This window comes from Protopterus annectens, chromosome 1.part0 (assembly GCF_019279795.1).
Source record: "Protopterus annectens isolate FY-2018-M chromosome 1.part0, PAN1.0, whole genome shotgun sequence".
NCBI lineage: Eukaryota > Metazoa > Chordata > Ceratodontiformes > Protopteridae > Protopterus > Protopterus annectens.
In genome coordinates this window covers 1,922,350,539-1,922,422,627 of record NC_056725.1, presented here as the reverse complement: position 1 = coordinate 1,922,422,627, position 72,089 = coordinate 1,922,350,539, and positions in this window count along the sequence as shown.

Below are 72,089 nucleotides of genomic sequence, written 5' to 3'. Positions count from 1 at the left end.
CATAGGCTCTGCGGTTCGCAGAACGGACACCTGCAGCTGTAATATAAATGAAGTAATATTGGAATACACATCTCCATAATATCAGCTAGTTTAATTTCTTACATACATAATTAAATGTAACTCACTCAGTAGTGGGGCGTTGGGCATTTGCCAGGCCTCCTGGATCCAAAGGTTCAGTTGGTCCTGCTTGCGTCTCTTCAGGTCCGCATGGTGGTGACGGACCTGCTCACCAGTCCTTGGAATCCCTGTGGCACTGGTGAGATCATGAGCCAACCGGTCACACGCCTCAGCTCTGTATGCTCCCCAGAGGACCTGGCCCTGCATGAGTTGAGCCTCATGATTGTGGACTAGGAGCCAGACCATGTACCTGGACTCCTCAATGCCCCACCTCTGTGCTTGAAAGCAACTACCCTCTCCTACTCCTGTCATTCTGCCTGCAGTTCAGTTCTACAATTGTTTATGCTGTGTATTCCCGCCTATGGGGCTTATATAGTCCATTTTTTCCGCACATATCTGTGATTGGCCATTTTGGAATTGTATCAACTTCAGTAAACCTGCATTGTCATGCTCCAGTTTGTATTCATTCCTATATATTAGCTATTATTGCATGTATAGGTACTGCTGTCATGGCTTAGTGGTTTGGTACCTTGACTATGGTGTATAGTATCCTGGGTTCGAACTTGGCCACTACTTTTTATTTTTCATGACTGTCTAGACATGCTGAGGGGTGTGTCTGTGTAAAGGCAGTTTTGATACGGCTTGCTCAACGTTGCCCATCAGTTAGCTTGTTTGCGCGGTGCGCAGCTCCGCTCAAACGGGGTACGCTGGTTTAAGCCTCATTTGGCTATCGGCATGCATATTACGCTCAGCTCAGCTAGGGGCACTTAGATTCAGCGTGTTAAACCACTGCTCAGCTACGGGCACTCATTTTGCACCAGTTAAACCACTGCTCACGTACGGGCAGATGCACTCACCCTGTTAAACTGTAGCTCAGCTATGGGCACATCTGGCATTTTTTATTCTTTTGTTACCTCACATTTCTTCAATATAAATGGGCTATTTCATTACATTTTACATAAAATGTGATTTTATGTGTACATATTTGTCAGGGACTTGTTTCGTGCTTATTTTGCTAAAAATAAAAAATTGGTGTTGTGTGGGTTCGAGCCATGAATGCCTGCTCTTCAGCCAACATCTCTACCACTACACTATTGCTTCTTGGTTTACTTTGCATATTTAGTTTTTATATGCTTTCCCACTGACTGCTAACTGTAGCTGCGCTACGGGCACGCCCGCGCAAACGAGCGCACTCACGGTTAAACATTTTTACAATTTAAAAAATATATAACATGTTTATTTATATATTTTCTGTTCATAGTCTGTGGGGGCATGTGTTGTGTTGTGTTTATTCACATTTCCGTGGACTCTGTCGTGGGTGTTTACTTTGGGCACTTTTACTCTTCTGGGGGCGTGTCCGCTTACAGGGCTCGGCCTACGGACACACCCCCTACTGTCTTACATGGACCGTGTTAGCCTTAGGTGTGATTCAGCATGCTCTCATGGATATGCAAAGCATGCTGACATCACTCCGTTTAACTGCAGCCTCCGTGTAAGAGTTATAACTCTTACACGGAGGCTTCGTGAATCCTGCCCATAGTCTGTATTGCATCTAAGGGGTAGTTCTAGTCACTTAAATGTGATCATTGCACTGTTTTGTACTTACCTGATCTGACCTATTATTCAAAACTGCACTGCATAATGTAGCTTTCAAACAAGCCACTGGTAACAACTTGTAATGTTGGGAAAAACTTTGAATATTGTAATTACTTTCTGATAAATACTGATTACTTACAAGTAACCTCTGTTTGGTCTGTATACCACTGTCTGATCCAGTCCTATTTGAAAGTCTATGTTTTTGAGAGGCAGAAATGGGGAGGTAAAATCAGCTTAGAAAAAAACAATACTAACATTAAATATCAACAGACAGCAAACTCTATCATACAATGAGTCGATACGAAAAGAGTTACTTTCAGTGTAAATCTGCTATGATTCCAAAAGACTTGCTCTCAGTGTAAGTGACTAACTTTAGTGTAAGGCCTATTTATAAATAGCAAAAATCCAAGTCCAAATGCAGGGCTGCTTTCAGTTGAGATAGGAACTCACTCTATACATAAAATAATCACAGTCCAAACACAAGCGTGATATTCCAATGGCAATAAAATGAAAGTAAAATGTTCCAACAAGTCAGTTCATAAAACAAACATAAAATTTATTTAAACGAGTAAGCGCTTTCGCCAAAGGCTTCTTCAGACTCTTAAAACAAGGACAAACACCATGAACAACCTTTTTAAAAACAACCAATACTCATCATTGGTTAAGTCACATCACATGTTCTATTCATTTAAAGGTACAAGGGCTGGTGTAATATTTACCATGCCAGTGAATCTATTGCACTTATAAAATCATAAAATATGCATCAAGATTTATAATTCAATACATTTCAAGGATATACATGGTATACAACAAAACCATATATGAAAGTATATTGTACTGAAATGTAGACAATGTTTCAATACGATCATGCATGAGTTTAAACTCAGCGCTTTCAAAGCATGTTCGTTTCATTGGGGTTGAAGAACAACGAATATGCAGTTATCACACTAGCTCAACTGTTAACAAATAACTGCCTTGAGTGAAATTTCAATGCCATTAGAACATGCTCGTTTCATCCGGATTAAAACAACGTTAATGCAAAAATCGTGCTCTCTCAACACTTTACATATAAACTAGTTCAATAGTTAGAAATCTGCCTTAGATGAAGTTTCAATGTCCTTAGAACATGTTCGTTACATCAGACTTAAAAACAACATAAATACAAAGATCGCACTTTTTCAATACTTTACGACAACCTGAGTGTCGATTCTTTCACATATAAAATGTTCATAGCTTTTCAACTGCTTACATTAGAACATGCTCGTTTCATCAAGATTAAAAACAACGTTAATGCAAAGTTCGTGCTTTCTCAACACTTTACATATAAACTAGCTCAATAGTTAGCAGATATCTGCCTTAGATGAAGTTTCCATGTTCTTAGAACATATGCTACATCAGACTTAAAAATAACATAAATACAAAGATCGCACTTTTCAACACTTTACGTACAACCTGGGTGTCGATTCTTTCACATATAAAAGTTCATAGCTATTCAACTACTTACATTTAAAAGTCAAACTCATTGTGTACAATCAGCTTACTGCGTGTGTTAACCTAACTGTATGTAAGATGCAGAATGCGGTAAGACGCTACTATGCGCATACGTATTTGTTGATTCGTAAGGAATCATATAAACATTCAGTGGTTAATTCGCCGTAAACTTACGGCATTGGAATTGTTAGATCTGTAGGAAACAGTTGTTGTAATAAAAGGTACCTACTAGAAGGTAAATTACTGAATTTCATAGACATGTAAATACAAGTAAATATCAAGATAGATAAAACTGAAACGTAAAATTCAAAAGCAATAATAAATGAAGTTATAATTAAGTATAGACATTAGGACTGCAGCGCAAAAAGTCTTAAGGTCTAAAACCTTAATGGAAGCAGTACTTTAATACAATCACAGTAAACCAAATTTCACTGTAATATATTAAGCTTTATGGACTAAGCAGCATCTACAACCAAAGTGTGTACATTTAAAATTATTATTATTAAACAGTCTAGGGTTCTATTTGTCATTTTTAAAGAATTAAAAATTTAAAAAATATATGTATAAATATATATATATATAGCCCATACACAGTCTGTTGTAAAATCAAGTAGCATATTGTGAAATTAGTTTACGTATTATTACCATAATATTTAAGTAATATTTCTCAATAACTTAACACCCAAGTAATAAAAAAGGTTCCATAAGTGTACTTAAGAGAAATATATCACAAAGATACCTAGAGTACTGAAACATCTTAATATGTAACTATACTCTTAGTCAAGGAATAATGAAATATAGTGTTTGCTGTATAGATGTGTTACCAATATCTAAGTAAAATATAGGCTTGCTAGTATGAATTACAGGTCTGGTATATTCACTAGTGATTTCTCAAACCTATTAAAAGCCACATATAGTCAGTGGGGACTCACATCATCTCCGTAACCTCCTACTTTTTAAAATGGCTTTAAATGTACTTTGTCATTTAGGCCAGGTGGTCTATCAGATCTCATCCTAATAATCCATCTTGTTTCTTGTTCTAATGTTCTGTTTATTAAATCACCACCCCTGAAGCCTTCAAATACACACTGAATAACACAAAATTTAAAGTTATGAGTGATGCCTGCCAATTTTTTGTGTCTGGCTAAGGCATTAGTTTCAGTACCCACTCTGATGTGGTATATGTGTTCCCTAATCCTTTCTTTAAGTGACCTGTTAGTTTTCCCTATATAGTAACTATTACATGCTGAACAAGTTGCTATATATATCACATTCTTGCTCTCACAATTTGTATTAGTTTTAAAATTATAAACGTCCTGTGGTAGGGTGTTCAAAAGTAGTTTCTTTGTTAATATATATACATTGATTGCAATGACCGCAAGGTACGGTGTTCCTATCATCTATTGCCCTACCTTTTGATCGATATTTGGGTCTACATAGAATGCTTTTCAAGTTAGGAAGATTTTTATAAGCTATACTTGGTGCCGGGCCTACTATCTCACTAACTTCCTTGTCTGATTTCAGAATTCCCCAGTGTTTGTTCATAGAACTTTTCAACTGTAGATCCAACTTACTAAAAGTGAGATTGGCTCTCACATCAGTTACCGTGGATCTCACAGTACTTGTCGATGCTTCTTGTGCCATAAAATAAGGTTTCAGAACTTGGTCTTAGACTATCCACTAAATTGATAGTATCTGATATTTCTTTTCTTTATATCCTCTCTCTAAAATCTCTCCTTCATATCATTGATACCTGTAGAGTAGTTCTCTTGCTGTGAATTTAATCTGGATACTCTCATGAATTGTCCTTTAAGGACATTTTTGAAAACATATCCAGGATGCATGCTCTGTCTATGTAATATATTATTCCTTTGGCATTCTTTCCTATAAATCGTTGTGTTGATCAAACCATTACTCATCCTAAATACTTCTACATCCAAATACGGTAGACTACTAACTGAAAAGTTCATTGTGAACTTTAGAAAGTCCATGGTATTGTTCAAATATGAAACAAAATTTAATAGGGAGGACTCATCTCCCATCCATATAAAAAAGAGATCGTCCACAAAACGACAATACATTGCAACGTATTCCTTGTAAGACGGGTTCTTAAAAAGGTAAATGTCTTCCCATCTCGCCATAACCAAGTTGGCGTAGCTATTGGCACAGGATGTGCCCATAGCTACGCCATCCTTTGTAAATATATGACTTCTTGAAATGCAAAGATATTGTTAGTCAGAATAGTCTCAAGTAGTAAAGCTGTTAGGTCAACTTTTTTAACCGAAAAATCTGAATGTTCTTTCAAGTATTCAGTAATTAATCTTATACCAATATCATTGGGGATTACAGTAAATAAGCTAACTACATCAAGTGTCACAAAAAAATAATGCTGCTGTTCGCTCAAAGAGTGAGTTTGGGAGTACAAATCCAAGAGAAATTGTTTACTATCTTTCAGAATTTTCTTATTTTCACTGACCAGTGGTCTTAGTACACTTTCTAAATAAATGGAAAGAGGCTCAGTTAACCACCCCTGACCTGCAACAATAGGCCTGAATGGTGGATCTTTGCTGTTCTTATGGACTTTAGGAAGTCCTTGTATGATCGGAATGGTGGGATTTCTCACCTTTAGGTATTCATAAAGTTCTTGTGTTATATCCTGTGACATCACTAAATCATCTAGAGTATTATAAACACTAAAGACCATCTCATTCAAATTGTCTTTAGTTAATTTAGTATATGTGTTTCTGTCTTCAAGCATCTGAAACATCTTGTCAGTGTAGTACGTGTAATCCATGATGACTATAGGGCCACCTTTATCTGCTGGCCTTATTACAATAGAGTTATCATTTCTTAAAGAATGTACAGCTTGCCTTTGTTTATAATTCAAATTACGTCCATGTTTCGATATTAATTTCTCCTGGTAAGTTCTATATACATCTTCTTCTAATACATTCCCAAACACTTCTATAGTTGGATGTAGTTGAGGGACAAAAGTACTGTTTGGACGGTGTCTATTCATTTCCATGCTGTTATCAAATTGACCAAAATCTAGTCTAAGTTGTAATTTGCGAATATACATTTTTGTTTCTATAATGGTATCTACTAAGTCACACCTTTTGTGGGAATAAAACCCAAACCTTTACTCAGAACCTGCTCTTCATATTCATTTAACACTCTTCCAGATAAATTCATAATTAACGATTTTGCCTCCCCCACATTTTCTTTATTGTGGGGCCTGTTATTTCCTGGTCGTCTATTGAACCTTTCCTTTTCTGTCTCCCCCTGCTTGTCGACCTCCTTTTGTCCAAAAAATGATTTTGTGCTATTGGGAGGGGGGCAGGAAGTCTGCTTGAGTTTAAAATCATACTTTTGGATTTTGGTCTGACCACGGCTGCACCTGATCTCTGTACATCGGTTATGCAGCCTGTTAGACTCTCCCCTAGATCAATGTGTGTCTCTGTACCATTACTTTGTGTCCGAGAGGGACTGTTTGTCTCTGTATCTAGAGTATTAGGTTCTGTAGGCTGCTGATCAGGCCCTAGGCTCTTATCTAAGTTTAGTGTACAGGAACTATCACTCTGTCTGTTTTCTGGAATCAGATTATTTGATGGTCTGCTCTCTGTAGTGTTATTATATAAATATCTGTCAGAATTATTTATGGGTGTTGTTGATGCAACACTCCCATAGCTTTTTCCAGTTATGCCTAAAGATTTCTGGGGCATTTTTGAATCATTGTTAGAGTATAAATTTGAAGGTGTTTCCCTAGGCCAGGTGAAAACATTGTTATTTTTAAAATCACGTAAATCCCTAACAATTTTCGTTTTCTTCTGGTCTAACATCCGTTTTTCTAAATACAGTACATCCTCTATGACTTTCCTTAATTTATCCATGCATGTTACATTATCAACATACTTACATTCAAAATCTTTAAATAAATTGTTAACAGTCATTCTATGTCTCTCTTCTTCAGGCAGGTGAAAATCAATTAAGAGCTTCATATAACTGAAGCTTAACTCTAAATTCAACTGTTGCCAACGGTATAGAAGGTCTGGCAATGAGGTACCAGATGTGGGCATCTTTAATATTCGTAGCCCACGAGGTATAATACGCTTATTTAAACAAACTTCAAAATAATGTCTCTGAACCTGTAATTTAATTAGTTTAGTAAAGACAGTCTCCAGCTCATGTAGGTCTTTGGAGATATCCAAGTTACTCACATCAAAGTGGTTGTCAGTCTTTCCATCTACAACTGGATTGAAGTCCATTAGTAAATTTGTATTTCCAGAAACACATGTCTTAAATCTGTCCAGGACACTTGAAGTATGTTCTAAAACGCGTGGTACATAAGGCAGTTCAATATTTACATTACTTTCATTCGCCATCCTCACCTCCTGCAGCGCTGACAAACCAAATAACAATAGCAAAAATCCAAGTCCAAATGCAGGGCTGCTTTCAGTTGAGATAGGAACTCACTCTATACATAAAATAATCACAGTCCAAACACAAGCGTGATATTCCAATGGCAATAAAATGAAAGTAAAATGTTCCAACAAGTCAGTTCATAAAACAAACATAAAATTTATTTAAACGAGTAAGCGCTTTCGCCAAAGGCTTCTTCAGACTCTTAAAACAAGGACAAACACCATGAACAACCTTTTTAAAAACAACCAATACTCATCATTGGTTAAGTCACATCACATGTTCTATTCATTTAAAGGTACAAGGGCTGGTGTAATATTTACCATGCCAGTGAATCTATTGCACTTATAAAATCATAAAATATGCATCAAGATTTATAATTCAATACATTTCAAGGATATACATGGTATACAACAAAACCATATATGAAAGTATATTGTACTGAAATGTAGACAATGTTTCAATACGATCATGCATGAGTTTAAACTCAGCGCTTTCAAAGCATGTTCGTTTCATTGGGGTTGAAGAACAACGAATATGCAGTTATCACACTAGCTCAACTGTTAACAAATAACTGCCTTGAGTGAAATTTCAATGCCATTAGAACATGCTCGTTTCATCCGGATTAAAACAACGTTAATGCAAAATCGTGCTCTCTCAACACTTTACATATAAACTAGTTCAATAGTTAGAAATCTGCCTTAGATGAAGTTTCAATGTCCTTAGAACATGTTCGTTACATCAGACTTAAAAACAACATAAATACAAAGATCGCACTTTTTCAATACTTTACGTATAACCTGAGTGTCGATTCTTTCACATATAAAATGTTCATAGCTTTTCAACTGCTTACATTAGAACATGCTCGTTTCATCAAGATTAAAAACAACGTTAATGCAAAGTTCGTGCTTTCTCAACACTTTACATATAAACTAGCTCAATAGTTAGCAGATATCTGCCTTAGATGAAGTTTCCATGTTCTTAGAACATGTACGTTACATCAGACTTAAAAATAACATAAATACAAAGATCGCACTTTTTCAACACTTTACGTACAACCTGGGTGTCGATTCTTTCACATATAAAAAGTTCATAGCTATTCAACTACTTACATTTAAAAGTCAAACTCATTGTGTACAATCAGCTTACTGCGTGTGTTAACCTAACTGTATGTAAGATGCAGAATGCGGTAAGACGCTACTATGCGTGCATACGTATTTGTTGATTCGTAAGGAATCATATAAACATTCAGTGGTTAATTCGCCGTAAACTTACGGCATTGGAATTGTTAGATCTGTAGGAAACAGTTGTTGTAATAAAAGGTACCTACTAGAAGGTAAATTACTGAATTTCATAGACATGTAAATACAAGTAAATATCAAGATAGATAAAACTGAAACGTAAAATTCAAAAAGCAATAATAAATGAAGTTATAATTAAGTATAGACATTAGGACTGCAGCGCAAAAAGTCTTAAGGTCTAAAACCTTAATGGAAGCAGTACTTTAATACAATCACAGTAAACCAAATTTCACTGTAATATATTGCGCTTTATGGACTAAGCAGCATCTACAACCAAAGTGTGTACATTTAAAATTATTATTATTAAACAGTCTAGGGTTCTATTTGTCATTTTTAAAGAATTAAAAATTTAAAAAATATATGTATAAATATATATAAATATAAGTATAAATATATATATATATAGATAGATGGTCTTTAGTGTTTATAATACTCTAGATGATTTAGTGATGTCACAGGATATAACACAAGAACTTTATGAATACCTAAAGGTGAGAAATCCCACCATTCCGATCATACAAGGACTTCCTAAAGTCCATAAGAACAGCAAAGATCCACCATTCAGGCCTATTGTTGCAGGTCAGGGGTGGTTAACTGAGCCTCTTTCCATTTATTTAGAAAGTGTACTAAGACCACTGGTCAGTGAAAATAAGAAAATTCTGAAAGATAGTAAACAATTTCTCTTGGATTTGTACTCCCAAACTCACTCTTTGAGCGAACAGCAGCATTATTTTTGTGACACTTGATGTAGTTAGCTTATTTACTGTAATCCCCAATGATATTGGTATAAGATTAATTACTGAATACTTGAAAGAACATTCAGATTTTTCGGTTAAAAAAGTTGACCTAACAGCTTTACTACTTGAGACTATTCTGACTAACAATATCTTTGCATTTCAAGAAGTCATATATTTACAAAGGATGGCGTAGCTATGGGCACATCCTGTGCCAATAGCTACGCCAACTTGGTTATGGCGAGATGGGAAGACATTTACCTTTTAAGAACCCGTCTTACAAGGAATACGTTGCAATGTATTGTCGCTTTGTGGACGATCTCTTTTTTATATGGATGGGAGATGAGTCCTCCCTATTAAATTTTGTTTCATATTTGAACAATACCATGGACTTTCTAAAGTTCACAATGAACTTTTCAGTTAGTAGTCTACCGTATTTGGATGTAGAAGTATTTAGGATGAGTAATGGTTTGATCAACACAACGATTTATAGGAAAGAATGCCAAAGGAATAATATATTACATAGACAGAGCATGCATCCTGGATATGTTTTCAAAAATGTCCTTAAAGGACAATTCATGAGAGTATCCAGATTAAATTCACAGCAAGAGAACTACTCTACAGGTATCAATGATATGAAGGAGAGATTTTTAGAGAGAGGATATAAAGAGAAAGAAATATCAGATACTATCAATTTAGTGGATAGTCTAAGACCAAGTTCTGAAACCTTATTTTATGGCACAAGAAGCATCGACAAGTACTGTGAGATCCACGGTAACTGATGTGAGAGCCAATCTCACTTTTAGTAAGTTGGATCTACAGTTGAAAAGTTCTATGAACAAACACTGGGGAATTCTGAAATCAGACAAGGAAGTTAGTGAGATAGTAGGCCCGGCACCAAGTATAGCTTATAAAAATCTTCCTAACTTGAAAAGCATTCTATGTAGACCCAAATATCGATCAAAAGGTAGGGCAATAGATGATAGGAACACCGTACCTTGCGGTCATTGCAATCAATGTATATATATTAACAAAGAAACTACTTTTGAACACCCTACCACAGGACGTATTTATAATTTTAAAACTAATACAAATTGTGAGAGCAAGAATGTGATATATATAGCAACTTGTTCAGCATGTAATAGTTACTATATAGGGAAAACTAACAGGTCACTTAAAGAAAGGATTAGGGAACACATATACCACATCAGAGTGGGTACTGAAACTAATGCCTTAGCCAGACACAAAAAATTGGCAGGCATCACTCATAACTTTAAATTTTGTGTTATTCAGTGTGTATTTGAAGGCTTCAGGGGTGGTGATTTAATAAACAGAACATTAGAACAAGAAACAAGATGGATTATTAGGATGAGATCTGATAGACCACCTGGCCTAAATGACAAAGTACATTTAAAGCCATTTTTAAAAAGTAGGAGGTTACGGAGATGATGTGAGTCCCCACTGACTATATGTGGCTTTTAATAGGTTTGAGAAATCACTAGTGAATATACCAGACCTGTAATTCATACTAGCAAGCCTATATTTTACTTAGATATTGGTAACACATCTATACAGCAAACACTATATTTCATTATTCCTTGACTAAGAGTATAGTTACATATTAAGATGTTTCAGTACTCTAGGTATCTTTGTGATATATTTCTCTTAAGTACACTTATGGAACCTTTTTTATTACTTGGGTGTTAAGTTATTGAGAAATATTACTTAAATATTATGGTAATAATCGTAAACTAATTTCACAATATGCTACTTGATTTTACAACAGACTGTGTATGGGCTATATATATATATATTTATACATATATTTTTTAAATTTTTAATTCTTTAAAAATGACAAATAGAACCCTAGACTGTTTAATAATAATAATTTTAAATGTACACACTTTGGTTGTAGATGCTGCTTAGTCCATAAAGCAATATATTACAGTGAAATTTGGTTTACTGTGATTGTATTAAAGTACTGCTTCCATTAAGGTTTTAGACCTTAAGACTTTTTGCGCTGCAGTCCTAATGTCTATACTTAATTATAACTTCATTTATTATTGCTTTTTGAATTTTACGTTTCAGTTTTATCTATCTTGATATTTACTTGTATTTACATGTCTATGAAATTCAGTAATTTACCTTCTAGTAGGTACCTTTTTATTACAACAACTGTTTCCTACAGATCTAACAATTCCAATGCCGTAAGTTTACGGCGAATTAACCACTGAATGTTTATATGATTCCTTACGAATCAACAAATACGTATGCACGCATAGTAGCGTCTTACCGCATTCTGCATCTTACATACAGTTAGGTTAACACACGCAGTAAGCTGATTGTACACAATGAGTTTGACTTTTAAATGTAAGTAGTTGAATAGCTATGAACTTTTTATATGTGAAAGAATCGACACCCAGGTTGTACGTAAAGTGTTGAAAAAGTGCGATCTTTGTATTTATGTTATTTTTAAGTCTGATGTAACGTACATGTTCTAAGAACATGGAAACTTCATCTAAGGCAGATATCTGCTAACTATTGAGCTAGTTTATATGTAAAGTGTTGAGAAAGCACGAACTTTGCATTAACGTTGTTTTTAATCTTGATGAAACGAGCATGTTCTAATGTAAGCAGTTGAAAAGCTATGAACATTTTATATGTGAAAGAATCGACACTCAGGTTGTAATGAAAGTATTGAAAAAGTGCGATCTTTGTATTTATGTTGTTTTAAGTCTGATGTAACGAACATGTTCTAAGGACATTGAAACTTCATCTAAGGCAGATTTCTAACTATTGAACTAGTTTATATGTAAAGTGTTGAGAGAGCACGATTTTTGCATTAACGTTGTTTTTAATCCGGATGAAACGAGCATGTTCTAATGGCATTGAAATTTCACTCAAGGCAGTTATTTGTTAACAGTTGAGCTAGTGTGATAACTGCATATTCGTTGTTCTTCAACCCCAATGAAACGAACATGCTTTGAAAGCTGAGTTTAAACTCATGCATGATCGTATTGAAACATTGTCTACATTTCAGTACAATATACTTTCATATATGGTTTTGTTGTATACCATGTATATCCTTGAAATGTATTGAATTATAAATCTTGATGCATATTTTATGATTTTATAAGTGCAATAGATTCACTGGCATGGTAAATATTACACCAGCCCTTGTACCTTTAAATGAATAGAACATGTGATGTGACTTAACCAATGATGAGTATTGGTTGTTTTTAAAAAGGTTGTTCATGGTGTTTGTCCTTGTTTTAAGAGTCTGAAGAAGCCTTTGGCGAAAGCGCTTACTCGTTTAAATAAATTTTATGTTTGTTTTATGAACTGACTTGTTGGAACATTTTACTTTCATTTTATTGCCATTGGAATATCACGCTTGTGTTTGGACTGTGACTATTTATAAATAGGCTTACACCAGGGGTCAAAGTCTGCTCTCAACTGTCACTTACCTTGAGAGCAAGTCTTTTGTAATCAGGTCCATAATATTTTTCTTTACAAAATGTAAACTGTTTCATTCATTTATTTGACATGGTAAGATCATTATGGGACTGATTTCAAAAGACTTGGTCTCAGTGTACACGACCATTTACAAAGAGAGGGGGTCTTTTGGAATCTGGCTCACTGTTTTCTTAGAAAATGACATAAGCTTCCCCTTTCAACTAGAAGTAAGTCATCAGTCATGAAAGCAATAATGCCTTACAGGGTGTGTGTTCTTGTGGAAATAACACATGCTGAGGGGTGTTCTGAGGCCCGATGCCATAGACAGATGGCATTTCAACTCCCGGAAGGGCATTATTTCCTCAATAACAAACTCCCTGGAGGGCATTATTGTTCTTAGAGTATGGACTATCTGTTAAATTATTATATTTTTGATGCAAAACTGTTCACCCCACTAATGTTTCAAACTTGATGCATATATGTAATTCATGGAGGAAATATTTTGCATCCAAAATATAAGTTATGTAAGTATTTAATGTCTACACATACATACACACATACACACACATGCACATGTACTCACACATGCAGATGCATACACACACCCACATCCACACACACACACACACTCACTCACAAACATGTATACTCACATACACGCACACGCACACACACACACACACACACACACACACACACACACACACACACACACATGCACAAACACATTTAAAAACATAGACATGCGCGCACACACACACACACACACACACACACACACACACACACACACACACACACACATGTACAAACACATTTAAAAACATAGACAGAGCCTCAGACACATACACAGAAATATACATACATTCAGAAACCTAGACAGACTCACATTCACACACACACACACACACACACACACACACACACACACACACACACACACACACTCACAAACATGCATACACACACACACACACACACACACACACACACACACACACACACACACACACACACACACACACACACACACACACACACACACGCACAAACACATTTAAAAACATAGACAGATCCTCAGACACATACACAGAAACATACATACATTCAGAAACCTAGGCAGACACACTCACACTCACACTCACACACACACTCATACGCGTGCACACACACACACACACACACACACACACACACACACACACACACACACACACACACACACACACACACAGACACACACACACACACGCACACACACACACAATCCCAGCTGTCATTCACAAATGTTGCCTGGTTGGCAAATGAATAAAAAAAAAGAATGTCTGCAAGTTACACATCTCCCCTTTCCCTTACTGTCCCTGATTTGCTGCCCGGTGCTACTCCATCCATTGAATTGTTTAGTAAATTAATGCGGATTAAAGTTAGCCAATAATGCCAAAGATTAAGAGTTTCATAATTTTTAGTTTTGAAGTGATTTGTGATACCTGTTGCAGTCAACACTGTCTTTGTCTCATGTATGAAAGCACACATTCATATGAACACGCATGCAAAAACTCATACACCCACATACACATACTTATATTTTCTATTTTATTTTTTTTATCTTTTTAATTTTATGATTGCTAAACAAGAAAGAGCTGTTTAGCAAGCTTAAGAATAGTGGCCTTTTTATCTTTTTTAACTGTTCAGACTTCACAGCAGCTTAATATGTTGCCATGAAGTGGCAATGTTGTTTTTCAGAGGGCATTACCTGTACATCAACAGCGTGCCAGAAAATATTTGTTCTGCAATTATCACTACCTTCTATAGGTCTTTAATAGTAACTGCTGTTCTTCAGTAATAATCTTGTGTGCTGTCTCTCTCATTTTATATATATATATATATATATATATATATATATATATAAATATTACCATTCATCTAAATCACATTAGTTAACCACCTCATTACATTGCTGCAAAAAACACTGACTAAAACTATCACAAATGCAAACCATACAGTCTGTATTTCAGATCAATATACACAAAACATTAAACAGGAAAACATTAGCCTCCCAAACACACCCACCATAGAATCTACAAAACAAACAAAAAAAGACATTCCTACAATAACATTTTAGGTGGGGAGCTTTGCCCTCCATCCCCTAAGATGGAGGCTCTGCCTTCATGCTTCTTAACTTATATCTATGGGGAGTATTCATAGTCTGGGCTTTGCATTTTCATAGTTTTGATCTGCAAAGAGCAGTGCTATGAGATTATGCAAATCCAGACTTTCAGGATGACTACAGAAATGCAGAAGACTTTTTGTGAACATGCCATCCTATCGGAAATGCATAACATGATTAATGCATTAGCGATAGGGTGACATATACTATGCTGCTAAGCGGCTTTACATGTATGCGCATGAGATGGTTCATAGACATTAATCTATAATGAGCCCATTTGCATACAAAGTGTGCAAATATCCCTGAAGTTATGCCAGAGAGCAGCATTTGTCAGTCAGAATACAGGGATGTGAGGGGGAACTGAGTTTGTGCATCTGCATACCTAGGCATTTTTACTGAAGGAGTCGCTTGGGTAAATGTTTCATTTTGATGCATGTGCATACCTAACATTTGGATGAATGTTTCATTTTAGTGCTTGTGCATATCTGGACATGTTACTAAAGGGATCGCTTGTGAAAATGTTGCATTTTACTGCTTGTAATACTAGGGCATGCTATTGAAGGGGTCACTTGGATGAATGTTTCATTTTGGTGCTTGTCCACAAAAGTCATGTTAACTGAAGGGGTTGCTTGGATGAATGTTTCTTTTTGTTACTTGTGTATACTAGGGCATGTTACTGAAGGGCTTGAGTGAATGTTGCATTTTAGTGCTTGTGCATACTAGGAAATGTTACTAAGGGGGTTGCTAGTGAGATAATTCATTTGTTTGTCAGGGAAATACTTGTGCATACATTGTCAGTCTTCTGAAATGATCAGTGGGCAAAATCATTTATTGTGTAATTTTAGTGCTTGTGCATGCTTAATACAAACTAACGAAGGGATTGCTGGGGGAAATAATTCATGTGTGTGTCAGGGAAGTACTTGTACCTACTTGTACAAGCAAGTTCGCAGATTGCAAAGCCAATATCTAAAATGAAGCACCACATTTAACAGCATATGTGCAAACTGCATGCATGTTGGTCTATAAATTGCAAAACCACCTCATTAGCATGCTATGCTTTACAACAGTTCTCATTTGCATCTCATTTTTTAGGCCTTGTGCAAGAGCATAAATGGCCTCAATGAATCGTACCTTTGCTATAATCATTCTTAAGCATCAGGAATACCCCTATTGCATTTGTTCAAGAGAGTATGAATACTGTCCTATGTATCTAGCTCTCTCTCTCTCTCTCTCTCTCTCTCTATATATATATATATATATATATATATATATATATATGTATCAAGATATCTATATATTTCTATATATGTTTATATACATATATATATATATATATATATATATATATATATATATATATATATATATACACACACACACACACACACACACACACACACACGACCTCCACTGCCACATAACTGCAACCAACATGAATCGCTTACAGTTATGCTACTGTTGACAACATTTAAATCGTGAACTGATGAATTTAATTCAAGTACATACCGCATACTCTGTATCTTTAACACTGTCAATTCTATATGGTGCAAATGTCTTTAGTTTGCTTCCATACCCACATATTTTATGCATGCCCTATTATCTAATTCATACAGTGCAGAATACAGCAGGTGTCTTATAAACTGAAGGATCTTGTGTCAGTTGTTTTATCATTTACACATTCACATCTGCACCTTCTGTGGTTGTACTGCATTTTTGTACTATTTTTCTGTGTACTTTTATGATGCATTACTGGCAGCACCCATTCAAACTAACATTTGCAGGGGTCTTTGCAACATAAGATAGCACACAGGATTAAGGCTATGAGCTGTTAGCATTTGCCTGCTGTGTAATACTGAGCACATCACTTAACCAAATACTGCTTTGGGGCATCTGAGAATTTGAGCTAGGCATCTTATTGGTCTACTGGACTGCAAGCCTAGTGACTGTCTACGAGGCTATATGCTGAGTGTTTCTTATTCTGTCTTGTGGTCTGAGGCCTTGCTTATCCATATATTTGCGAATTATATTACCTGTGACACTAACAACTAAGCACGGTGATATGCTGAATTTCACCAGGTACTCTGAGTCCCACCACACATATTAAAAGAGATGTTATTAAAGGTGTTAACACTATCATTAAAAGTAAATTATTTATTTATGTAATAATTGACAAAAGTTTTTTTAATTTTGTCAAAAAGTTTATTAATGCTTACTATGATAATTTTGTTTTTGTTTGCAATTTTACCATTATAATGTCATATTAATTTTTTCTTCATGTATTTTGTTCTGCATACACTATGGGCCAGATTCACGAAGGCTTGCATGGAGTCTAAGAGTAGTGTAAGACTCCATGCAGCCTTTGCGATCCAGGAACAGCCCAAAGTCCGTGTAAGAGACAAGCTAAAACGTCTCTTACACGGAGTGGGTGTGGATAAGCTAATCACCTCACTTGCAGCCGAATAGCATGCAAATGAGGATTATTAGCGATCCAGGAAGCCCAGAACAGCCCGTGTAAGAGCTGTTTTAGCTGCAGAAATGTACTCAGTTGATAACTGAGTACGTTTCTGCAAAAACCGCAATGGAGCCATGTCAGCTCCAAATAAAGGGTGCATATGTGTCAGGCAGCATGCCAACGGCCAAATATGTGGCCATTGGCAAGGTAACCTGATGCAAAAATATTAAAAATAAACGGGCTGCGCTGTATAAAATGTGGGTTTTATGCAATACATGGAATTTCAATGCAGGGACCAGCAGACCAAAAACAACATGGCCACCGTGTAGTGGTTGCTAAGGGGGGAAGCTGAGTCTAAGAGATGTAACTAAGCATTAGTAGGCAATCTGATGCAAATGAGTGTTAGGATACTGAATTCCACTGTCACATAGCAAATGAGCACATTCTGAGTAGTGTAAGAGTTACAGAAGGGGGAGGAACAGAGTAGGAGATAGGTGACATCACAGGGGGGAATGGTAGAAAGAAATGCAGTTCATTGGAGGTCAGAGTTACATGACAGATGTCAGACAGATATCATGGAAAGAGGTGTGCCACTAGATAAGCATGAGAAAGTCAAGAAATGGAAGGTGTACACTGTTGCCTACACCAAAGTTTCTTGCTGGGCGTGCATGCGCACGTGTGCACACCATGAAGCATGAGTAAGACAGTGTGCGCACGTGTAAGGCAGACTGAGCATGTGGGAGCGTGTTGGTAGCTGTTTAACACTGTTTGCGTGGGTGTGCACTCGTGTAGGGCAGACTTAGCATGTAGAAGCCTGTTGGCAGACCTGTAACACTGTTTGAGCTGGTGTGCGCACGTTTTAATCCGAATAAGATGATTCTGAGCCGTGTAAGCATGTGTGCGCACGTGTAAGCCACTGCGAGCGTGTTTCTGCTGGTATACACGCTGCTCCCCCCTGAGGAAACAGAAAGGAAAAAGGAAGCAACATAATTAGTTGGACGCTACCAGGGAATACTGCTAGAGCTAGCAGGTGAAAACAATTAGAAGCAGGCAATTACACAGGCAGAATAGTAGCTCAGCCCAACACTTAAAAATCTGCAAACAGCAGTGCAAGATGTTTCTCTCAAGAGACACTGCAAGACAGGAGTAAGCTATTAGAAGTGAAAACTGAAAAAGCTGAACTCAGAGCAGAAATGTTAGGGGCTGCCATAGCTGTCATAATGAGACATAGGCGACTTGCTGAGGGTGGTGACAATGCAGATGGTGCCAGACAACCCACAGTGAGGAGACGGAGAAGAATGTACAGGCCCAGGGTCACCTACCACGGGTTACATGAGCTGGAGATAGTAGAGTGCTATATAGTGGACAGAGACCTCCTGCAGCAAATAGTGGAGCTGTGCAGGCCACGCCTCACACACAGAACCAACAGAGGGGAACCCATCCCAGTGGAAACCAAGGTATGTGTTGGCCTAGAATACTAGCAACAGGTACCTTCCAGAGACCAACTGGTGATATGATGGGGATATCACAGGCATCAGCATCCAGGGTATTGCACCAGTTCCTGGATGCCATGTCAGCACATGTCGGTGATCATGTATATTTCCCCAATGCCCGTGAGGTATTGGCCAGCAATATGCGTCTCTTCCAGCAAATAGCGGAATACCCTGAGGTAGTGGGTGCAATAGACTGCACGCACATACGCATCAAAGCACCAGCCGGTGAGTGGGGTAGGGCATACATTAACCGCAAGGGCTTCACCTCCATCAACTGCCAGGTCGTGTGTGATGCCCAGGGCATAATAATGAATGTGTGTGCTGGCTGCCCTGGGAGCTACCATGATTCTCACATCTGGCATTTGACACAGCTGTACCAGACATTTGCCAATGGGGACATCCCGCACAGACACCTAGTGGGGGATGCAGGTTATGCACTGGAGCCGTGGCTGATGACACCCATCAGAAACGCACACACACCTGAACAGGAACACCATAATGAGGCACACGCACAAACACGTAATCTAATAGAGCGTGTGTTTGGGCTGCTCAAGTCATGGTTCCGGTGTCTGGCCACATCTGGTGGAGCCTTGCAGTACACACCAACTACATGTACCCAGATTGTCATGGTATGTGCTATGCTACATAATATGATCTTGCGAAAACAGCTGCAGCAGGACCAGCATAGGGCCGGGCCAAACAGCCCCCCACCATTGCCAAGGCCATTACAGGCAGAGCGTGACTCGGAGGAGAAACAACCTGAGCCTGCCCCAGTAGGCAGAAGGAGGCATGCCCAGTATGCTCTGGCCTTGGCATAGAGGCAACGCATAGCACATACACTGGCTCAGTAGGAACCCTGGGAATGATACCCCTCTCTGACTCACTCATATAATAACAGGGATGCCTAAAATGACATGACCTGCTCACAAACATGTACAGGGAGTGTAATATGTGCATCCGACAGAGGCAGCCCTGCAGCACCACCTGAGGCATGAATGCCATGTGTTAAGTAATGTAACACCATGTACTATATGCACACCTGAGGACCCTGACTAACATCCTACCCTCACCAAGCATCATGCCACAATATGACAATGAGATGATCAAGTGCAATAATTGACTGAAGTATCGCAGTTAGTCAAAGGGGATCCAATGTGTGCCAGCCTGGGATGACATGCTGAGCATGACATGATGCTCCACCTGCTAGGACTGGCATGCACCTATCAGTGCAGGCCGTATGGATACTGGCAAAGGCTGTTGTTACCCACAGTGTGCCCTGAATAGGTAAGGCTCAAAACACAAACCTACCTCCATAGGTATCAGAAGGGATAAGAATAAGATAAGGGATAAGTCAAAACAGCAAGATGCATGCAGTCTAAACTCACCCAGTATGGAGAATGTTGATATCTGTGCTGTAACAGAAAACTGAGTCAAGGCTCACAACAGCACCCTAACACTACCAGGTTACACCTCATACTGTGCTGTACAGCCTCAAAACATGGAACAAGCTACAAAAGGAGGGTGACTAGCAATAATTGTCAAGGATAACCACACCCCCATGTTGGTACCACAACAAGAAGCAGCATGGACTAGCCATGGTCAAGTAACAGTGGCTAAAACTGCCCCCCCCAGTTTATAGCCTGCTACAGACTACTGTCCCAACACCAGGAACTGCAACTGGCCTATGCTGGAATACATGAATATATCAAGTCCTCCAAACCACATGATATTGGGTGACTGAAAATACCCAGACATAGACTGGGAAGCTCCAACACTGTAGGACAAAAGTTCATAGAATCCATAAACCAAAATGCCCAGGAACAACGTACCACTCCCACAAGAGGGGTAAGCATACTGGATGTGATAATCAGCAACATGGGTACTGGATGGCAAGACGAGAAGTGTATTGCTCACTGGTAAAACCAGACCATAGAGTAATCACACTGGATATACAAATCCTGATCACAGTCCCTGGCCAGAAAACCACAGTGGAAAACATGTGTAAAGCAATATTTACACTCCTCCAAACTGATGTGGAATCCATTAAAAGTCCTGTGCAGGTGCAAAATATGGGCCAAACCTCAGAACCTGTAATACAGCCATTCCATGAACACTGCCAGGAATGCTTGGATTATGCAATCCTAAATTAAAACAAGACACAATGCCATACACGCAGGCATCTGGCATGGTGGACACCAGCCATAACCAAACCATGCAAGAGAATGAGGAAGCTACTACATGACAGAGCAAACATAAACAATGAAGTAATCACTGATCAGTAGTATGGCAATAAAATATGTCCACACATACAATCCACTAAGGCCAGCCACAACAAGTTGAATCTGTGAATCTTGAGGCAATGTTACACCTGCCCCAAGTACACAGACAACCCCAACTCCCCAAGAAATACAAATATATGTGAGAGATGCAACCATCTATCCAAACTGGAGGCTGAGCTCCCTCAACTCAGTACTCCCAAAACTAGTCAGGAGGAGAAGGTAACCACACACACACCACAAACACAGTCCCACATAGACCTATCACAACTGCAAACCAAAGACATAAACACAGAAAAACATTCCCGGAGGCACAAATTACAAACATAGCACACCAACAGAGGCCTCTAAAGCAGACATCCAATCAAACAACTTCCAAACATAGCACATGCAACACATAGTACACAAAGCTGGTGTGCCAAACAGTCACAGGCCAGAAGGAGAAACAACATGCGTGATACAGTTGTAATAGGTGACTCCATAGCGAGACACACTGCTGTCCCGCACACCAGACTGAACAAGGGAAAGGGTACAGTAGGCTGCCTGTAGGCTGCCACAATATGCCACATAACACAAGTATGCAGGTCACCCCAAAGCAAGTAGAAATATGATGCAGTCATAGTCCATGCTGGTGTGAATGACCTGAGATGTACCTCCCTAGACTGCATGAAAAGAGACATAGATGAGTTCTCTGATTATGTAGTCCAGGCTGGTATGACACTCACCGTTTGCAGCATCCTACCCTTACCAAGAATAATGCCACAGTACAAACACGGAATGATCAGTCATAGCAAGTGGCACACTTACTGGTGTCATTCCAAGGGGATCCAATGTCTGTCTGCTTGGGATGTCATGCTTGACAAACCACACAGCTGTTCCTGTTGTGTTGTGTTCACACTCTGTTAAAACACATTTTCTAATGCCCTATGGGCATTAGAAAATGTGTTTTAAGAATGTGTTTTAACAGCGTGTGAACACTTTTAATTACTATTTAAGTGTGATGGTAAACTTTATTGAGCTGCTATTGGTTGCTGTGGGGGTGTGTTTTTCAGCTTTTTGCTATTTAAACATGTGATTTTTCAAGATGAAGTATAACTCTGATGATGCCCTTATTGCAAGGGTGAAAGCGCTAAGTTGTGAATTCTTGTTGTCTGTTTTTCCAATAAAGACGCTGGTTTATGAAGATTCCTGTTTGGTAGTTGTTCAAGACTGTTGTGCTTCAGTTGCTGGATACAAACCAGATATAACTGGCATCCCACAAGGCTTGGTCCTGGGATCTCCCTCGTCTGGTATATATGTCCCATAGGTACAGGCCAACATGGATGGACTGTGTCTGAACATGTTTGCAGAGGACTACAAACTGCTCACCATATATGATCCACCAGCTGACACAAGCATCCCACAAAAGGGCCAGATAGAAACAGACAACTGGTGCCATAGCCATGTCAGCAAGCTAATTGCAGAAAAGTGTATAGTCAACCCCCATGGATATACAGTAAGTGCCCACAATTACCACATAGGTGTTAACCCATTACGTACTTAACATGTAATGAGAGACCTGGGGACACAAGGTGATAGATATCCTGCATTGGACAAATATGTGCTGTAGTGTTTACAGAAACATACCATATACCCACCTAATCATGAAGGTTGTCAGATCTAGATAAGGGGAGGTCATTGTGGTTCTGCAGTCATCCTTCATCAGCGTTACAATTGACTACAATAGCCCCTGTGGGATGTACCTCAGCAGACACCTCCATCAACCATAAAGTCCCCAACAGTACCTCACCAGGAGTATCAAAGAGCTTGCACAGATGCCATGTGTTGCCTGTGTTGCTGGTATCAATAAACATGCTGCACCTTGTACAATCTGAATGGCAGTGAGCTATGCACATGAGAGACCTGAACCCCAGCACTGACTTACATAGGACAAGCTGTACTTCATGATCCATAACACAGAAGCCACCCCCACCCATGAGTAAAGTCCCAGTACAGGCAACCCATAGAGTCACTTATCGATTTTCCTCAATAGGAATCTTGATGAGTGGATGGGAGATGGTAGCTTTATCCTGGGTATCACTGTCATGTCACAGGTAGACAGAGGCACAGTATACTAACCATGACATATGTCATGGCAAACTCCACTTACAATGTGTGTCGAAGGACAAACACACTCTCCGACTAGCATTAGAAATGGACTAGGGCACATCGCTAGTGTTTGCAAATGTACACCTATGTTGTGGAATACACTACCAATGTTGGACAAGCCTGGTTTAAGTAGTTCATATCTGAACATAATGCAACATGGTCAGATGTACACAACTGGCCCCTAACCAAGCTGTTGTGCTCACTATGGAAATGTAAAGCAGTGATAGCACTAAAGCCCAGGATACTGTCCACCACAGTCAAAGTACTGAACCAGTACACTATACAGTACTACAGTGTTAGGTCAGTGTGAAAGGATGTTGACAACTGTATGCAAAGTATCCCATGCAAACCCTGCATGCACAGTATAATCCTGTTGTGTTCACACACAAAGCAGTTGTACAGTAACTACACAACATGACACATAACACACAACCAAAAACGGGAGATATTTGTTGAAGTTCACACTCATCCACAAATGTGGTGGGCTGCAGATTTCAACATATGGAATGCTCACACTGGGCATGCTCACACACTTTGATAAATGAGACATATGTCAGACAACATGCCATGGGAAGGCTGAACTGGGCATGCTCACACACTTAGGCCAAATCTCAGTTTAGCAGTTGGCCACACATATCTGGTATTTTTACATGTTATTCCAGGAACCAACCACATTACAGCAGTCTGCCCAGTGCACACAGTTAAATGACTACAGAGACATACGTGATATAGTGGATCCCTCCCATATGCAAACATCTTCCACAGATACACAAGTTGTTCATACAAACAGGGTATGCTATGGCAATAAAGACGTGCAAACAGTCTATCAGCAACAAATAATGTGCATTTGACAATTAAACATATGGGTGTAGAGGTTAACACTAGGCTGTTTGCCCTAGGGAATGACAGCTTAGCCAGAGTGTGCTTGGTGTCTGCCTCCCCACAGGATGCACATTCCCCTTTCTAAACTCCGATGATGTCAGCACCCTATAAGTACAGCAGGAGCAAAGAAACCTTTCAGTAATGCAATTAGTGCACTCCGCTAATGCGTCCGTCTCAAGTGTCATAGCATAGTTAGATAGAGGTTTGAATCCTGCAAATGCTCAGTGTGTGTGAGTGGGGTTGGTGCGTGTGCAAGTATGTGGGAGAGAAATCCCCCCTTTTGGCAACTGGGAAAACACACTACAGGATGCACATTCCCCTTTCTAAACACTGATGATGTTAGAACTCTATAAGTATAGCAGGAAAAGGGAAACCTCCCAGTAATGTGAATAGCGCGCTCAGCTAATGCGTCCATCTCAAATGTCATACCATTGTTAGGTAGGGGTTTGAATCCTGCAAGTGTGTGTGTTTGGCTGCGGGGGGTTATTGTGTGTTAGGGAAATGTCCCTTTTGGCAACTAGGAGAACAGACGACAGGATGCACATTCCCCTTTCTAAACACTGATGATGTCAGCACTCTATAAGTATAGCAGGAGAAGGAAAACTTCCCAGTAATGCAAATAGCGTGCTCCGCTAATGCGTCCATCTCAAATGTCATAACATAGTTAGGTAGGGGTTTGAATCTGGCAAGTGTGTGTGTTTAGCTGAGGGAGGTTAGTGTGTGTGAGGGGAATGTCCCTTTTGGCAACTAGGAGAACAGACTACAGGATGCACATTCCCCTTTCTAAACACTGATGATGTCAGCACCCTATAAGTATAGCAAGAGAAGGAAAACCTCCCACTAATGTGAATAGCGCGCTTTGCTAATGCATCTGTCTTGAGTGGCATAACATAGTCAGATGGGGGTTTGAATCCTGCAAGTGTGTGTTTTTGGCTGAGGGGGGTTAGTGTGTGTGAAGGAAATGTCCCTTTTGGCAACTAGAACAGACTACAGGATGCACATTCCCCTTTCTAAACACTGATCATGTCAGCACCCTATAAGTACAGCAGGAGAAGGCTTGTGGCATGGACAATGACTAAGTCATATGTGTCCATGCCTCTGACCGACCTGTATGCTTGTGTTATGTGGTGGACCATAGTGCCCCACAGGCATATCACTCTGACCTTCACCTTGTCCAGCCTGGTGAGCATGACCATACTGTACTGGACAATAAATGTAGCTAACATAACTGTGGCAGGTGTGTTGTCTAGCCATACAGGCTGTGACTGGCACACAGGATTTGTGTGCTATGTGTTATGTGTGATGTGTTCAGGCATAACGTATGCCTGTGTGCCAGCTGCAGAGGTGTGTGCCGCTCAGGCAGGATGCTATTCTAAGGCTCCACGAATGGCCCAGTGTGTTCACATGCTTGTATTGCTGTCAGTGTAGGTCTACATCAGACTGGTATTGTAGTCACTGTAGTATTGCATGCCACCTGACAGGTTATGCCAGTACTGGGTTCAGAGTGCTTAGTCCCCAGTTTGGCTATGTGGTTCCATCTCATACATGTGTTGTACGTCCATGTGTAGGGGAGAGGGTTGACTGTGTACATGTGGCAGCTGTGACATTTCCACATGACCCACATATTCCACAACTGTAGCATAGAGGTGACTGACAACTGACCTTTGAACATGCTTCCATAGTATTGTGATTGCCATGGTGATTAACAGCACATAGGGCTAATGGGGAACAAGGTACATAGGTTCATAGGTTCATAGCGTCATACTAGGCAATCTGCCCTAGGGCATTTAAGAACCTAGCCAGAATGTGTTTGGCTGTCGCCATCCAATGTAAATATATCTTACCATGCCCTTTTCCGAGGTTAGTATACTGTGCCTCTGTCTAACAGTGACACAGAAGTGATACCCGGGGTAAACCTACAATGTCCCATGCACTCATCAAGATTCCTCTTGAAGAGAGTCAATGAGGGACTCTTCCTAACCTGGACTGGGATTTTATTCCAGAGTGAAGTGAGCCTCTGGGTTATGAATCTGTCCCTCCAGCATGTCCTATTTATTTCAGTGCTGAGGCTCAGGTCTCTCAAGCGTGTATCCCGATGGGATTTGGATATTCTCAGGTGCAGCATGCCCATTAATTCCAGGTTCGACATGGTGTTATACATTAGGCACAGATCGCCTCTGAACAGGTGGTATGCAACTGAGTAGAGCTGTTTGTTTTTAACCGGTCAGCATATGGCATCTGTTTCAGCCCTTTGATCCTCTTGGTGAGGTACTTTTGGGGTCTTTCCAGTTGCTGCAGGTGTCTGGTAAGGTACATCCCAACAGGGGGATTGTACTCAATTATGGGCCTGATGAGGGATGAGTAAAGAGGCACGATGTCCTCCCCTGATGTAGATGTGAATCCCTTCATGATGGGGTGGGCTACATACAATGTCTTACTAACCACTTTGGTCACGTGGTTGTCAAATGAGAGATTGCTATCAACTTGGGTCCCCAGGTCCCTAATTAATTCTTCTGTACATAATGGAGTACCACCTATGTGGTAATTTGTGGGCACTTTGTTTGTGCCAAAGGGGATGACTATACACACTTTTGCATTCAGCTGGAGGCCATGGCTCTGGCACAAATTGTCTGTTTCTATGATGCCCCTTTGGAAGATGCTTGTGTCGGCTGGAGAGTCGATTATGGTGGCCAGTTTGCAGTCATCTGCATATTTGGTCAGCCACAGTCCTTCTGTGTTGGCCTGTACCTCCGATAAATATATACCAAACAAGGGAGGTCCCAGGACTGAGCCTTGTGGTACACAACTCGTAACTGGTTTGGAGTCTGGCATGGCTCCAGCAATTCTAACCATGTGGGTTCTGTCCTTCAGCCAGTGTGCAATCCATCTAGTGACATAGGGGCTTATATTTAAGCTGGTGAGCTTCTCTAGAATGCTCGAGTGGGGTATTGTTTTGAAGGCTTTTGCGAGGTCCAGGTAGGCTGTGTGAACCACCTTCCCCTCGTCAATGGCCTTGGTGACTGTTTCAAAGAAATCAACCAGGTTTGAGAGGCAGGATCTGCCCTTAACAAAGCCAAACTGGGTATGAACCAGTGTCAGTAGGTCAGCAATATCTATATCTATGTGGTCCATGGTGATCCTTTCCATAGCTCTGCAGACCAAGCTAGTTTGGCTTATGGGGTGAGAGTGTCCAGGATCCATTGAGGCACCACCTTTCTGTAGAGGGACCACTGTTGCTGTACGGCACACTTTGGACACATATCCTGTAGTAAGTCTGGGATTGAACAGTAGGTTTATGTTTGGTAGTAGCACGTCTTGGTGGTCATGTAGGACACAGCCTGGGACACTGTCTCGTCCCATTGATGCAGTGTGTATTGCTTTGGAGAGGGCGGCTCTTACCTGAGCATCTGAGATGTCAGGGGGGCAGCACTCTGCTGGGATACATATTTGCCCTTTCAGTGTGGAGGGGGGTGAGAAGTTTGCACTGAACCTGTCAGCTAGAATGTTGGCAATGTCTGTGGGCTTGGTGTTTCTATTGACATTTTGGACTACCTCTGAGCATATCTGGGAATTACCACCCAGGTTCCTAACATAACTAAAGAAAGCATTGTGATTATCCTTAGTGTCCTGTGCAATCTCTGTCGAAGCTGGCCTTAGACAATCTTATGAGTGCCTGTAGTTATTTGCTAATACTGATCAGTGATGCCTTCCCTATTTGTGAATTTGCTGTATCATTTGGTAGCTTCCTCCTTCTATTGTGTAGTTTGTTTATGGCTGGGGTCCACCAGGCAGGACGTCTGCCTTTGGAGCATTGGGTCTTGGTTTTATTTGGGATCACATGATCCACGCATTCCTGAAGGCGTCCATAGAATGCGTTTATAGAGGAATCTGCGGTCTGGTCTGTAGTTTCCACAGGCCCGGGGGCTTTGAAGGATTCCACCTCAGTTTTGAGGAGTGTGAATTTGCTTTAGAGAAGTTGTTTACTGTGGTGTTCTGGGCAGGGGGTGGGGTCGGGATGTGAATATCCAGTGAGATTAGTTTATGGTCCGATCTTACCAGTGAGGGATACACTTCTGGTCTGGAGCATAGAGTCCCCATGCTGGTGATGATCAGGTCCAGTATGTTTCCTCTTCTTGTGGGAGTGGTAACAAGTTGTTCCATAGCATTTGAGCTCATATATTCTAGGAATCTTTGGCCTAGGGTGTTGGAGCTAGAGTCATGCTCCCAGTCCATGTTTGGGTAGTTGACGTCGCCCAATATAATGGTGTTTGGAGAGACCTTCATATTTCCACTGTTCACAGGACGGCTGAGTGCAGTTCTTGGGTTTGGGAGGGTGGCCTGTAGCAGGCTATAACCTGGAAGGCAGTTTGACCCATTGTTAGTTGCACATGGATAGTCTCTGATGCTTGGTGCTTTGCCACCAACCTGGAGGTGTGGATATCTTTGATGAATATCAATACTCCCCCTCCATTTGTGGTTTGTTCCAAGTTTTGGGGCTGAAAAGCATGGTATGAGGTTAAACCTGGTAGTGCTGGTGTGCTCTCAGTAGTCCTGAACCAGGCATCTGTTACTGCACAGATATCGATGTTCTCCATGCCAAGGAGAGTTTTGGGTGCATGCATCTTGAGGTTTAGACTTCTGGCATTGGGTATCATTACTCTTAGTTTCTTATCCCTTGTGATACCTATGAAGGTGGGTTTGTCATTTGAGCCTTGCCTAACAAAGGCACTATGGGGGTAGCAAGAGCCTTTGCCAATATCTGAAAGCCCAGGGGTGACAGGTGCAGGCCATCCCTAGCGAAGCAGGTGGTTCAACAGAAGATGAATATGTGAAGGTGTAGTGCCTGTGATTAGTTAGCAGTAGCATATATGACTGCTCACGTGGACACATGCCAGGTAAGTCATATGCACTGTGTCACAGGCAATGTACATGTGAACAGGACGAACAGTGACATTCTGTCAAGTGAGACATGGACATACATATAGTAAGCTATGCAGATGGCACTAGGAGTCCACAGAAGCTCTATAACTATGCATTGCAGGTGTGATCAGTATTACAGGGTAATTGCAAGCAAACATGTATGCAAACAAAGCTACAGTAAACAGGGCTGCATGTAGTCCATTGTACAGCAAACAAGCTGTACCACTTCCAGTAGGTAACACTGCAAATATGCAGGCACTATGCACATGTACATGGAAATACACGGGTCAGATGGCTAGGGTCCAGTCTCAGTGCACACAAGTGTACAGACCATGTACTGTCAGGATGTACAATAACTGGATGGAAACCCATGTGCTCATACCTGCAGTAATACACATGTCAAATAACAGACACTGAGCCTTCACTCAGTGGTTCCATACTTAGTAGGATGTATGCTACCTGGCCTGCCACCACAGTACCCCTGACATATATGGGGACTCTCCCTCCTGTGACAGTTAGTTGTGTGTGTTGGGGCTGTCTAGCATGGTATGAGATGTGAGCTTGCAGTGCTAGGGTGTTCCTGTGTGTCCTGTACCAGTCGTTGAGTACTGCACACATATCAACATCCTCAAACATCCGCATTGCAGAGTCCAGTGTGGGCAACATGCCACTTGCAGTTTACATGTCCATCATTGCGTATTACTACATTCATTACCTTATCCCATGTGCTACCTATGTATGTAGCCTTCTGTTGACATCATTACCACCAGTATGCCAACATGTGAAGATGATACACTGTGGTACTTACCATGGGTGTAGACAACAGTACATGACAATCACACCCTTACTGCATCAGGCATGCTGTGATATACCCACAATTAATTCAGCACACAGTACTGTTAACAACATGATACTATTACTACACATCTAGGTGGTCACCCTGTGCATCAGCAACATGTTAACCTGTACCTGCACAGTTGTTACAGGTTGCAGGAGGTGGCACAGTTTCATCATATGCACACGGTGTGAACTTGGTATGCCTGAGTCAGCCACTAATACCACTGACTGACATGTATGTGTATGTGTGTTGGTGAGGGACAGCAGTAGAAGGTGGGGCAATGTTGATGCAGTGTGTGCGTGTATGCGGTAGCCCTAGGTGTTGTCAATTCGCATGTGTGTATGGATGCACACAGTTCCACCTCATGGCTGCCATATACTGGTGTTTGTGGACAGCCACAGACTGTACTTGCCAGGTCATACAGATCAGTGTCTCTGGCCACGGACACGGTACCTGTGCCTTGCAGGGGTGCTACGGACCATATCCAGTACCAACCCAGACTGGGTACTGTCATCAGAAGCAGGTGTTCATTGACTGGACACAGATCCCTGTCGGGCCTGGCTAGAGCCACGTGCACATGGTCTCCTGGGGCGGTCTGATGACAGCACAGACCCAGCATTGCTGGGGATGCTGCTGGCACTACTGGGGCGGCTGTGGCCCTGTTGTCATCCGTGACGACTGCCAGCTGCTGCTGTTGCTGGCATACGGCCACATGGACGCCTCAACTGCCCACCATCGCCCTGGCTCATGGACATGTACTTGTGGAACCAGTCTAATATGTCCCCACAACGTCTGTCTATGACATCAGTGAAATCACGGATGGCAGCCGCATTGTCACGCATACTGTCAGTCATGGCTGTGTGACATGCTGTCAGCTCCCTCAGACCCTGTCTGGTGTACCGTTCCATACGTGACTGTGCCTGCATGACAGCCCGAAACATAGCTGAGGTTGTAAGACCTCTGTGGGCATGTCTGACAGGGGCAGTACGCCCACGGATGCTCCCACGAGAACCCCTGGACATCTGTCTGTGTGGTACCATCTCTGGGCCATGCCCATGGCTGCTGTGTGGGGAGGCATGTGCCACAGATACCACATTACCCTGGTCAATGCCCACTGTATGCTGTCCATCACCTAGGGACATTGGTGACAAAGGGTGTATTGGCAGGATAACTGTGCGCATTGATGGGGTCGACAGCTGTGTACTGTCAATCGGCTGACCAATGGCGGACCCTGGCATACCTTCCTGTTCCATTACACAGATGTCATCATTATCAGTACCCATGGCACCTGATTCAGGTTCCCTGCTACATGACACCAGAGCAGCACCAGAACCTGTGGGAGGGAAACAGGAAACACAGTTTACAATGTCTACACATTACCAGTGATGCACACATGCACACATGCACACATGCACACATGCACACGTGCACACATGCACAGATGCACACATGCACACATGCACACATGCACACATGCACAGGTGCACACATGCACATATGCACACATGCACACATGTGCACATGCACACATGCACACATGCGCACATGCACACATGCACAGGTGCACACATGCAGACATGCACACATGCACACATGCGCACATGCACACATGCGCACGTGCACACATGCACAGGTGCACACATGCACACATGTGCGCATGCACACATGTGCACATGCACACATGCACACATGCACACATGCACAGGTGCACACATGCACACATGCACACATGCACACAGGTGCACACATGCACACATGCACACATGCACATGTGCACACATGCACACATGCACACATGCACAGGTGCACACATGCACACATGCGCACATGCGCACATGCACACATGCACACATGCACACATGCACACAGTTTCACACAATTGCACAGTACTCAGTATGCGTGATATCAACACACAGACACAGACACACCTACATGCATACAAAGAGCACTACTAAGTGAGCCGAATATTACTATTACTATCAAAACTATTACAGGAATTGTTAATACACACTCACCAGCATGGATAGGCTGCATTGCTGTTACACTGGAGGAACCTGCAGACGTGAAAAAACTAATGTCAGTGGGCACAACTGTGCCATTGTTACTGAGTATGATATAGGTCAGTAGTACAACAGTCGCCTTTCACAGGTCAGCTGCTAATATTGAGGATATCACACTTGCACATTAAATACTATGGTGACAGCTACAAACCAAGGACACACCTCACACATGCATTAACTACCAGTGTACACAATAGTCAATTATACACATGGCATATTACCTGCATGTTCACTGTCTTGCTGCTGCGTGGCTCCAGCCTCCATCATAATGCATGTCTGCTGCTGTTGTTGTTGCTGGAGGACTGGAGCCACTACACTCTGAGTAGTCCCTCCAGTCTGGTGAGTGGGGGATGTGTAGCCACCCCACCACCTGTGGCGACCTGTTGCCTGTGGATATCCCATGCACGCTGATGGACATTTCTGATTAAATCACTGCAGTGATGTCGTACCTGCTCATATGTCCTATTATGCGTGCCTATGTCATTTACCCGATGGACCAGGTCTTGCCACAGTGCAGCCCTCTCCTGCTGATTCTGGCTGGTGCGGGAAAAGAGTATTGCATAATCCCACACCAGGCTCTGGTGTATCTCCTTATCCTCAGCTGTGGAGTAAGTGGGATTCCACGGGTGAGCCATGTACCTGAAAAAGAAAATAACCTGATATCAGCAATATATGTCAGTAGAATTTGGCACACATACTACTCGACTGTTATGATACAACATATCTCACATATATAGCATCTGTCTGTCTATTGGTGGATACACATGTAAATGGCCAGGTATCAGTGCTCAGCCAGCAACTGTGCAACAGTACCTGGCACACTCTATACAACATACTACCAAACCCCAGCAGTCAGAACACTGATTCAGGTCAAGAGCACCTTGTCACTCTGGGAGTTTGTATCTAGGTACTGTATGGCCTACATCATCAACTACTGTGAGCTGACCACACACTAATTGCCCTGGATATACATATCCCACCTCCACCACCAGCACAAACGACTATAGTGAATAACATTACAGATGCAAACTTTACACTTTGTAACAGTGACATGGTATCCTTTCAGCCCACTGGGCCAGTGGCAGATACAACCCACAATGCTGACCCCTACACAATTGCTTTCTACAGACATCTCCGAGAATGCATGGATCATGCAATCCCATATATGACCAAGACACTCTCCACAAAGGGACAGCATCCTGTCTGGTGGACCCCAGCCATAGGCAGATTGTATTACAGAAGATGGAAGCTACTGCAAGACAGATCATAATTCCATAAAGGGAGGGCATGTCTGAGCAGCACTAGTAAGGATCTATTTTCCATCATACAAACATCCATGGGCAACTTTGAGAGGGAAATCAAGAGGGACACTACAGATAACCAGAAGGCCTTCTTCAGTTATGTTAGCAACCTGGTCAGAATCCATCCTCTATGCCCATAGTTAGTACACAACAACAAATATTTCACTGACACCACAGATATTGACAACACTGTGGCAGACAGGTTCAGTACAGGTGTCACCCCACCCTCTCCCCCAAAATAAGACATAGTTATCCCAGCTGACTGTAACCTCCCTGTCATCACAGATGTCCAGGTGAGAGCTGCACTCAAGAAAGCAGAATACACAACATGACTGGGACCTGATGGTATCCCCAGTTGCATGCTACATAAACTCTGATAGGAGCTAAACACACATATAGAAGTGCTATGTAACACTAGCCTGACTACAGGATATGTACCTGTACACTGGCGCACAGCAGCAGTGGTTCCACTCCACGAAGGAGGCACCTCAACATACCAATACAATGCAACACAATACATTACATTACAATACAATACTATACAATATGCTATTGCCCCTGGGACTACAGCAGCATACTGTTCTGCTACCCTGACCATTGTGAAACATGTGGTGTGATGGTACCTGCTGTTGTCACACAGTTACACAGGGTGACTCATATGGCATATTACCTAACTGACTAACATTCAGCAGGGTTACATGTGACATGTACTCATGGGGAGTCTTGCTTCTTAACACTGTGTGGTTTATTGCAGGGTATGTCTTATCTGTGGGTAGGAACTTTTACCTCCACATGTGCTCTCTATTGCAGTGGCATGGACGACACACAACAGTCATTTAGGTTGTGGATGGTGTGAGGTGTTACTATGGTTGTTGGACATCTGTCATGGGTGTGACTAACGTATGTAAATCTGGGAGTGGTAACCTCTATGTGGGTATTATATGTGTACTCTGTGGTGTTGTCAGTCACTGTGCATTGGTAATGTGTTTGAGTGCATTGTCACAGTGTTGTACATGTCACTGTGTCCTTCTCCATATCTGTAGCTGTCATGTGAGGTCCATACCATGGCATCCATTATGTGGTGTGGAGGGGTACACCGACCTACATGTCCATAGCTGACACACCATGTCTGCTGACACATACCATGTGCAGGTATTCCAGGAATAGTGTGCCACTGTGCCTATCATTGGGGGGACTATTGTACACATTTATGACCCTGTTCACCCCTGACACATGCAGTGGTGGGCAGCCAATCACATATCTGGTGGTTACTGGTGTAGGTGATTTGAAATGGGGTATGGTACTCCAGTTTCGACACTGGTGTTCACTCCATGCCTTTGTCACCAGGCACCTGTTGCAATACATCTGTACACATGTGCCTCACTCAGAATTTATATACATCTCTCTCTCTCTATATATACATATATATATATATATATATATATATATATATATATATATATATATATATATAGATATATCTATATGTATATATACATATATATATATATATATATATATATATATATATATATATATATATATATGTCTGTATACATATACACATATATATATATATATATATATATATATATATATTGATGTACATATATTGCTATAGATGTGGAGGGGGGGACACAGAGGGGGTGAGAGTGACAGAGGGGGTGGGACAGGGTGTGTTGAGGTTGTCATATACAGTCATACCTGTAGATAGTCAGATCAGTCTGTCTATCTAGATGTATCTACATATATCTATATCTGTATGTGTGCATTACATATATATGTTTGTACATATTCTATCTACATCTGTCTATGTATTCCTACATCTCTCTCTATGTATGTATACATATATGCATATTATATATATATATATATATATATATATATATATATATATATATATATATATGTACATACATACATATGTTGACATACATACGTATCCATATGATAGACAGGTATATCAACATGTTTGTCTACCATACTGCTAAACATACATAACTGTGAAACCTACTTTGTACATTGCACTACAACCTACAGTCAACCTTTATTGATATGTGCACATAGATGCTCTCACATACAAATGTATGTACAGCCTTCACTGATAGTTGCTGTATGTCCCCTGCCCTTCACACATCTTCATATACATATGGATACAGACCAATGACACATATGGAGGGTTCACAGTATGTAGACCATTATAGTATTACTTTACATTACCTGTGTTTGTCACAGCTGCTTGTGTTGCCATCTGGTTTTCTGTCCTGCTGCTCCACTTCCCAGTTGTCAGCTTTCAGGTGGCTGTTGCTGAACAGTTTTGTTTATGTCTGCTTAATTTCAATTTTCTCTGTCTCTGTCTCTGTCTCTCTCTCTTTCTCTATGTCCGTCTGTCTGTCTCTCACGTCCTCCTCTGGGTGCAATGAAAGGATTGCATGTGTGGACTGGGAGTACTGCATACTTTTGTAGGTATCTGCATATGCCCATGTGATGGCCTCTGCACCAATTGTTAGCCAGCATTTGCTAATTGCATGCAGCCAGTTGTGTACTGATTGCAGTTCTCACTGTGATTTCAGAACAGTGCTATAAAAAGGTATGTGAGATAGGCGTAGCCCTTTCAGATTTTAAGGGCAGGGACCATGCTGTTATGCTGTGGACAATGTTCTGTGAGTGTAACGGTTGGTATCTCTCTCATATTTCCAGCTGTGTTGTAGATTAACATTCCTCCATTCATTTCTCCAGTTTCCTGTACTAACTGTGTATGTACACTGACACCTACAACTACTACTACTGTTAATGTGTGTGTGTGTGCTTTCCTTTCACTTTTGCTTGCACTTTGTTGCTAAGGCTTCAATATTTGCCCTTTACAGTCACTACTTGTATGCCGGCTAGGTGTCCTGACTGTAGTGTGCTGCTGTAGCTTTCCTATTTTCCATGTACATTCACACCTTGGAATGCTTGCTATATCTGCTAGGGTGTTACAGCATGCAGTGTGGTCTGGCCATGGTGTGGGCCTTGACATCTATTAGGGTATTTGAGTATGCTTCTGAGCAGGCCCCAGAGACTTTCAGGTTCATCTGTTATCTGCCTCATGGAATGGTACATATCAGTGGAGTACATCCATTAAATTGTCTGGTATGCTGCAGTTGTGACTGTGGGTTAGCATGAGCATATGTATTACTACACTTATTCTGCCATGCAAGTGGTGAATACTTTCAGGACTCCATAGTTACCATTGCATGTGTTGTTACACCTTTCTGCCTACTGTTTGTACATTTCACATGGAGTCTGTGGGGCATCCCTGTAAGTCATTCACTGTTGCTATGGCTAGGCTCTTAACTATTCAAGTATGGTGGTGTCAGACATCTCATGTGTACAAATATTTGCAGGTTGTCCATATTTCTGCCTCATATTTTGGTCAATATCTCATGCACAGCTTTTTCTGGCAAATCACTCTGGGCTCAAGTCAGAATATAGTGACAAACATTCAAGTTTTAGACTTCATACCCTTCCAAACATCCCACAAAATGCAGACCCTGTTACTGTCTGAACTGTCTGCGTTTGTTGTAACATTATTTGTAATGTGTCCCTGGTTTTGGGCCTTTGCTCCACATATTTTATTACTTGGTCCAGATGTGTTCCTGTAAGAGGTTGTGGGGTATGGGCAGTGATTATCCTGCTGTGAGTATGTGTGTGGCTTGCAAGGTGCTATAGTGACATTATTACCTACTAGCTACCAACTAGCATGGCTGTTTCTGTTCACACACTACTATTATGGAAATCCACTAGTTTTGACAGTAATTCTAAATGACATGCTTTGTGTACTACACATCTATATTCCCTTTACATTCATTACTACTATTACATGATATATTTATTTTAGCACAATGTTTTTGTATAAGAGTCATGGCTTAGTGGTAAGTCATGCAGACTACTGTTTCCAAGGTCCTGGGTTCAGGACTGCCAGTGGGATTTTATTTTGCTTCTGAACTGACTACAAGACCTGTCAATCAAAGTGACTAAGGAACTTTTAAGCAGTTGTAACCGGGTTAGCGCTGGTTTGCGCGGAGCTCACGCATGCGCACTGGCGTTTAGCTCCGCGCACACCCGCTTACAACCGCTTAAACGTGCTTAGTCTTGCGCACACCTGCGCTATTTTCTTTAAAAGAAATTAAAATGGGGAGACAGGAAAGCGGTGAATAAGGGGTCAAAAAGAGGGTAAGACAGTAGGTAGACAAGCTTGGGTTTTGCAGGAGGGATATAGGTAAGGCCCATAGCTGCCCATTCCTTCATCAGCAACAGCTGTGCATATGTTTGTAATTTGGTGTGACATTTGATACCTTCCACCCCTGAGAGAGGTGTAAGGACAACAGTAATACTTGTTGTACAGCCAATTGTAATTGATAGTTTCCATGTCTGGTAGACATATGTGCGGAATGGGCAGCTATGTATGGGGCGTAATTTTATTGTGGGTACAGAGTGCCCTTTTTTTTTTTTTTTTCAGGTGAGAGTGGTATGTCAGGTGAAGGAAGTCGGTACAGCTGGGGAGGTAGGTTGGATAGGTAAACAGACAAGACAAACAAGACGTGTGTGGGGGGTTACCCAATTGACGGGGACGGAGGTTTGGATATCCAGGGCCCATGAGCCCACAGATGGCAACAGTGGAACTGATATCCCCACCCATAGGCAGTTGCCACTGTTCCTTCACTGCCCAGGATGGGGTGGTGCTGGGGGCTGTGTAGGTCGGGCAACAGGCATGCCCATAAGTTGTGCCACCCGTGCCTCAAGCTGGTGTAGGGGCTCGAGAACAGAGTCCCAAATCTCCCTACGCACCACAGTCTGGACGCTACGGAGGGTGAGTGGTGGTTCTCCTCCGGCCACACTTGCAGAGGGAGGGCGAGCCCCATCCCCTGCAGCGCTTCCACCCACAGGTGGCACTGGGCCACCGGAGGAGGGTCCAGACTCGGCACTAGTGCCAGATGCACTCGCCAGCTGAGGTGGGAGAGGTGGGTCCGCTGGAACCCGCCTTCCCTGTCGCCCTATGTTTTGCATTATGTCATGACAGTTTGGGTTAGTGACATATAATACCATTCACAATTAGTTGTAACAGCATGCATTAGTATTCCCATTAACCAAACACCCAGATATTCACACCATTGAACAGCGTGCATAACACATGCATAATTTGAACAGCAATACACAGTCCAACAACATGCAGGGTTAATTGATGGCAACAGGCCATCAGGTTTGGATGTATGAACAGGGCAGATGCATCAACGGACATGCAAATATATATGACCCAACAGGACAAACGTCCAGAGGTGTTAATTGTGATTGCACATACCATTTTCACTTGGAATGGGTTATATGTGGTTATAGGGTGGGGTGAAGAAAATAATATTAACACCTTCAAATACCAATACATATGCTGTACAGTTCTAATAGCTACAGATATATACACACTACTGTTCTAACTACAGTTTCCTATATGATAACTATTTCAACTTGGTGATAGGACTGTTACTGCAACATCAATATACATTTTATTGTTCTTCATACACATTTCATATCTAGCTTTGTTCAGCTACATCATCCTGCTACATTTGCTTTATATAGCTGTAGACAAGTGTGGATGTTTGGTATATCAGACAATCATACTATCTGCATATTGCAGACTGAGAGCAACATATCCATATTTTGGGATACACATTCCAGATGCAGCAACACTTTGAACAGATTTTGCTGTTTGGTTTTGATTCTCACATGCATTTCATTCGGTCTTGACTGCAGTATACTTTATTCAGGGGTTATTACTACTGTATTGCTGGATTCATGACACTTTCTCACCCTCTCTCACTTGTTTTCATTTTACTATTCAGGATGGTACTTACTTCTAGGCTTTATTGACATGTTTTACCTGTAGTTATTACAATCCTTTCCGGCAGTCTCACTTCTGTCATGTTTCAGTATTTCAACAGGGATATATTTCACACATGTGATTTCATCATCTTCTGCAGCTATACTTTTCAGCCTGCTGCAGGTTGTGTACTATTTTCTTACAGGTGGGGCATTTTTATTTCAGAATTTATGTCAGACATTTTCATTTTTCTGTTTGGCTTACAGGCTGAAACACACTTTTGTAATCAAGCAATACTTGCAGACACTTTCACTCTGTTACTTGCACATTTTATTCCTTAGTGACTACACTGCACTCTTTTGCTGACTGTCATACTTTTATAGTTCTTTACAGTTACTGGTAGTGGATTGCTGACCTGCCTGGTGGCGCAACTGCACCAGCCTATCACCATAGGCTCTGCGGTTCGCAGAACGGACACCTGCAGCTGTAATATAAATGAAGTAATATTGGAATACACATCTCCATAATATCAGCTAGTTTAATTTCTTACATACATAATTAAATGTAACTTACTCAGTAGTGGGGCGTTGGGCATTTGCCGGGCCTCCTGGATCCAAAGGTTCAGTTGGTCCTGCTTCCATCTCTTCAGGTCCGCATGGTGGTGACGGACCTGCTCACCAGTCCTTGGAATCCCTGTGGCACTGGTGGGATCATGAGCAAACCGGTCCCACACCTCAGCTCTGTATGCTCCCCAGAGGACCTGGCCCTGCATGAGTTGGGCCTCATGATTGTGAACTAGGAGCAAGACCATGTACCTGGACTCCTCAATGCCCCACCTCTGTGCTCGAAAGCAACTACCCTCTCCTACTCCTGTCATTCTGCCTGCAGTTCAGTTCTACAATCGTTTATGCTGTGTATTCCCGCCTATGGGGCTTATATAGTCCGTTTTTCCTGCACATATCTGTGATTGGCCATTTTGGAATTGTATCAACTTCAGTAAACCTGCATTGTCATGCTCCAGTTTGTATTCATTCCTATATATTAGCTATTATTGCATTTATAGGTACTGCTGTCATGGCTTAGTGGTTTGGTACCTTGACTATGGTGTATAGTATCCTGGGTTCGAACCTGGCCGCTACTTTTTATTTTTCATGACTGTCTAGACATGCTGAGGGGTGTGTCTGTGTAAAGGCAGTTTTGATACGGCTTGCTCAACGTTGCCCGTCGGTTAGCTTGTTTGCGTGGTGCGCAGCTCCGTGCAAACGGGGTACACTGGTTTAAGCCTCATTTGGCTATCGGCATGCATATTACGCTCAGCTCAGCTAGGGGCACTTAGATTCAGCGTGTTAAACCACTGCTCAGCTACGGGCACTCATTTTGCACCAGTTAAACCACTGCTCACGTACGGGCAGATGCACTCACCCTGTTAAACTGTAGCTCAGCTATGGGCACATCTGGCATTTTTTATTCTTTTGTTACCTCACATTTCTTCAATATAAATGGGCTATTTCATTACATTTTGCATAAAATGTGGTTTTATGTGTACATAATTGTCAGGGACTTGTTTCTTGCTTATTTTGCTAAAAATAAAAATTGGTGTTGTGTGGGCTCGAACCATGAATGCCTGCTCTTCAGCCAACATCTCTACTGCTACACTATTGCTTCTTGGCTTACTTTGCATATTTAGTTTTTATATGCTTTCCCACTGACTGCTAACTGTAGCTGTGCTACAGGAACGCCCGCACAAACGAGCACACTCACAGTTAAACATTTTTACAATTTAAAAAACATATATAACATGTTTATTTATATATTTTCTGTTCATAGTCTGTGGGGGCATGTGTTGTGTTGTGTTTATTCACATTTCCGTGGACTCTGTCGTGGGTGTTTTCTTTGGGCACTTTTACTCTTCTAAGGGCGTGTCCGCTTACAGGGCTCGGCCTACGGACACGCCCCCTACTGTCTTACACGGACCGTGTTAGCCTTAGGTGTGATTCAGCATGCTCTCATGAATATGCAAAGCACGCTGACATCACTCCGTTTAACTGCAGCCTCCGTGTAAGAGTTATAACTCTTACACGGAGGCTTCGTGAATCCTGCCCTATGTTTATGCAAGACTGTTTTGCTATGTTTACATTTTAGTTCGTGGAGCTTTAATCCCCAGGCTTCTGCTGAAAATCGGCTTTCTTAGACCCAGACAGACTCTCCCGGTAAACAAATGCAAAATAAAATAAATAAATATGTGGATCTGAGTTTTGAATATAGATAAAACAGGAATAACAGGTAAAGCAAGGATACCTGCAAATGTTCAGTTACATAGGCTTTAATTACCTTTTGCTAGTATTTTAATGTTCAGAGCAAATGCAAATATCAGTGAGGGAGTGAGTTAGCTGACAGTGCATCTGTATGAAGGATATCTGGGAATTGTGTCTTCACATTATAGACAAGGGATACAGTTCAAAAGAATACATAAAAAACACAAATTTTCCCTGTGGAAGAGGAGCTAAAGGCTTGCTCACATGTTATACTACACAGGTAATAATTCCTACAGTAGGACCAACTACACAGAAACCATCATTTCTGCAAACAGATCTGAACAGAAAGTATTTGGAGATTGATAATGGTGCAGATATCATAATATAAGTAATGGTACTATGACTTTACCTACTCAATGTCACATTATGTTGTGTTTCAGAGTTACAACAAAGGCAGGCAGAATGGGCAAATGAGAAAAAAATTTTACTTCTAATGTGTATTTACAAAAGGAAGATTTGTACCTCTTAGTGTCACAAGAAACTGTTATTAAAAAAAAAACATAAAACACGAAAGGAAATATCCACTATTCTGCGGCTTCTATTTGTAATCCTTTTATAGACTTGCAGGAAAGTACAGCAGATGAAAATATTTAATCATATTCACATCAGAAATAATTTGGAATAATGGCAGATGCAACATATTTATTTATTTCATCTTGATTACATTGTGGCAATTTACAAAGGTAGAGCATCACCGCCTCCCTTTTTAAGTTGTGAACCTGAGTAACTGCTGAAAGTAAAATGAACTATGGGTAAACAATAATTTTACACATGCCATTATGGAGTGAAAGTCACATGGAGTAGGAATGTTGTTTTACTGAAGAGCACCTTCCATTTTCAAATATGGAGTGAAATTGCAATATAATAAAAAGGAAACAAAACTGTATGCCTGAATAAATTTTAACCAGCCACACATGTAAAAACATGATTAAAATAAAGCTTCTAACAATCCAAAAGAAACATTCTTTTTAATTTGAAAATATCAGTCACAGCACTCACATAAGCAGCTGGATATTAAAATTTAGACTACATATTCAGTAAACATAATTTATTTATTTATTTGACATTTGGGTACTGGGAAAGTCCGGCTGAGTCAGAAACCCATTTTCAGTGGAGGCCTGGCAGTGGAGGGAGTGTGTATATACAAGTTAAAAGAAAATAACTAAAACTGAATTTAAATAAAAAAAAAAAGTTTATTTAAAAAGTTTATTTAAATTCCAAAAATTGTAGTATGTCATAATAACTTGAAACTGCACCAATGACATATTTAGTATTTTTTGGCATATACATAAATAGTGACACAACCCAAGTGCTTCAGTGATCTCCTGAAAGGCATGAGCCATGGAACTATTAAGGATTATGCCCTGCATTCAAACCCAAAGCTATGTTTAAACAGTTAAATGTAATGCAAAAGTCTTATCTAACAAACCATACTACACATGTAATAACTGTTTTCCTTTAGGAAAAAACAGTATTCAAATCAATCAAAATCAGAGAAATTTTAATGTTTTATTTTTATTCATTTTAGGCTGAAAATAATATAAGATGAAGACTCCAGAAGAGTAAATCAAAAATTCTAAATGCATTGTAATTAGAATCTGTGATGGATGCAATGGTTTTAGGAATAACAATGACCTCCAATAAGCTAAATAAAATGAAATGATCCTAGAAGATGGATCCCCAACACAAAATAATAAAATTTTAAATAAAATACTCAGACTGCTCTAAAAGCAAAGTCCTAACCTATATGTAGCCTATACAATTCAACATCCACTCTTTTGTTGTATCACAAAACATGTTTATTTGTGCTGATATCTTAGCTTATTAGAGTTTGCTTTGCCACAGATGCTGTCCTTTGTTGTGAGATGTGCAGTTCAGAGAAGAGGGAAAGGACACTTGTAAGAGTTTCCACTTTTTCTGAATTTGTGTGACCCTGTTCATACTTTATATTTCCTCTTATCCCAGCCAGATGTTCCCATTTAGCATCATAAACTGCCATCTGTATCGAATACATAATGTTCATTTGAACCTTCTTATAATATAGATATGGGTATGGGAATTCCAGTCCTCTCATGTTTTCATGTTTTCATGATCACAAGTTTTCCCATGGCACTCTTGGCTTTTCACCATTCCATATGAACTTTATTGTCATTTTTTAATTAACTTCAGTCTTGACTTGTCCTATTCATTGAAAAATACTGGATGTATAAAGCATTAACGTAACATGAAGTCTGACACCTGTAGTCTTTTGCCTAGATAAAAAAAAACAGCATTTTCAACTCCTAAAACAGGCTTCTCATATATTTTATAAACTGAATCTTGCCCTGGCTCACACAGTCAAGCATTTAGATATTGGGGGTATTCCTTGGTGTTCAGTACTAGAACCCCATCTGTTTGCCATCAACTTCACTTTAACACTTACACAGATATTTACCTACCAAAATTTGCTGGTGACTACAAGCTGGGCTTTGTCATTTCCTGATCACCCGTACCATATTACTACAGTAAGGGGTAAGCCAAACAAAACAATTGCATATTAGAAATTGGGTTTAATTAAATGCAAAGAAGTGTATCATTCACTTCACATCCTGGACCTCTGCAACCGCCCCTTGTCCTTTGCTAACAAACAAGAATACCCAAGCCTTATGACCAATCTTTGTCTTTTATTAACTCAACACATTCAAACTCAAGCACAAAAAGTACTCTTTCAACTCAGAGTAGCCTTTAAAATCTCCAGCCACCCGACAAAAGAAGTCAGGCAAGCCATTGCATTAATGTTCGACTCCCTAAGACAGAATATATCCTTCCATTTATTTAAATGCATTCTAAATATATCCTTCCACTTATTTTATTGCATTCCCCACAAAATACTTTACTCCTCCAAAAGTGGAGAATAAATTATTACATGTTATTCACCTCAGCCCATCCTTTAAACATCAGTGTTTAACTTTAAAACAGCAATTGGCTCCCTGTGTATTTGAGAACTTCATTCTTACTATGTATCAACAAATTGCTCCACCCAGGACAATCCAAAATACCTACTCCCTCTAACCTAAGCCAAACCTCTCCCGACCAAATTGCCGACACCTTTAATAACTTTTTCTCTGAAACAGTTCAGTCTCTAGCAACTACCTTACCTATTATTAACACCACTAAATTTCCCACACCAAACAAATTACCCCAGTCTTTTAACCGTCAACCTATTCAAACATCTTTAATACAATCCTTGCTTCTTAAACTTAAACCATGTACTCCATCAACAGACCTTCTCCCACCTGAATTCCTGCAAATTGCAGCTGGAGTACTTGCCTACCCTATTTCTATTCTAATAAACAGAACTATCTCCGAATCTTATGTACCATCCATCTGGAAAATCTCCTATATCATCCCTCTGCATAAGGGAGGTACCTCAAATTAATTATCAAACTTCCGCCCAATAGCCCTTCTCTCTCCCCTTGCAAAAATTATGGAGAGATGTATTCACCGGCAATTACTTCAGTACCTCCTACAAAACAACCTACTAGTTGACTGCCAACACGGTTTCAGGCCACACCATAGTACTACTACAGCTCTTCTATCCTTTACAGACTGCATTAATAAAAACAGGAATTCAAACCTTCTATCTTCTGCACTCTTCTTAGACCTCTCAAAGCCTTTGACATGGTTAATCACCAACTATAGATACATATACTTGAATCACTCTCCCTTGAACATCAACTAATAAAATGGTTCCAATCCTACCTAGAAAACAGAAAACAAGCTGTCCTGTAGATAAACAATCTATCTTCTCAGCTTCCTATCACCCTTGGTGGACCTCTCCTTTTCACAATTTTCATTAATGATCTAAAAACCTCCCTTCCCCAAACTACATGCATACAATATGCAGATGATTCAACTTTGATATTTGCCGCATCCTCCCCTGCAAAATTGCATACTAACACACAAACAGTCTTTACTGTAGTTGAAAATTGGTTCCATCGAAGATGTCTCCTCCTCACCCCAAAAAAAACTAAATTACTACTATTTACTCCCACACAGAAGTCCCCCTCAATCAATTTCATAGTGAAATCTAATGATGGCACAGAAATAGCCCCTGAAACTACCACAAAACTCCTTGGTGTAATAATAGATAACCATCTCAACTTTGACACACACATTAACTCAACTATTAAATCAGTAAATAGAAAACTTGGATTCCTCTACAGAATCAGACCATTTCTTACAGAGTCAGCAAAGATCTCTATTGCCCAAACCCACCTCATCTCCACCCTACTCTACGCCTTCCCTATCTATACGAATCTATCCCAAAGCAACCTAAATAAACTAGCAACAGCCTACAACAACATAGCCAAATTTGCCACCGGCGCCCCTTTCTGTACTCACCATTGCCTTAATCTTAAACTTCTAGGATGGCTGAAAGTACAAAACCAACTAGCTTACCAGCAACTCATTTTTATTCACAAGATTTTACATCATCCTACAAATACTCCCATACTACGTAGCCTAGTTAATTCTTATAAAAACCTTCCCACCCTAAGATCTGCTAAAAAGCTACAAGTTGCCACCACTAAATCCTTTAATAAATCTGGGGACTGCCTATTCTCAAATGCAGTTGGCAATACTTGGAACAAACTTCCAACTGAAATAACATCACTTACCTCCACCAACCTTTTTAAGAAAAAAACTGAAAAACATCATTAAAACCAAATGGCTTTGCCCCTGCTCCAAGCCAGACTGATACTTGCATCTTCTTTTTTTACTCCCTAATCTACTTCTTCTTGCTGAGATTTCTCTACCATCTATATATGCCATGATTAAACATTTTTTCTCTTCTAACTCCCACTGTGCTTTGTGAATTTTTTATGTCCTATTTTGTGTTTTTTTTCTTTCCTCTTTTTCTTTCTTTCCTCTATTTAGTCACACATTTAAGCGTATGCGTGTTTTTATATGTATATGTATGTATCTGTATATATTTATATATATATGTATGTGTGTATGTATATATATATATATGTGTATGTAATGACTTGGAGCTTTTCTCCTCGGGCCTCTACTGAAAATGGACATATATCCAGTTAGACTAGCCCGGTCAACAAATGTTAAATAAATAAATAAATAAATACTAAACATATTGACCTTTAAACTATTAAATGGTCACTCCTACCTACTTAAAATTCTTTTACTTTTTAGGACTCAGTAATCCTGTCTCAGAAACTTATTGGACAACCATATTCACTAGCCAGTACCAAGACAACATTCACAAAAATTGCACCAGAATATTGGAGCAAAACTTTACAAGTCATCAAGGAATATTTCTCAACCTCTTAGAGCAAGAAATCTGGACAAAGCCATAACTAAAACTGGGACAAAGTCCCCAAAAATAGGGGCATTTTTTAAATATTGCTCTTACAAACTTAGAAAGGTAATTGAATAACAGGTTTTGCATTAGCATGGATTTTCTGAAGGGTATGAAGTCAGAAACTCAAATGTCTGTCATTATTTTCTAACTTAAGTTTTTAATGATTTGTCTGTAATTTGCCAGAAAACCACAATTTTCTGAAAAAAAAGGACTAAAAATATGAGGCAAAAATCTGGATGTTCTGCAAAAATCTGTACAGTTGAGAGGTATGCGCCAAGGATACTACTTCTCTGAAAGATTTTAAGAAAGTACACACCACACATACTACTGCTCCAGGCTTATCCTACATACTTTTTACCACATAGTACTCCCACTCTCCCTCTAATTGCAACTCCCTCTCTCTATATATATACGTGCACGTTTGTGTATGTGTATGTATATATATATATATATATATATATATATCTATATATATATATATATATATATATATTTATATATATATATATATATATATATATACACACACACACACACACACATATACATATAGATATATATATATATATATATATATATATATATATATATATATATATATATATATATGGGTTCACTTCAGAAGCTCGAAATACTGAAATATTGAATTTCAGTATCTTGAGCTCAAAAAGTCAAAACCCCATAATAGTGAATGTTTAGAAGCGCGAAATTCAAAACCTCGAATACCGGAGGTTTTGAATTTCACGCTTCTAAAGTTTCACTATGGGCATGTATTCAGGTAAGTGTGTGTGTGTAAAGGGGTTTGGGTAGGGGCTGTGATGTTTGTCAGTGTGTTTTGTTGCTGTGATGTGCGTGTGCGAAGAAAAAGTAGCTTGTGTGGTGATGTTTTGTGTGTGTCTGTATGTAGTGCGACCTTGGAGTGAGAATATTTAAGTAGGGGGGTGTGGGCTGCAGGGGGGCTTACCCCCCTCCTTTCATGTAGTAGAGTGATTGTGTGTTTGTGTGGTGGATGGTGTGTGTGTGTGTGTGTTTGTGCATGTTGTAAAACCGCAAAATTCAAAAGCTCCGGTATTCGAGGTTTTGAATTCCGTGGTTTTCATTTTTTGATGTTTTGTGGATTCAACTTCTTGGGCTCGAGATACTGAAATTCGAGATTTCAGTATTTCGAGCTTCTGAAGTGAATATATATATATATATATATATATATATATATATATATATATATATATATATATATATCTATGGGTCCACTATGTAATTTCAAAATGCTGAAATCCCGAAATTCAGTATTTCAAAATTACATAGCCGAAAACTCAAAGTTATGAAACTGGCAGAAGGGCGAAATTCAAAATCGCGAAGCACGGAGATGTTGAATTTCTGCTTCCACTGGTGAGGTGTGTGGATGTATTGGCTGAATTTAGGTAAGTTTGTGTGTGTAAATGTGCTGGTTAGGGGCTTTAGTGTGTGTAAGTGTGTGTTGTGACTGTGATGTGTGTGTGTGAGGGACTGTAAGATGTGTGTGTGTGAGTTTCGTTTGTGTTTCTGATTGTGCTACCTCGGAGTTAGAATATAAACATGGGGGGGTGTGGGGAGTGCAGGGGGACATGCCTCCCTGCTTATCTATAGTGTAGATGCATTTATTTGATTGTGGGGGGGAGTTTTGTGTTTGTTTATCTGTGTACTGTATGTGTAGTGTAGTTTCGGCATTTTGAATTTCGCAGTTTTGTATTTTCAGAATTGTGAGTTGTGCTTGGGTTTTCGGCTATGTAATTTTGAAATACTGAATTTTGGGATTTCAGTATTTCGAGACTTTATATATATATATATATATATATATATATATATATATATATATATATATATATATATATATATATATATATATATATATATATATATATATATATATATATATATATAAAAATATCTGTATAATGATATCCATATGTATATGTATATACTAATTGTGGAGTGCAATGTCTCTCTGTCTACACCCTGACCTGAGCAGACTGATTATAGAGTGCACCATCTCTCCGTCTACACCCTGACCTGATTGGACTGATTATGGAGTGCAGTGTCTGTCCATCTACACCCTGACCTAATCAGACTGATTATGGAGTGCAATGTTCTCCGTCTACACCCTGACTTGATCAGACTGATTATGGAGTGCAATATCTCTACGTAAACATTCTGACCTGTTCAGACTGATTATGGAGGGCAATCTCTCTGTCTGCACCCTGATCTGATCAGACTGATTATGCAGTGCAATGTCTCTCCTTCCACACCTTGACCTGATTAGACTCATAATGGAGGGAAACGTCTCTCAGTCTACACTCTGACCTGATCAGACTCATTATGGAGTGCAATGTCTCTCTATCTACACCCTGACTTGATCAGACTAATTATGGAGTGCAATGTGTCTCTGTCTACACTCTAACCTCATCATAGGATCATAGGAAGTTACCAGGCTAATGGCCTTAGGGCCCTTACAAGCCTAGCCAAGTTCTTACCCTTACTTCCATGATCATCACCTAGTGCCCCTGTCCAAGAGGGACATTGGTGAAACCCCCGAATTTATGGTCACCCATCCAACCATCTGGATTGCGTATGAAGAGGACCAAAGTGGTACTCTGTTTGACATAACGTGGGAGTCTGTTCCAAAGGTGTGGTCACCTCTGGGAGACAAATCTCCCCTCCAGCAGGTTTTATTAATGTCACATACCAGGTTAACATCTTCAGGGTGAGTAACCCATGTACCATTTGACTTATGGATATGCAGCATTTCAATAAAGCAGGGTCAGAGACTGATTTGTATGCAAGGCAGAGATCTCCTCTGAGTATGAAACAGAATAAAGTGAAAGTGGTTTCAGATGATCCACATAGGACAGATGTTGAAGACCTTGAATTTTCATTGTGAGAAACCTTTGTGGTTTCTCCAATTGCTGCAGGTGCTTGGAAAGGTACATAGCAAAAGGGGCATTGTATTCAATTACTGGCCTAATGAGGGAAGAGCACAGGGAGTTTATAACTTCTTTTTTCTGGAGGCAATGCCTGTAGATCAGAGCATGTGTATGCACCTTTAAGAAGCATTTCCAGATGTAGCACATGCATATAAATACTGAGCAAGTTCAGGCAGCATTGCCATTTTGAGAAAACAGCCAGAGTGTTACCATTTATCAGTGTGGTAGTCAGTCTGTTTATATGTTTATTTAAGTTTAAGTTACAAAGCCTCATTTCTGATGTGTTTGTGGTAATAAAGCTGCTTGAACAAAACCAACGAATGTTTCTCTCTTTTATCCTGACCAGATGAGTGACATGGTATCAGAACTGGGATTAGAAGAGCTACTTCTTCGAGCCGAGGTGCAGAGTTGAAGGTGAAGGCAGACTAAGCAGGTTGAGTGAAATGGAGCACAGATAAATAAAAAGGGTCAGAATGAGCTAAAGGTAAAGAAAAATGCACAAATGATTTATTTGGCAAAGAAAATGAAATGGCACATTTATAAAGCCCAAAACTCCTTCTTAATCAAACGAGTAGCACAAAAATGTATTATTAAGCAAATAAAAGGCACAAACCACCTTATTAATTAAATAAAATGGTCAAAGCCATGACATTTGATAAAACTAGCAGAACTATTTATATGGGGCTCAGAATTATCTTTGGTTTGCATACCAAGCATGTTTAAAGTAAAACAGGCACAAGAAAAGTATAATGAGCATGATAAGAGATTAAAAAGTACAATAAAGGGGCAAAATAAGCTTAAAGAGCAAGGTGACTGCATGCTATTTAGTAAAAGACTGTGTTTGGGCACAAACTACTATTTCGCATTGACTGAAGCCATTCAAAGCATAACTAGAGTTGTTCGAAGTATCTCAGAGTGTGCAAAGTGTGTGCTTTATTATGGTGAAATTATTTCAAAGAGTTTGCTGTGTGCAAAGTACAGTTATATTGCAAAGTGCAGTCAAAGTACAGCCATTTCGAAAAGTTTCTTGTGCTGTGTGCATTCATTCATAGAAAGCCACCATTTCAGAGTGTTTCTTACATTGTGCAGATTATTTCACAAAGTACAGCCATTTTGAAAGATTCTTGTGCTGTGCACAGTTTATTTGCAAAGTGCTTTCATTTTAAAGTAGTTCTTACTCTGAGCTTTTTCTGTTGTGTAGAGTTTATTCAAAAAGTACAGTCATTTTGAAATATTTCTTACACTGATAAGGAGCGGTTTCACAGAGAACAGTGATTTCAAAGTATTCTTGTGCTACAGAGACTTATTTGGCAAAGTGCAGTTATTTTCAAAAAGCTTGTTGTACTGCTGGGCATAATTACATGGACTGGCATAAAATTCTGGCATATATATTTGTGTTTATGTTCGTACATGATTTCAAGCACCTTCACTACTGGGTGTTGATATCGCAGAGACATTTCGCAGACCAAGTCCACTTGTATTTTTTCATAATTTAGCAGAGAATTGAAGAGTATTCAAGCAGGAATATGATATTTTCATACAAGCAACTTTTTCTGACGAAGGTGCATGGACAAGGGCATTCATTTTGCTTAACTTAGCTGGGTCAGAAACTATTGAAAGAGAGCATTCATTTGAGTATGCACCAGAAATATATCCAAGAGAGGCGCTAAACCATCATATTGTGGTACCGGCTGAATCAAGGGAAGACCCTGAGTGCTTAAAATGCAAATTTAGAAAAATGTGTAAGCCCCAGACAAATGTTACATTAGAAAGGCAGTTATTTTATATATGAGACCAAAAGCCAGGTGAAACATTTGCAACTTATATCACTGACTTGAGAAACAAGGCTAAAACGTGCAGATTTGGTGACTTGAAAGATGAGTTAATAAAAGACAGGCTTGTGTGTAGTGTTAGTGTTGCAATGAGAAAGATTTTGTTTCATGACAAGGAGTTAACGTTAAGCGAAGCCATAGAGATTTGTCAAATTCATGAGCTCACAGAAAAACATACAAACATGCTTGCAAGTGATGAGAGCATGGTTTCAGCAGCCTCTAAAACAAATGTAGACAGCATGCAACACGTGGCAAGCAGAAACAGGCCTAAGCACATGGCACCAGTAGCCCCTGCAGGTTTGGCAAGGAAAACCCGTAGCTTTATAGCAATTTCCAAGACTAGCTTAGTGAAACATGCATGCTCAGTTCAGAATAAGAGTGAGTCACCAAAACCCAAGTCAAGTCGCAATTGTGGAGCCAATCATGAGTCTAAAAGAGAAGTGCTTAGCATTTGGTCAGCAATGCCACAGGTGTAAAAAATGGAACCATTTTCAAAACTTTTGTAAATCAAGTTAGTCTCATTCAGTTATTAAGAAAGCTCACTCAGAAAAGCATGTTTATGATATAGAAAGCTACAACCCTACTTTCTATGTATACAGTGTATCAGTGGTCGATGAAAAGGTTAATGCAGTAGATTTGTTGGCAAAGAATTAAACATTTTGTACTATCCTGATCAATAGTATATCCACAGAGCTCAAAGCAGACATTGATTCAAAGTGTGATGTGATATCAGCAGAAACATTTGCTAAAGTGAGAGTTGGTGAGCAACTTAATTTGGGCAGTTGTGCAAAGCTTGTTGCTTATGGAGGAGAAGAGATTCAAGCCGAAGGCTTAGTAGTGCTTTTATGCTATTTGTCTAGGAACAGTTACAGCTTGCAATTTTATGTATTCCAAAAACCTGTGCAGTCATTATGAGGTCTCAGAGACAGTTTGAGAATGAAACTGCTTTCTTTTACCAAAGAGGTCCATCATGTAAGCACATGTCCCAGTTCCAGCTTCAGTGATAGTATTTTCTCAGAGTATTCTCATGTGTTCGATGACATGTTAGGCAAACTTCCAGTTGTGTACTCCATGAAAGTAGACTCAGAGGTCAGTCCAGTGGTCAGACTAGCAAGAAGAGTTCTGATAGCTATGCAGGACAAAGTCATGGTCCAGTTAGACAAAATGATGCAGCAAAGTGTGATTTGTCCAGTCACAGAACCAACTGAGTGGGTGTCTTCCATGGTAGCTGGTCATACGAAAAATTCAGATGAACTTAAGAATATGCATTGACCAAAGAGACTTGAACAAGGCATTAAAAAGACCTCATCATCCTATGCGTTCAGTCAAGGAAATTACAATCCTGGTGCCAAATACCACATTTTTTTTCTGTCTTAGATGTAAAGAGTTAATTTTGGCAAGTGATGCTTGATTGCAAATCTTCACTATTGACTACATTCAGTGCCCCATTGGGTAGATACAAATTCCTCAGGATGCCTTTTGGAATAAATTCTGCCAGTGAACTCTTTTGGCATGCAATGGAGCAAATATTTTCAGGCTATCCATGTGCAATAATAGTTGATGATTTACTAGTTGGAGGTAATGGTGAAGCAGAGCATGACAGAAACCTCAGGAAAGATCTAGACAGAACGTGTGAAGTGAATTAAAAGCTCAATCCTCTGAAGTACAAATTCAGATTACCAGAAGTTACTTATGTAGGCAATTTATTTACCAGTACAGGCTTACAACCAGATTCTTCTAAACAAGTAGCCATTCTTGAGATGCCAGCTCCAGACAATGTCCAAGCCTTACAGCGTTTTCTTGGTATGGTTAACTATTTGAGCAAATCTATCCCTGACTTTAGTGAGTTATCAGCACCTTTTAGAGAGCTGACATGCAAAAATGTTGCATGATCATGGTTAGAAATCGCCAAAGAGCATTTGATAACCTCAAACAGCAAATTGCTAACCTACCTACAGTGAGATACTATGATGTCCACAAACTAGTAGTTCTTTCCTGTGATCGTCAAAGTTCAGTCTTGATGCAGTTATTTTCAAGAGGGCAGACCTGTTGCCTATGTATCTAGAACTTATACCCAAACTGAAATGCAGTATGCTCAAATTGAGAAGGAACTTTTGGCAATTGTGTTCACATGTTTGAAGTTCCATGATTATATTTATGGCCAAGCAATCTAGGTAGAAACTGACCGTCAATCTCTAGTTATTATTTTAAAGAAGCCTATGCATTCCGCTCTAGCAAGATTACAAAGAATGATGCTCAATAGTCTATACAAAAGATAAACTTCATTATCTGACTGATGCCTTATCCAGATTGCCCAGAAATATCACGGAACAACTTGATGCCATGGAAGTGTGTCATTTTTCTACAACAAAACTTGATGAGTCATACAAAGACTGATCAAGTTTTGCAAAAGCTCAACCACTTCTTCAATATAAGATGGCCATCAAAGCAATCTTGTGTACAGCCAGTAGTAGAACCTTACTTTCCATACAGAGATGAGATGCTGATGGAAGATGGTATCATTTTCAAAGATCCAAAAGTTGTTGTTCCTACTTCCTTACAATATGAATACAAAAATACCAAATTCCTGAACTACCTTGGTCAACAGTAGCAACTGACATATTTGAATGGAACAGTCAGCATTACTTAGTGTTGGTAGACTCTTATTCAAACTGGTTTGAGATTGATTTGCTACCTAACCTGATGTACACTGCTGTTATTACTAAGATGAAACGTTATTTCTCAGTCCATGGTAGTCCACACAAAGTTATTTCTGACAACGGTACCCAGTTTACCAGTCAATTGTTTCAGAGATTTGCAAAAGAGTGGGAATTTATTCATGTTACTAGCAGTCCTTAATACCCACAGTCAAATGGCCTTGCTGAATGTGCAGTACAGACTGCAAAGCAATTACTAGAGAGGGCAAAGCGTGATAATACCAATATCTTCTTGAATTTATTTAATCTCAGAAATATAACCCGTGACAATCTACTTGACTCACCAACTCAGAGATTTCTTTATAGGTAAACCAGAACAACCTTGTGTATTAGTTCTGGTTTGTTGGTGCCTAATGCTAAAACAACAGAGCAATCAAAGCCCAACTTTTTAAGAAGTGTTCTTCTCAGAAGTCCAGCTAGGATAAAATGGGCAGATTTCTTCATCTGTTAAAAGGACAGACATTGAGGATGCAAAAAGCGAAAGGCTTTGATAGAACTGATGAAGTGTGAAGTATATGTACTGAGCTGAGATCCTACTTAGTGGAATCTGAGGGTATAGAGTACAGGAGAAACAGCATACATCTTCTTCCTGTATCAGAAATGATATCACACCATTGTACCTGTGATATAGACTCTAGATCTCAAAGAAACCCAGACAATGTTCATACCGAAGAACATGTTGCAGTATCCATTCCCATTCCTGATGATGTCCCAGTTGTCCCCAAAACTGAACATTCCTAGAAGACAGTCCACGTTGCTAGATCCAGTTCTGACTTTTATGTTACATGGTCAGGTCGTATTTCTAGACCTAGCGTAAAATACACAACAACTTGGACATAGTTATTTTATATGTGTCTGATTTTGTATAATTGCATGTCAGATAATTAGTTCTGTATAATTGCATGTCAAAAGATCATTTCTGTAAATTGCATGTTATTGAATACTGTTATTTCATATATGGACTATTTCTCAAAGAGGGAAGATGTAAATCAGAATGTATATATGTACCTTTAAGGAGCATTTCCAGATGTAAACACGTGCGTATAAATACTGAGCACGTGCAGGCAGCAGTGCCATTTTGATAGAACAGCCAGAGTGCTAAAATGTATGAGTGTGGTAGTCAGTCTATTTATAAGTCTATTTAAGTTTAAGTTACAAAGCCTCATTTCTGTTGTGTTTGTGTGTAATAAAGCTGCTTCGCCTGTTTTATCCTGACCAGATGAGCAGCAATGCCCTTACATATGAGATGAGCAATATAGAATGCTTTCTTACCACTGTGAAGACATGGTGGCCAAAGAAAAGGTTGCTGTCAGCCATGTTTCTCACCACTGAGTGTGTACTTAAGTGTTGCTATTGAGGGTCTATATTAGAACATCAAACATTTAACAGTTCAAACCACTAAAGGTCAACCTTTAGTGATTGAACTGTTAAAATATCAAATGCTTGTAAAAAATAAAAACAAAACAAAAAACTTAAAGAGTGTAGGCAGGGGGCAAGCCCCTGTGCCCCACACCTCCGCTACTTAAATATATACCAACTCTGAGACCGCATCAGTGGTGGCTGGTGACTTCAAATCAAAGGGGAGCTGCAGGAGACAGCTGAATGGGTGGGGTCAATGGAAAGGGGCATGGACAACCAGAAAGGGGAGGGGCCATGCTCAAAACCACAAAAACTAACTAAATACACTGCCCTGGGTGCCAAACCGTCATTATGAGAGTCCAATAAAGGCAAAATGAAGTGTAGAAGAATAAAAATATTTCAGTGCATTGGCTGCATGACAGCTTACTTAATATCTAGATGGAAACAAAAAGGTTGTGAGGCATGAAAAATAAATTACTTTTAAATACATTAATGGAATGCCAGTCAAAATCAAGTATAAGAAAAACAAGCAGCACTCAACTCAAACGACTTCTTGCTCTGCAGTTCTAATTATAATTTATATTCAGCTTTATTAAAGTACCAAGTAACATGCTGAAAGTAGAAATCTCTGATGCCCCACTTGTAAAAATGTTTCTTATCCAAAAAAATACCTGCTGCCTGACAACTATCTACTTGTTTCATGAGGAAAACATGATCAAAGTAAAAAATGAAAAGCAAACAAGAAATAAGCTCAAGATACATTGCTTAAAAGGATTACTGTACAGGTTATGAACCACACGACTGGCATTCTGTTTAGCTTATGGGTAAAGCCTGCAAAGATGACTGGAAGTCTCCAAGTGTAATGAGCTTCTTAAAATAATGTAACCTGTCCTTTATTATAAATACTGTCATACGCATTTCAATACCCAAGGCTTTTACATTATCCAGTTAATTATTCTCTACATGGCAACAACAGAAAGGCTTTCAATGTTGGCAATTCTTTAACAGTATGCTTATTAAAGCTTACTTGCATCTTACAATCTCAGCCAAGCTTACCTGATGTTCATTAAAGTATTGCTACTTAAACACAGAGCAACAGGCACTTTGAGTAATAAGCATAAATCAACAGTACAAAAATATGACAGAAACCAGACCATTCTGCAAAAATCAAGGACAGATGAAAAGCCACTCTAGTACTTGGTCTACCTTGGAGAGGGATACTCTGCACATTTACACTGCATAACTACTCCTTGCCTTGCTTGACACATCCAGAGTCACTACATGGGGGAGTGGGGTGCAACAAGTATGTCACAATTTGAAATGTCTCTGGCTGACTGTGATGGCCCTGACACATTTGTCATACCTCTCAACCTCAGAGCAAGAAATCTGGACAAAGCCATACAAAGAAGTGGGACAAAGGCCCAAAAATAAGGACAATTTTTTAATATTGCTTTTATAAACTTAGAAAGATAATAGAACAGGTCTTGCATTAGTATGAATTTTCTGAAGAGTATGAAATCTGAAACTCAAATGCCTGTCATTATTTTCTAACTTCAGTCTTTAATGATTTGTCACAAATTTGCCAAAAAAACACAATTTTATGAAAAATGGACCAAAAATGTGATGCAAAAATATAAAATAGCTACACAATACAGCTGGGAACCTGTCAAAGAAGGGACACTTTAATATTAGTACTGCTAATCTGAGCAGCCACACAATACAGCTGGGAACCTGTCAAAGCAGGGACACTTTAATATTAGTACTGCTAATTTGAGCAGCTGACAAAATAAAAGAATCTACATGCATTTCTGAAATAAAAGTAATCTATAACTGATTCTTACAGTTATTTCTTAATTGTAAACCCTCCATGTTTTCTTCCAAAATTGCTGTTTTGCAGAGGGATTATTAGGGGGAAGAGCAACATTTTGAGCCAAAATCAGGGACACTTGAGAGGTTTGGCTATGCCTAATTCTATAAAGCAATTTATTTGCATGTACCTCTCAACCTGTTAATGCAATAAATCTGGACAAGGCCAAATATATTGGGGGAACATATAAACAGTACTAAAAATTGCTCTTGTATAAACTGAGACAGTTGATAGAGCAACAGGTCTTACTTTAGCATGCATTTTTCTGAAGGTTATGAAGTCTGAAACTCAGTGTGTCATTATTTAGTGACTTAATTCCTAAATGATTTGCCAGAAAACCACAAATTTTATGAGGAACAAATGAAAACAAGAAGCAAAAATCTATTCATTTTTTGAAAATCTGGACAGTTGGCAGGTATAGTTCAGCCGGGGCTGTCTTTAAGTTTGCCGCCCTTCCCCCCTCACAAAATCATGGTCGAATGGAGCCTCCCCCTGCAGCCATTCCAATGATCCATTACTTGGCTATTTCACTCCATTTACCATAAACACTAATGTGCATACTGATTTACTTCTATGATGATTTGGACTTCATTTGAAAGTTTTATTTTGCATTTTACAGCACAATCACCAAGACATCTGCTAAACAAACTTAGCATTAAAACTTCTCTGTCCTTGAAACTCACATTCATTGAAACAGCATTGAAACCCATATTCAAAGAAAATACATTTTACCAGTGGCAGATAAAGATTAATTTTGGGCTGTTTTCAAATCATAGGCCCCTTGCATATGAAACATACATGTGCTCTTTGATACACCTTCCTATTGTTTTTAACATTTTTCCAATAAACAATGAAACAAAATGCATGCACCAATAATGACAAAACTGCCCAATTCAGAACATCTTTCCAGTAAACAATGAAACAAAATGCATGCACCAATAATGACAAAACTGTCCAGTTTAGAACATTTCCATCATAAGTCTACTCAAACTTCTACAGTCCACCATTATCAGTAAATATTCACAATTCTACAGTCTACCATTATCAGTAAATATGCACAATTCTACAGTCCACCATTATCAGTAAACATGCACAATCTCTGAAGAAGTAAAAAAGTCATCTAAATAATTCCACATTAAATAAATCTGTAACTAATGAAGAGGTTGCTGCTAGCAAACACCTTTATATTTCATGGATTCATCGAAAAATAAAGTGTCTGATGCCCCTGAGGAATAAATTGCCTATATTACATTAAAAATGATAAGCTAGTAATATTGCAATAGGAAATGGATGGCAAACTAATAACAGGCTCATAGTTAGTATCTTACCTTTTACAGTACGGCAGCATTCATCCCTTGTGGGAGTAGAACCAACAACCTTCTGCATCAAAAGCAAGTACACAACCTGTTGTGCTATTAACAATGCAAGCTGACATAAGCAGCACTAAACTTCTCTTCCCCTGCAGCTCACAGCTCCTTGTACAATCTACTCAATACTCAACTGCATCTTAACTTCGCAACACAAGAAATCTGGAAAAAGCCAAATTTATTGGGGGGGGGGTCAAAAGGCCAAAAAAAACAGAGACACATTAAACATTGCTTGTATAATCTTGGAAAGTTGCTAGAATAAAATGCTGTGTTACCACCATACATTTTACTGCCAAGGTCCCTGTGCAAAACAGCCAGAGCAACATACCACTATGCCAAATCAACTGCTTTGTGAAAGAGAGGAAGACTGAAACTTAAATGGCTATCATTTAATGAATTCAGTTCTCACCATAGCTGTCAACCTCTTAGCACTAAACACCTGGACAAACCCAGTAATGAGAGAATACAGCCCTCAAACATATTCAGTGAATTCAGTTCTTGTCATAGCTGTCAACCTTAGAACATAAAACCTGGACAAAGCCAATAATGGTGTAATACAGTCCCAAAAATAAGGACAAATTTCAAATATTCATCTTATAAACTTAGAAAAATACTGCAGACACATGTCTTTGTAAAATGGCAGGACACCAGAGAAAATCCACACAAACACAGGGATGAGATGCAGACTCCACACAGAAGGCACCACAGTCAAGAATCAAACCAGAAAACCTAGAGCTGTGAGGCAACAATGCTACCACTGCACCATCAAATATGTAAAGAATTCAGCATTCAGAAACCTGAAGTCTGAAATTCAAATGCCTGCCAATTTTATTTAACATTTGTTAATCAGGACAGTCTGACATGGAACAAAAAAACATTTTTCAGCAGAGGCACAGGAAGAAATAATGCAGACATATCTTTGTCACATGGGAGGACACAAAAGCAAACCCACACAAATGCAGGGAGAAGATGCAGACCCCACACAGAAGGCACCCCAGCCAAGAATCAAACCTAATAACTTGCAGTTGTGAGGCAACAATGGCACCACTGCACCATCAAATATCAAGCATTGCAGCATTTAGAAACCACAGATATTATGAGGAACAGATCAGATCAAATATGAGGCAAAAGTCTGCACTTTTTTTTTTTTTTACAAACGGTGGTGGGTAGGGAATTCAGGTCCTTAACACCTGCATACAAGGTACAGGGTTCAAGCCTGAGTATCTCTACCCACCACCATTTGTTCTTTCTAGCCACCAGTATATAGTAACTGGGGCATTTCACACACACATTTCCATCTGCAAGAGCATGGTCTGCATTGTTGGTCATCTAGCCATGAGTGTCATGAGCACCAGCCTTTACAGGGCAGTGCAGAGTACAATATATCAAGACGCTTTCATAGTCATATCCATGAAATTGTTAGTATGCTGCATGATGACAAGTAAAATACGCTATAGCCAAGCTCACTGTACTCAGTCTGACTTTGTTACATTTGCAAAGGAATGTATTATACAACTTTACTATGCAATGTTCTTTACCTGGTCTGCACGTTTTAAAACTGTACACACCACAATGTGCGCATGTGAACATGCATTGTCTTGTATTTTTCTGTGACTGTTACACAGAACCCTAACCAAGGTTATAGCTCTGTCTCTGCCTTTATCTCAGTCTCTATCTTTATTTTGATATCTATCTCTATCTCGGTTTCTTTTCTGTCTTTCAATCACTTGCTTTGCTTTCCTGGTGTGTTATTATATATGCTTGTTAGATCACAGTTCTACTAGCTCACATATGTAACAGATGTGTCTGTCGAAGGCACCTATCCATTGTAGGATTCAGTGGACAGTGGTTCATATAGCAGCATTACCGAATGATCATAAGTAACCCTCACCACTGATAGGATTCTAGTGTTTTTGGGAGAAACAACTATTCTAGCAATTGTGACATATTTTCAGGAGGCTTCTAGTTTTGTAATGATGACATTGAAGACTTAATAGTTAATAGTTCTGAGCTACAGGCATATGTAACAACAGCCGTCAACATATACAGTGAATTTGCTGAGGATTTTATTAATATTATTATGATATGAGGTGACTGCAGTGTGATGTTTGTGTAGTTGGTAGACATGATGCTGCTTTCAGAAATGGCACCAGTGCACATGAAGTCAGAGCTGTAGCTAACCATTTTGGTGCCCTGTTCTGTCCCCTGATCTGTATTTCTAAAATAAACTTCTTTTCTTCTTTTAAAACTTAAGCAAACTGTTTTCTACATTTGTACCAAGTAGCTTGCTACAACTTATACCACACGTGAAGCAATGAAACCCTTCACCCTGACTGCAAAAGCAATACCGACATTCACTTCCCTACTGACAATAAACATTATTGCTGTACTCCTGCGTAATTATCCTCTGTCAGTTGGTTAGTGCTGTACTCTTAAGTCATCAGCCTCTATCAGCTCCTAACCCTTTCACCCAGCAGCTGCCTTTGCACCACTGAAGCTATGTCTCTGCATATAGCTATAGGGTGCTAAAAATAAAAATTGGTGTTGTGTGGGCTCGAACCATGAATGCCTGCTCTTCAGCCAACATCTCTACTGCTACACTATTGCTTCTTGGCTTACTTTGCATATTTAGTTTTTATATGCTTTCCCACTGACTGCTAACTGTAGCTGTGCTACAGGAACGCCCGCGCAAACGAGCACACTCACAGTTAAACATTTTTACAATTTAAAAAACATATATAACATGTTTATTTATATATTTTCTGTTCATAGTCTGTGGGGGCATGTGTTGTGTTGTGTTTATTCACATTTCCGTGGACTCTGTCGTGGGTGTTTTCTTTGGGCACTTTTACTCTTCTAAGGGCGTGTCCGCTTACAGGGCTCGGCCTACGGACACGCCCCCTACTGTCTTACACGGACCGTGTTAGCCTTAGGTGTGATTCAGCATGCTCTCATGAATATGCAAAGCACGCTGACATCACTCCGTTTAACTGCAGCCTCCGTGTAAGAGTTATAACTCTTACACGGAGGCTTCGTGAATCCTGCCCTATGTTTATGCAAGACTGTTTTGCTATGTTTACATTTTAGTTCGTGGAGCTTTAATCCCCAGGCTTCTGCTGAAAATCGGCTTTCTTAGACCCAGACAGACTCTCCCGGTAAACAAATGCAAAATAAAATAAATAAATATGTGGATCTGAGTTTTGAATATAGATAAAACAGGAATAACAGGTAAAGCAAGGATACCTGCAAATGTTCAGTTACATAGGCTTTAATTACCTTTTGCTAGTATTTTAATGTTCAGAGCAAATGCAAATATCAGTGAGGGAGTGAGTTAGCTGACAGTGCATCTGTATGAAGGATATCTGGGAATTGTGTCTTCACATTATAGACAAGGGATACAGTTCAAAAGAATACATAAAAAACACAAATTTTCCTGTGGAAGAGGAGCTAAAGGCTTGCTCACATGTTATACTACACAGGTAATAATTCCTACAGTAGGACCAACTACACAGAAACCATCATTTCTGCAAACAGATCTGAACAGAAAGTATTTGGAGATTGATAATGGTGCAGATATCATAATATAAGTAATGGTACTATGACTTTACCTACTCAATGTCACATTATGTTGTGTTTCAGAGTTACAACAAAGGCAGGCAGAATGGGCAAATGAGAAAAAAATTATACTTCTAATGTGTATTTACAAAAGGAAGATTTGTACCTCTTAGTGTCACAAGAAACTGTTATTAAAAAAAAAACATAAAACACGAAAAGGAAATATCCACTATTCTGCGGCTTCTATTTGTAATCCTTTTTATAGACTTGCAGGAAAGTACAGCAGATGAAAATATTTAATCATATTCACATCAGAAATAATTTGGAATAATGGCAGATGCAACATATTTATTTATTTCATCTTGATTACATTGTGGCAATTTACAAAGGTAGAGCATCACCGCCTCCCTTTTTAAGTTGTGAACCTGAGTAACTGCTGAAAGTAAAATGAACTATGGGTAAACAATAATTTTTACACATGCCATTATGGAGTGAAAGTCACATGGAGTAGGAATGTTGTTTTACTGAAGAGCACCTTCCATTTTCAAATATGGAGTGAAATTGCAATATAATAAAAAGGAAACAAAACTGTATGCCTGAATAAATTTTAACCAGCCACACATGTAAAAACATAATTAAAATAAAGCTTCTAACAATCCAAAAGAAACATTCTTTTTAATTTGAAAATATCAGTCACAGCACTCACATAAGCAGCTGGATATTAAAATTTAGACTACATATTCAGTAAACATAATTTATTTATTTATTTGACATTTGGGTACTGGGAAAGTCCGGCTGAGTCAGAAACCCATTTTCAGTGGAGGCCTGGCAGTGGAGGGAGTGTGTATATACAAGTTAAAAGAAAATAACTAAAACTGAATTTAAATAAAAAAAAAAAAGTTTATTTAAAAAGTTTATTTAAATTCCAAAAATTGTAGTATGTCATAATAACTTGAAACTGCACTAATGACATATTTAGTATTTTTTGGCATATACATAAATAGTGACACAACCCAAGTGCTTCAGTGATCTCCTGAAAGGCATGAGCCATGGAACTATTAAGGATTATGCCCTGCATTCAAACCCAAAGCTATGTTTAAACAGTTAAATGTAATGCAAAAGTCTTATCTAACAAACCATACTACACATGTAATAACTGTTTTTCCTTTAGGAAAAAACAGTATTCAAATCAATCAAAATCAGAGAAATTTTAATGTTTTATTTTTATTCATTTTTAGGCTGAAAATAATATAAGATGAAGACTCCAGAAGAGTAAATCAAAAATTCTAAATGCATTGTAATTAGAATCTGTGATGGATGCAATGGTTTTAGGAATAACAATGACCTCCAATAAGCTAAATAAAATGAAATGATCCTAGAAGATGGATCCCCAACACAAAATAATAAAATTTTAAATAAAATACTCAGACTGCTCTAAAAGCAAAGTCCTAACCTATATGTAGCCTATACAATTCAACATCCACTCTTTTGTTGTATCACAAAACATGTTTATTTGTGCTGATATCTTAGCTTATTAGAGTTTGCTTTGCCACAGATGCTGTCCTTTGTTGTGAGATGTGCAGTTCAGAGAAGAGGGAAAGGACACTTGTAAGAGTTTCCACTTTTCTGAATTTGTGTGACCCTGTTCATACTTTATATTTCCTCTTATCCCAGCCAGATGTTCCCATTTAGCATCATAAACTGCCATCTGTATCGAATACATAATGTTCATTTGAACCTTCTTATAATATAGATATGGGTATGGGAATTCCAGTCCTCTCATGTTTTCATGTTTTCATGATCACAAGTTTTCCCATGGCACTCTTGGCTTTTCACCATTCCATATGAACTTTATTGTCATTTTTTAATTAACTTCAGTCTTGACTTGTCCTATTCATTGAAAAATACTGGATGTATAAAGCATTAACGTAACATGAAGTCTGACACCTGTAGTCTTTTGCCTAGATAAAAAACAGCATTTTCAACTCCTAAAACAGGCTTCTCATATATTTTATAAACTGAATCTTGCCCTGGCTCACACAGTCAAGCATTTAGATATTGGGGGTATTCCTTGGTGTTCAGTACTAGAACCCCATCTGTTTGCCATCAACTTCACTTTAACACTTACACAGATATTTACCTACCAAAATTTGCTGGTGACTACAAGCTGGGCTTTGTCATTTCCTGATCACCCGTACCATATTACTACAGTAAGGGGTAAGCCAAACAAAACAATTGCATATTAGAAATTGGGTTTAATTAAATGCAAAGAAGTGTATCATTCACTTCACATCCTGGACCTCTGCAACCGCCCCTTGTCCTTTGCTAACAAACAAGAATACCCAAGCCTTATGACCAATCTTTGTCTTTTATTAACTCAACACATTCAAACTCAAGCACAAAAAGTACTCTTTCAACTCAGAGTAGCCTTTAAAATCTCCAGCCACCCGACAAAAGAAGTCAGGCAAGCCATTGCATCAATGTTCGACTCCCTAAGACAGAATATATCCTTCCATTTATTTAACTGCATTCTAAATATATCCTTCCACTTATTTTATTGCATTCCCCACAAAATACTTTACTCCTCCAAAAGTGGAGAATAAATTATTACATGTTATTCACCTCAGCCCATCCTTTAAACATCAGTGTTTAACTTTAAAACAGCAATTGGCTCCCTGTGTATTTGAGAACTTCATTCTTACTATGTATCAACAAATTGCTCCACCCAGGACAATCCAAAATACCTACTCCCTCTAACCTAAGCCAAACCTCTCCCGACCAAATTGCCGACACCTTTAATAACTTTTTCTCTGAAACAGTTCAGTCTCTAGCAACTACCTTACCTATTATTAACACCACTAAATTTCCCACACCAAACAAATTACCCCAGTAGAGTGATTGTGTGTTTGTGTGGTGGATGGTGTGTGTGTGTGTGTGTGTTTGTGCATGTAGTAAAACTGCAAAATTCAAAAGCTCCGGTATTCGAGGTTTTGAATTCCGTGGTTTTCATTTTTTGATGTTTTGTGGATTCAACTTCTTGGGCTCGAGATACTGAAATTCGAGATTTCAGTATTTCGAGCTTCTGAAGTGAATATATATATATATATATATATATATATATATATATATATATATATATATATATATATATCTATGGGTCCACTATGTAATTTCAAAATGCTGAAATCCCGAAATTCAGTATTTCAAAATTACATAGCCGAAAACTCAAAGTTATGAAACTGGCAGAAGGGCGAAATTCAAAATCGCGAAGCACGGAGATGTTGAATTTCTGCTTCCACTGGTGAGGTGTGTGGATGTATTGGCTGAATTTAGGTAAGTTTGTGTGTGTAAATGTGCTGGTTAGGGGCTTTAGTGTGTGTAAGTGTGTGTTGTGACTGTGATGTGTGTGTGTGAGGGACTGTAAGATGTGTGTGTGTGAGTTTCGTTTGTGTTTCTGATTGTGCTACCTCGGAGTTAGAATATAAACATGGGGGGGTGTGGGGAGTGCAGGGGGACATGCCTCCCTGCTTATCTATAGTGTAGATGCATTTATTTGTTTGTGGGGAGTTTTGTGTTTGTTTATCTGTGTACTGTATGTGTAGTGTAGTTTCGGCATTTTGAATTTCGCAGTTTTGTATTTTCAGAATTGTGAGTTGTGCTTGGGTTTTCGGCTATGTAATTTTGAAATACTGAATTTTGGGATTTCAGTATTTCGAGACTTTATATATATATATATATATATATATATATATATATATATATATATATATATATATATATATCTATATATCTATATATATATATATATATATATATATATATATAAATATCTGTATAATGATATCCATATGTATATGTATATACTAATTGTGGAGTGCAATGTCTCTCTGTCTACACCCTGACCTGAGCAGACTGATTATAGAGTGCACCATCTCTCCGTCTACACCCTGACCTGATTGGACTGATTATGGAGTGCAGTGTCTGTCCATCTACACCCTGACCTAATCAGACTGATTATGGAGTGCAATGTTCTCCGTCTACACCCTGACTTGATCAGACTGATTATGGAGTGCAATATCTCTACGTAAACATTCTGACCTGTTCAGACTGATTATGGAGGGCAATCTCTCTGTCTGCACCCTGATCTGATCAGACTGATTATGCAGTGCAATGTCTCTCCTTCCACACCTTGACCTGATTAGACTCATAATGGAGGGAAACGTCTCTCAGTCTACACTCTGACCTGATCAGACTCATTATGGAGTGGAATGTCTCTCTATCTACACCCTGACTTGATCAGACTAATTATGGAGTGCAATGTGTCTCTGTCTACACTCTAACTTCATCATAGGATCATAGGAAGTTACCAGGCTAATGGCCTTAGGGCCCTTACAAGCCTAGCCAAGTTCTTACCCTTACTTCCATGATCATCACCTAGTGCCCCTGTCCAAGAGGGACATTGGTGAAACCCCCGAATTTATGGTCACCCATCCAACCATCTGGATTGCGTATGAAGAGGACCAAAGTGGTACTCTGTTTGACATAACGTGGGAGTCTGTTCCAAAGGTGTGGTCACCTCTGGGAGACAAATCTCCCTCCAGCAGGTTTTATTAATGTCACATACCAGGTTAACATCTTCAGGGTGAGTAACCCATGTACCATTTGACTTATGGATATGCAGCATTTCAATAAAGCAGGGTCAGAGACTGATTTGTATGCAAGGCAGAGATCTCCTCTGAGTATGAAACAGAATAAAGTGAAAGTGGTTTCAGATGATCCACATAGGACAGATGTTGAAGACCTTGAATTTTCATTGTGAGAAACCTTTGTGGTTTCTCCAATTGCTGCAGGTGCTTGGAAAGGTACATAGCAAAAGGGGCATTGTATTCAATTACTGGCCTAATGAGGGAAGAGCACAGGGAGTTTATAACTTCTTTTTTTCTGGAGGCAATGCCTGTAGATCAGAGCATGTGTATGCACCTTTAAGAAGCATTTCCAGATGTAGCACATGCATATAAATACTGAGCAAGTTCAGGCAGCATTGCCATTTTGAGAAAACAGCCAGAGTGTTACCATTTATCAGTGTGGTAGTCAGTCTGTTTATATGTTTATTTAAGTTTAAGTTACAAAGCCTCATTTCTGATGTGTTTGTGGTAATAAAGCTGCTTGAACAAAACCAACTAATGTTTCTCTCTTTTATCCTGACCAGATGAGTGACATGGTATCAGAACTGGGATTAGAAGAGCTACTTCTTCGAGCCGAGGTGCAGAGTTGAAGGTGAAGGCAGACTAAGCAGGTTGAGTGAAATGGAGCACAGATAAATAAAAAGGGTCAGAATGAGCTAAAGGTAAAGAAAAATGCACAAATGATTTATTTGGCAAAGAAAATGAAATGGCACATTTATAAAGCACAAAACTCCTTCTTAATCAAACGAGTAGCACAAAAATGTATTATTAAGCAAATAAAAGGCACAAACCACCTTATTAATTAAATAAAATGGTCAAAGCCATGACATTTGATAAAACTAGCAGAACTATTTATATGGGGCTCAGAATTATCTTTGGTTTGCATACCAAGCATGTTTAAAGTAAAACAGGCACAAGAAAAGTATAATGAGCATGATAAGAGATTAAAAAGTACAATAAAGGGGCAAAATAAGCTTAAAGAGCAAGGTGACTGCATGCTATTTAGTAAAAGACTGTGTTTGGGCAAAAACTACTATTTTGCATTGACTGAAGCCATTCAAAGCATAACTAGAGTTGTTCGAAGTATCTCAGAGTGTGCAAAGTGTGTGCTTTATTATGGTGAAATTATTTCAAAGAGTTTGCTGTGTGCAAAGTACAGTTATATTGCAAAGTGCAGTCAAAGTACAGCCATTTCGAAAAGTTTCTTGTGCTGTGTGCATTCATTCATAGAAAGCCACCATTTCAGAGTGTTTCTTACATTGTGCAGATTATTTCACAAAGTACAGCCATTTTGAAAGATTCTTGTGCTGTGCACAGTTTATTTGCAAAGTGCTTTCATTTTAAAGTAGTTCTTACTCTGAGCTTTTTCTGTTGTGTAGAGTTTATTCAAAAAGTACAGTCATTTTGAAATATTTCTTACACTGATAAGGAGCGGTTTCACAGAGAACAGTGATTTCAAAGTATTCTTGTGCTACAGAGACTTATTTGGCAAAGTGCAGTTATTTTCAAAAAGCTTGTTGTACTGCTGGGCATAATTACATGGACTGGCATAAAATTCTGGCATATATATTTGTGTTTATGTTCGTACATGATTTCAAGCACCTTCACTACTGGGTGTTGATATCGCAGAGACATTTCGCAGACCAAGTCCACTTGTATTTTTTCATAATTTAGCAGAGAATTGAAGAGTATTCAAGCAGGAATATGATATTTTCATACAAGCAACTTTTTCTGACGAAGGTGCATGGACAAGGGCATTCATTTTGCTTAACTTAGCTGGGTCAGAAACTATTGAAAGAGAGCATTCATTTGAGTATGCACCAGAAATATATCCAGGAGAAGGGGCAAACCATCATATTGTGGTACCGGCTGAATCAAGGGAAGACCCTGAGTGCTTAAAATGCAAATTTAGAAAAATGTGTAAGCCCCAGACAAATGTTACATTAGAAAGGCAGTTATTTTATATATGAGACCAAAAGCCAGGTGAAACATTTGCAACTTATATCACTGACTTGAGAAACAAGGCTAAAACGTGCAGATTTGGTGACTTGAAAGATGAGTTAATAAAAGACAGGCTTGTGTGTGGTGTTAGTGTTGCAATGAGAAAGATTTTGTTTCATGACAAGGAGTTAACGTTAAGCGAAGCCATAGAGATTTGTCAAATTCATGAGCTCACAGAAAAACATACAAACATGCTTGCAAGTGATGAGAGCATGGTTTCAGCAGCCTCTAAAACAAATGTAGACAGCATGCAACACGTGGCAAGCAGAAACAGGCCTAAGCACATGGCACCAGTAGCCCCTGCAGGTTTGGCAAGGAAAACCCGTAGCTTTATAGCAATTTCCAAGACTAGCTTAGTGAAACATGCATGCTCAGTTCAGAATAAGAGTGAGTCACCAAAACCCAAGTCAAGTCGCAATTGTGGAGCCAATCATGAGTCTAAAAGAGAGAAGTGCTTAGCATTTGGTCAGCAATGCCACAGGTGTAAAAAATGGAACCATTTTCAAAACTTTTGTAAATCAAGTTAGTCTCATTCAGTTATTAAGAAAGCTCACTCAGAAAAGCATGTTTATGATATAGAAAGCTACAACCCTACTTTCTATGTATACAGTGTATCAGTGGTCGATGAAAAGGTTAATGCAGTAGATTTGTTGGCAAAGAATTAAACATTTTGTACTATCCTGATCAATAGTATATCCACAGAGCTCAAAGCAGACATTGATTCAAAGTGTGATGTGATATCAGCAGAAACATTTGCTAAAGTGAGAGTTGGTGAGCAACTTAATTTGGGCAGTTGTGCAAAGCTTGTTGCTTATGGAGGAGAAGAGATTCAAGCCGAAGGCTTAGTAGTGCTTTTATGCTATTTGTCTAGGAACAGTTACAGCTTGCAATTTTATGTATTCCAAAAACCTGTGCAGTCATTATGAGGTCTCAGAGACAGTTTGAGAATGAAACTGCTTTCTTTTACCAAAGAGGTCCATCATGTAAGCACATGTCCCAGTTCCAGCTTCAGTGATAGTATTTTCTCAGAGTATTCTCATGTGTTCGATGACATGTTAGGCAAACTTCCAGTTGTGTACTCCATGAAAGTAGACTCAGAGGTCAGTCCAGTGGTCAGACTAGCAAGAAGAGTTCTGATAGCTATGCAGGACAAAGTCATGGTCCAGTTAGACAAAATGATGCAGCAAAGTGTGATTTGTCCAGTCACAGAACCAACTGAGTGGGTGTCTTCCATGGTAGCTGGTCATACGAAAAATTCAGATGAACTTAAGAATATGCATTGACCAAAGAGACTTGAACAAGGCATTAAAAAGACCTCATCATCCTATGCGTTCAGTCAAGGAAATTACAATCCTGGTGCCAAATACCACATTTTTTTTCTGTCTTAGATGTAAAGAGTTAATTTTGGCAAGTGATGCTTGATTGCAAATCTTCACTATTGACTACATTCAGTGCCCCATTGGGTAGATACAAATTCCTCAGGATGCCTTTTGGAATAAATTCTGCCAGTGAACTCTTTTGGCATGCAATGGAGCAAATATTTTCAGGCTATCCATGTGCAATAATAGTTGATGATTTACTAGTTGGAGGTAATGGTGAAGCAGAGCATGACAGAAACCTCAGGAAAGATCTAGACAGAACGTGTGAAGTGAATTAAAAGCTCAATCCTCTGAAGTACAAATTCAGATTACCAGAAGTTACTTATGTAGGCAATTTATTTACCAGTACAGGCTTACAACCAGATTCTTCTAAACAAGTAGCCATTCTTGAGATGCCAGCTCCAGACAATGTCCAAGCCTTACAGCGTTTTCTTGGTATGGTTAACTATTTGAGCAAATCTATCCCTGACTTTAGTGAGTTATCAGCACCTTTTAGAGAGCTGACATGCAAAAATGTTGCATGATCATGGTTAGAAATCGCCAAAGAGCATTTGATAACCTCAAACAGCAAATTGCTAACCTACCTACAGTGAGATACTATGATGTCCACAAACTAGTAGTTCTTTCCTGTGATGCGTCAAAGTTCAGTCTTGATGCAGTTATTTTCAAGAGGGCAGACCTGTTGCCTATGTATCTAGAACTTATACCCAAACTGAAATGCAGTATGCTCAAATTGAGAAGGAACTTTTGGCAATTGTGTTCACATGTTTGAAGTTCCATGATTATATTTATGGCCAAGCAATCTAGGTAGAAACTGACCGTCAATCTCTAGTTATTATTTTAAAGAAGCCTATGCATTCCGCTCTAGCAAGATTACAAAGAATGATGCTCAATAGTCTATACAAAAGATAAACTTCATTATCTGACTGATGCCTTATCCAGATTGCCCAGAAATATCACGGAACAACTTGATGCCATGGAAGTGTGTCATTTTTCTACAACAAAACTTGATGAGTCATACAAAGACTGATCAAGTTTTGCAAAAGCTCAACCACTTCTTCAATATAAGATGGCCATCAAAGCAATCTTGTGTACAGCCAGTAGTAGAACCTTACTTTCCATACAGAGATGAGATGCTGATGGAAGATGGTATCATTTTCAAAGATCCAAAAGTTGTTGTTCCTACTT